The sequence below is a fragment of the Arachis hypogaea genome, chromosome 8 (assembly GCF_003086295.3).
Source record: "Arachis hypogaea cultivar Tifrunner chromosome 8, arahy.Tifrunner.gnm2.J5K5, whole genome shotgun sequence".
Taxonomy (NCBI): domain Eukaryota; kingdom Viridiplantae; phylum Streptophyta; class Magnoliopsida; order Fabales; family Fabaceae; genus Arachis; species Arachis hypogaea.
In genome coordinates, this window is record NC_092043.1 from 17,362,579 (window position 1) to 17,434,667 (window position 72,089).

At 31.3% G+C, this 72,089-nt stretch overlaps 4 protein-coding genes, 1 long non-coding RNA gene and 1 pseudogene across 5 annotated transcripts; 2 read left to right on the top strand and 4 right to left on the bottom strand.

Annotated features, from left to right (window-relative positions):
* Positions 1-817: 817 nt before the first annotated feature.
* LOC112705084 (uncharacterized) lies at positions 818-3,390 on the bottom strand. The gene is made up of 4 exons (XM_025755943.1): positions 1,934-3,390; positions 1,394-1,793; positions 1,045-1,297; positions 818-933 (listed from the first exon to the last, which is right to left on the bottom strand). Exons 1-4 carry the CDS (start codon positions 3,388-3,390, stop codon positions 818-820), a joined length of 2,226 nt encoding a protein of 741 aa, XP_025611728.1.
* A 10,819-nt stretch (positions 3,391-14,209) lies between these two features.
* On the bottom strand, positions 14,210-15,971 carry LOC114924377 (uncharacterized). Its single transcript, XR_003811536.2, has 3 exons — positions 15,645-15,971; positions 15,432-15,516; positions 14,210-14,704 (listed from the first exon to the last, which is right to left on the bottom strand). It is a non-coding gene; the product is annotated as an uncharacterized lncRNA (long non-coding RNA).
* Positions 15,972-19,413: 3,442 nt separating this feature from the next.
* Positions 19,414-24,566, top strand: LOC112706394 (branched-chain-amino-acid aminotransferase 2, chloroplastic). Its single transcript, XM_025757689.3, has 9 exons — positions 19,414-19,824; positions 21,673-21,740; positions 21,841-22,015; positions 22,374-22,550; positions 23,027-23,158; positions 23,251-23,349; positions 23,455-23,571; positions 23,918-24,126; positions 24,255-24,566. Exons 1-9 carry the CDS (start codon positions 19,732-19,734, stop codon positions 24,367-24,369), a joined length of 1,185 nt encoding a protein of 394 aa, XP_025613474.1. The 5' UTR covers positions 19,414-19,731; the 3' UTR covers positions 24,370-24,566.
* A 4,806-nt stretch (positions 24,567-29,372) lies between these two features.
* Positions 29,373-31,322, top strand: LOC112706395 (uncharacterized). Its single transcript, XM_025757690.3, has 3 exons — positions 29,373-29,879; positions 29,996-30,125; positions 30,333-31,322. Exons 1-3 carry the CDS (start codon positions 29,744-29,746, stop codon positions 31,036-31,038), a joined length of 972 nt encoding a protein of 323 aa, XP_025613475.1. The 5' UTR covers positions 29,373-29,743; the 3' UTR covers positions 31,039-31,322.
* A 20,460-nt stretch (positions 31,323-51,782) lies between these two features.
* Positions 51,783-56,199, bottom strand: LOC112705085 (CSC1-like protein RXW8; annotated as a pseudogene).
* Positions 56,200-58,394: 2,195 nt separating this feature from the next.
* LOC112705087 (1-aminocyclopropane-1-carboxylate synthase 3-like) lies at positions 58,395-61,221 on the bottom strand. Its single transcript, XM_025755944.1, has 4 exons — positions 61,081-61,221; positions 60,817-60,948; positions 60,155-60,315; positions 58,395-59,307 (listed from the first exon to the last, which is right to left on the bottom strand). Exons 1-4 carry the CDS (start codon positions 61,219-61,221, stop codon positions 58,395-58,397), a joined length of 1,347 nt encoding a protein of 448 aa, XP_025611729.1.
* Between the last annotated feature and the right edge of the window lie 10,868 nt (positions 61,222-72,089).

The following is a 72,089-nucleotide window of genomic DNA, read 5'->3' on the forward strand; positions in this document are numbered from 1 at the left end:
CCATGTTGGAACTTCCCAACACCAAACTTAGAGTTTGACTGTGGGGGCTCTGTTTGACTCTGTTTTGAGAGAAGCTCTTCATGCTTCCTTTCCATGGTTACAGAAGGGGAACCTTGAGTCTTATAGTTTGCACTGTCTGTAAGCCACGGAGCTTCCTGAATAGCAAATAATTGCTCATCCGGAAAGGTTTCAGAGATCTTAGTAGGAGGGAGGGATGCTCCTGCTACTGGTTCTATCCGGGACAGGTGATCAGCTACTTGATTTTCTGTCCCTTTTCTGTCTCTTATTTCTATATCAAACTCTTGCAGAAGCAACACCCATCTTATGAGCCTGGGTTTTGAATCCTGCTTTGTGAGTAGATATTTAAGAGCAGCATGGTCAGTGTACACAATCACTTTTGATCCTACTAAATAAGATCTGAATTTGTCAATGGCATAAACCCAAGGTTGTCAAACTCGCGAGTCTAGGTAAACTCGTGGAGCTGACCTAGACTCGACTCGTAGACTCGACTCGTAGACTCGTACGAGTTTACCTGTTATACATTTTTAAAAAAATATATATATATCATGTATAATATATATATATTTACTCAGATATAGACATTTAAACCTAACAATTTCAACATCAAAACACATAATAAATTAACCTAATACTAAAATTAAAAGTTACAACAAGTACTTTGGATCACACATTTAAATCCTTCACAAGTATTTATCTAGTTCAACATAAAACACACAATTACACAATCAAAGGTTCATAAGACATAACCAAAATACAAAAGAAAACAACAAAGCAACAATTAAATTTCTAATAAACTCTAAAACTCAAATCCTCCAATATCTTCATCTTCCATGGCATCAACATCATCATCTTCACCATCTTCATCAGAAACATCATTTCTTTCAGCCTCAGGTTCAACACGGCCAACAAAATCTTCATCATCATTCACATGTTCATCTTCTTCCTCTATTAAATTTTGTTGTGGATCCCCAATAAACTCATTCTCACCTCCCTCACCCATGTTGAATTCATTACTATTCATACCTGGAATAGCAAATTCATTACTATTTGGATCATCATTAGTATTGTCATTCATTGGCAAGTGAGAATGCTCAACACTTTCAGCAATATTTTCATTAACATCCTCAGTTATCCACTCATCATCAGAATGCACTGCATCAAATTCAAGTTCTGGAGTTTTTCTAATTTGCTTGCCCTTTAACTTCAAATTATACATCACATACACTAGATCATTCATTTTCTTTTGATGCAACCGATTTCTTCTCTTTGTATGAACCTACAAACATATAGTGCCAATAGTTAATAAAAATACAAAAATTAAAATTAAAATAAATAATGAATAGTTCTAAGGAAGTAAGGAATAAGGAATTACCATTTCAAATGCACTCCAATTACGCTCACAACCAGATGAACTACAAGTTAAGTTTAGAACTCGGATAGCAAACTTCTTTAGTTCTGGACAACTATCTCCATAGAAGTCCCACCACTCAGCAGGTAGCATGGTCTTCCTACTACTCTTTGCAGTTTCATTACCAAAGAGGCCTCTAGCATAATGAAAGTCAGGAAGCTGTAGACCAACCTTTTTCCTTTCTTCCTGGTTAGGAACCAATTTTTTCAAACAACTATATAGACCAATCTTAATGTCAGCATCATCAACCATGAAATTTGGTTCATAGTGATAATGAGGATTAAGATAATACGCAGCTGCATGCAATGGTCTATGCAATTGACTTTCCCACCTTCCATCAATAATTTCCCATATAGGTTCATAACTAAAAATAACAATGCAAATGAATAAAAATAAGAAAATTAAATAAATAACTGAATATAAGAAGAAAACATGGTAACATACTAACATGATACATTGATAATCAAATATTAAAGCTTTCAATTAGTCAAAACTCAAGATTACCTCTTTTTAACACAACCGAAGTTAGTCTTGATTGTTTCTTTGGCGTTTCTCATGCCTTCAAAGATGAAACCCATGGCTGGTTTTTCATCTGAATCAACCAAGCGAAGGACTGTAATGAGAGGAGCAGCAGCCTTGAGGCATATGACAATATTCTTCCATAGCCTACTATCCAAGGCCATGTTTTGAACTATTATTCCTTCAGGCGTTGATGCAACCTTAGTTGTCTTCCAATCAGCAGAAGTAAACATAGTCATCAACGGTCCTTTATTATCATGAAGACAAGTGAGAGTCAAATACGCAGTGGCGAATCTTGTGGCACCTGGCCGAACCAAGTCCTTTCCCTTCGTAAAATTCCTCAACATGCTAATGAGCATACTCCGAGAGTAGATAAAAGTGGTGATTTTTCTTCCCTTTTTTATGGTTGTTTCATGCACCTTTAGCTTCTTTTCAAAATCCTCCAATATCAAATCTATGCAGTGTGCAGCACATGGTGTCCAATACAAACTTTTTCTAGTCTCCATCATTCTTTCTCCAGCAGCCTTATAATTAGCAGCATTATCTGTAACAATTTGGACTACATTCTCTTCACCAACAAATTCTACGGCATCTTCTAGCATTTTGACAACTTTATCCGTTGTTTTCGAGATGTCAGAAGTGTCCAATGAATAAAGAAAAACTGTTCCTTTAGGGCTGTTCACCAAAAAATTACAAATACTACGCCTTTTTTTATCAGTCCATCCATCCGACATGATTGAACAACCAGTTCTCTTCCACTCTGCTTTAAATTCAGTAAGCATTTCATCAACATTGTTCACTGCTTTCTTTAATTGGGTTTCTCTTAACTCATGGTAAGAAGGAGGTTTATAGCCAATTCCATATCTACCAACCATCTCACAAAACTTTAAAAATTCGGGATTCTTAATAACATTGAAAGGAATAGCACTTGTATAGAAAAATATGGCACATTGTTGATCACATTGTTCCTTTAGATCCTTCTTCATCATTTGATTTATTGTTGATTGAACTTGAGCCCCTTTTCCTTTTGTGACAAAGTTGCGAATATCTTTCCCCTTTTGTTGAGAATTGTCCTTTTCCTTTTCTGTTTGTTCAGGATAATCCTCATCATCACCAAATCTTCTCTTCTTCAATGATGCTTCTTTAGCCTCCACACAGACTTTCAACATCACAGCCTTCACTTCTTCAGGTACTGAAGCACAAGGCTCTGAATCCTCTTTAGTACCGGCAAGATGATGCTTGAATCTGTAAATCCCTCCGCTTATAGTCTTTGAGCAATAATTACACTTCACTTTTTTACCATTGCCTTGAACATCAATCCCATGTTTCCATCCTATATCACTTCTATTTCCAGTTGCATTTTTTCTCCTAGAAACAGCAGGTGTAGGTCTAGGAATACTAGGAAGCGAAGACCCTGTCCCTGAACCAACATTCTCAGACATTTTGTATTTTTATCCCTAAAAATCAACAACCCAAACAACAAATTCAGATTCAGATTATCCACTAACTAAATTCAGATTCAGATTATCCACTAACTAAATTCATAACTAACACTAGTTTCAGCTACACTTACAACAATAATGTTTAAAAGATGAAAAATTTTCAGCATCATAAGACTTAATCAATAATCATCACTCCAAATGCAGTACAGCAAGCAATACTTTTGTGATTCGGAATAATATACCACCCAGTTATGAGTTAACCCAAAAGTCCATTCTCATTGAGTCATTGTCATATGAACCCCCTTTGAGGTCATCAATATGATCAAGCACAAACAAATTAAAACAATGGCAACCAGAGTCAACCACCAATACTCCAATACTCACTTTATCACACAACAGATACATTTTTAATTAAACTAACAATTCAGACTTCAGACTTTCAATTAAACTAACACAGTAAGTCAGTAACACTAACTAACAATTCAGACTTGAGAGTTTCAATTCACTAATTCAGACTTCAGAATTTTAGTAAACTAAAGACTAAACATAACTACATTCTACATAACAGAAGCAGAAAACAAAAGAAAAAAATATATATAGCAGAAGCACTATCCAGTATCCACAAATTTTAACCATGATTGAAGCATGAAGCATGAAGTACAGATTACAGAAGCAGGCAAGCAGCATCAGTTTTTTTTCACACATTAATTTTTTTTCACAGAAGCAGGCAAGCCGGCAAGCAGCATTTCAAACGCAGATCAGGCCATTTGCAAAATTGAATAATTGCAACCAAAATTGTTAGCATTTGAATTAGTTTAACAAAATTACCTTCGAGATGGGCAGCCTTTATCACTTGAAGCAGATTGGCAGTGCTTCAGTCAGTTCAGTGAAGAAAAACAGAACAAGGCCGACGAGGGCAGAATAGGGGAGGGGAGGCAAATGGCGTGGTGGACTGGTGGTGGGCTCTGACGTTGTGCGACTCTGCGTGGTGGTGGCCGGTGGGCTCTACGAGACTGCGACTCTGCGTGGTGATCCTTCACTGGGCTCTGCGACGCTGCGTGGGTGAGCGGTGGGGGACGACTACGAGGGATGAGGCGAGGGGAGGTGAGAAGGCGAGGGGTCCGTCTGGACTCTGGCGTCCAGCCTCTGCGTGGCAGTGCAGACAACGCCGCCGTTAGATGGTGGAGGGTGTGACGAGTGAGGGATGCTAGCCGTGAGGGTTTCGAACTCTTCACTAGGGTTTCGAACACTTCTTCAATCCTTCATTAGTGCGTGTGGGTTTAGGATGCGGGTTTGGGTTAGCCATTTTGTTTTTTTTTTCTGGGCCAAAACGACGTCGTTTTGGTGAAAATGGGCAACGAAATTAAACTCGCTGACTCGCTAGCAAACTCGCGAGTTTGCACGATTTTACCCGAGTCTAGCCGAGTCAACCCGAGTCTACCCAAAAACGAGTTTATGTCCGAGTCAACTCGATTCCACTACCTAAACTCGTAAACTCGTGCGAGTTTACGAGTTAACTCGCGAGTTTGACAACCATGCATAAACCACTGCAAGTAACTCTTTTTCTGTGGTTGTGTAGTTCTTCTGTGCATCATTTAGAATACGGCTGCCATAATGAATGACGTGCAGAAGCTTACCATGCCTTTGTCCCAATACTGCACCAATGGCATGGTCACTGGCATCACACATTAGTTAAAATGGTAATGTCCAGTCTGGTGCAGAGATGACTGGTGTTGTGACCAACTTAGCTTTCAGGGTCTCAAACGCCTGCAGACACTCCTTATCAAAGATAAATGGCGTGTCAGCAGCTAGCAGATTACTCAGAGGTTTTGCAATTTTTGAAAAATCCTTTATAAACCTTCTGTAGAATCCTGCATGCCCCAGAAAGCTTCTGATTGCCTTAACATTGGTAGGTGGTGGTAATTTTTCAATTACTTCAACTTTAGCTTGATCCACCTCTATTCCCTTGTTTGAAATTTTATGCCCAAGGACAACTCCTTCAGTCACCATAAAGTGACATTTTTCCCAGTTTAAAACTAGGTTGGTCTCTTGGCATCTTTTCAGAACAAGTGCTAGATGGTTAAGGCAGGAGCTGAATGAGTCTCCAAATACTGAAAAGTCATCCATGAAGACTTCCAGAAATTTCTCTACCATATTTGAGAAGATAGAGAGCATGCACCTCTGAAAGGTTGCAGGTGCATTGCACAGACCAAAAGGCATCCTCCTGTAGGCAAATACTCCAGAAGGACATGTAAATGCTGTTTTCTCTTGGTCCTGAGGATCTACTGCAATTTGGTTGTAACCTGAATAGCCATCCAAAAAATAGTAGTATTCATGACCTGCTAGTCTCTCTAGCATCTGGTCTATGAATGGTAAAGGAAAATGATCATTTCTGGTGACTGTATTGAGCCTTCTGTAGTCAATACACATGCGCCACCCTGTAACTGTTCTTGTAGGAACTAGTTCATTCTTTTCATTATAAACCACTGTCATGCCTCCCTTCTTAGGGACAACGTGGATAGGGCTCACCCAGGGGCTATCAGAAATAGGATAAATAATCCCAGCCTCTAGTAACTTAGTGACCTCTTTCTGCACCACCTCCTTCATGGCTGGATTTAGCCGCCTTTGTGGTTGAACCACTGGCTTAGCATCATCCTCCAATAGGATCTTGTGCATGCATCTTGCTGGGCTAATACCCTTAAGATCACTTATGGACCACCCAAGAGCTGTCTTGTGTGTCCTTAGCACTTGAATTAGTGCTTCCTCTTCCTATGGATTTAAAGCAGAGCTTATGATCACTGGAAGAGTGTCACCTTCTCCCAGAAATGCATATTTCAGGGATGGTGGTAGTGGCTTGAGCTCGGGTTTAGGAGGCTTATCTTCTTCCTGAGGAATTTTCAGAATTTCTTTTATTTCCTTTAGTTCCTCCAGATCAGGCTGAACATCTTTAAAGATGTCATCTAGCTCTGATTCAAGACTTTCAGTCATATTGACCTCCTCCACCAAAGAGTCAATAATATCAGTGCTCATGCTGTCATTTGATGTGTCTGGATGCTGCATAGCTTTGACAACATTCAACTTGAACTCATCCTCATTGACTCTCAAGGTTAATTCCCCTTTTTGGACATCAATGAGGGTCCGTCCAGTTGCTAGGAAAGGTCTTCCTAGAATGAGAGTTGCACTCTTGTGCTCCTCCATTTCCAGCACTACAAAGTCAGTGGGAAAGGTAAATGGCCCAACCTTGACAATCATGTCCTCAATTATGCCTGATGGGTATTTAATGGAGCCATCAGCAAGTTGGAGACATATCCTGGTTGGTTTGACTTCTTCAGTCAAGCCAAGCTTCCTGGTAGTGGATGCAGGTATTAGGTTGATACTTGCCCCAAGATCACATAGAGCTTTCTTGGTACAAGTACCCTCTAATGTGCATGGTATCATAAAACTTCCAGGATCTTTAAGCTTCTCTGGTAAGCTCTTTAATATGACTGCACTGCATTCTTCAGTGAGAAAAACTTTTTCAGTTTCTCTCCAATCCTTCTTATGACTTAAGATCTCTTTCATGAACTTAGCATAAGAAGGTATTTGCTCAAGAGCCTCCGCAAACGGAATCTTTATTTCAAGAGTCCTTAGATAGTCTGCAAAGCGGGCAAATTGCTTATCCTGTTCCGCTTGGCGGAGTTTCTGAGGATAAGGCATCCTGGCTTTATATTCTTCAACCTTAGTTGCTGCAGGTTTATTCCTTACAGATGTGGTTGGAGAAGCCTTTTTAGAGGGGTTACTATCAGCACTCTCAGGTGTCTGGTTCCCCTTTGGAGTTTGAACGCCAGGATTGGGTGGAAAATGGGCGTTTAACGCCAACTTTTCCCCCTTTTTCTGGCGTTTGAACGCCAGAACTGGGCAGGAAATGGGCGTTTAACGCCAGCTTTCCCCCCTTTTCTGGAGTTTGAACGCCAATAGTATTCCTCTCTAGGCTCTTACTGTCCTCAGAGGGATTTTGGATAGTGGTTTGGCTATCCTCTGTCAATTGTTCCTTCATTGACTTTTTGCTACTTTGAGCAGTGTTATTCAATGTCTTCCCACTCCTCAGTTGAACTGCTTGGCATTCTTCTGTTATCTGTTTAGATAGCTACTGTTTTTTCTGATTCAACTGTGATTCTATGTTCTTGTTAGCAATTTTAGTTTCTTGGAGCATCTCTTTAAATTCTGCTAGCTGTTTTGTCATCAGGTGTAGTTGTTGATTAAGCTCAACCATCTGTTCTTGAGGATTAGAATCCGTGGCTACTGCCATAACTTCTTCTTTTGTAGAGAACTCATTGCTAGAGTATAAATGTTGATTTCTAGCAACAGTATCTATAAGCTCTTGAGCCTCCTCAATCGTCTTCCTCATATGTATAGATCCACCAGTTGAGTGATCTAGAGACATCTGAGCTTTTTCTATAAGCCCATAGTAGAAGATGTCTAACTGTATCCACTCTGAAAACATTTCAGAGGGGCATTTTCTTAGCATACCTCTATACCTCTCCCAGGCATTATAAAGGGATTTATTATCCTCTTGTTTAAAGCCTTGGATGTCCAGCCTTAGCTGTGTCATCCTTTTTGGAGGGTAAAAGTGATTCAGGAATTTGTCTGATAACTGTTTCCATGTCTTTATGCTTGCTGTAGGTTGGTTATTCAACCACCTCTTAGCTTGATCTTTTACAGCAAATGGAAACAGTAATAGTCTATAGACATCCTGATCCACCTCTTTATCACGTACTGTGTCAGCAATTTGTAAGAATTGTGCCAGAAACTCAATAGGTTCCTCCTGTGGAAGACCGAAATACTGGCAATTTTGCTGCACTATGATAATGAGTTGAGGATTTAGCTCAAAGCTGCTTGCTTTAATGGGAGGTATACAGATGCTACTCCCATATGCAGCTGTAATGGGGTTAGCATATGACCCCAGAGTCCTTCTGGACTGCTCAATTCCACTTAGGTCCATGATGGAGAAAGGGAAATGATATGGATTGCAAGTAGATTATTTATTTATTTATTTATTTATTTATTTTTTTAAAGTGACCGAAAAAAAATATAAAATAAAATAAATAGAATATAAAATAAAATTTCGAGAATTAACAAAAAATAAGATCAAAGCAAATTGAAAACTGAATCAATTAGTTAATTAAAAAGATTTTGAAATCAGCAATTGAAAAGATATGATTGAAATTTATTTTGAAAAAGATTTGATTTTTTTTGAAATGAGGAAAGAGAAAAACAACAAAATGACACCAAACTTAAAATTTTTAAAGAACAAGAAAGGACTAAAAACATGCAAATTCGAAAAATTAAAAGAAAACAAAGGCATGCAATTGACACCAAACTTAAAATATGAAACTAGACTCAAATAAAAGACTCTAAACCAACAAAAATAAAACAGTCCTAATCTAAGCAACAAGATAAGCTGTCAGTTGTCCAAACTCGAACAATCCCCGGCAACGGCGCCAAAAACTTGGTGCACGAAATTACAATCACACTTTGTAATCCCGCACAACTAACCAGCAAGTGCACTGGGTCGTCTAAGTAATACCTTACGTGAGTAAGGGTCGATCCCACGGAGATTGTCGGCTTGAAGCAAGCTATGGTTATCTTGTAAATCTTAGTCAGGATATCAATAATTATCAGGGTTGATTGTGAAAAGTAAAAGAACATGAAATAAGTACTTGTTTTGCAGTAATGGGGAACAGGTTGAGGTTTTGGAGATGCTCCATCTTCTGAATCTCTGCTTTCCTACTGTCTTCAACCAATCCTTCTTACTCCTTTCCATGGCAAGCTGTATGCAAGGGTTTCACCGTTGTCAGTGGCTACCTCCCATCCTCTCAGTGGAAATTCTGAGGCTGATTTGCCACGCCGGTTTGGGCCATCAAATCTCGGGTAAAGTATGGACTATTATACATTTCTGGAAAGCCCAGGATGTCTACTTTCCAACGCCGTTGAGAGCACGCCAATTGGGCTTCTGTAGCTCCAGAAAATCCACTTCGAGTGCAGGGAGGTCAGAATCCAACAGCATCTGCAGTCCTTTTCAGTCTCTGAATCAGATTTTTGCTCAGGACCCTCAATTTCAGCCAGAAAATACCTGAAATCACAGAAAAACACACAAACTCATAGTAAAGTCCAGAAAAGTGAATTTTAACTAAAAACTAATAAAAATATACTAAAAACTAACTAAAATATACTAAAAACATACTAAAAACAATGCCAAAAAGCGTATAAATTATCCGCTCATCAACAGCGCATCTGAAGCATCCCTCGACATTATTGCATAATGACGTAAGCGCTTAGGTCATAGAGCACCAACAATGTAGCTGGTGCAAGATAATAAATAATGACGTAAGCAATGACGTCATAAGAAGGGTAAGGATGGGAATTGTCCATCAGACCCAACCATTATAAATAGATTGCTTAGGCAATTGTAGAAGGCATCAGACAATAGGAAGCAGGAGGCTAAGAGTACTCATATGCTAGGAGAGCAAGGAGGAAGCTGCCGAGGCGATTCTATAGTCTGAAGAAGAATTCCCTTAGGAAAAACCAATTCTAAACTCCCCTCTGGAGTTAATATCTATAATCTCCCCTCTGGAGATAAAAACATCTTATGTAAAATATTCTAAATAAAGGAAGTTTTTCTCCAGAAAGGTACGCCTTTATCCTAATCTCTTAGTTATGAATTATTTAGAAAGTTTAGAATTAACGGAAGAATCTGATTATTATAGATTATCTGCTTTATTAGATAATGAAAAACAGGCTGTTCTAAAAACAGAATTAAATCTCAAATCAAATGAAAATTTTAATAAACAAAATCTTTTAAAAGAAGTTTTTAATAGAAAAAATATAATATACTATGGAAAAATTCAACTTGAAGCCCCTATAAAATGATGAAGACTTGAGTAAACAGATTGAGAAAATTAAGGATCAACAAAAAAGATCTAAAATTGGATGGATCCATATTAGTACTATACAAGTCTTAATCAAATCTACATATATGAAAGGAATTAATTCACCAATAAGCTTAGCAATCTGTGACAAAAGAATTACTGATAGATCAAATAATTGGAATTGTTCATGGAAACTTGGCAAACGTAAATGTTAAATTCAATGCCCATCTTGGAGACGCTATACCTTTATCAACTGAAAATCTTGGAAGATCTATAAGTTTAGCTTATAAATTTCACAGAAAGAATCTAATGGAAAAAGATGATGAACCATTTTCAATTACATATGCAATAAATTACGCTTTAACAAATAGCCATCATAGTATAATATTTAAAAACAGAGAAAGGATTTATGTGGATGAATTATTTCAGAAAATTGTAAAAACAGAAATACCAAAATATAAAGCTATTGAAAACCCAGTTCTATTACTAAAAGAACCATCAAGAAAATTAGTTTCATCGAATTTTCAAATAAGAGAATCTAAAATTAATAGCCCTTTAAGTTTATCTAAGTTAAAAATTAAAGAAGAAAGTTCTGAAATAAAAGAACTAACAAAAAAGGTCAAAAAATTAAATGAGACCCTAAACACTAAACTATGACAATAAATAAAGAAGAAATATATATAACTTATCAAGACAAGAAACAAGAGCTCTTTGAAAGAGAAAATCGTTTGAATTATTTACAGTTTTCTGAAATAAATCAAAGAGCATTTGAAGCCCTAAAAATAATCTATGACAAGTTGAAAAGAGAAGTTGAAGAGTTAGAAAAATTAATAGAATCTCTAGAAAATAGTGATGAATCAATGATAGAGTTTGCGAAAATTTTAAATAATGAAGCATAAAAAGATTGAAAAACCAGAAAATAAAATAGGACGAGAAAATTAAAAAGTAAAATAAAGGAGTATAAAAGGGAATTAAATAATCTTCAGATTGAAATTGATGATCTTATAATAAAAATGATAGAAATAAGAATAAATATAAACAAGTTGGAATTAAACTTAAAAAATTTATAAATGCCTGAAAAATCATATTATGACTTAAAAGAATTAAAGCTGCTGAAAGAAAAAAATGGAGAATGAAATTGAAAAATTAAACAGATATTTAGAAACAAGAGAAAGTGCAGAAATAAAAAAAGTTATTGAGGATTTGAGAAATTATATTAAAGAAAAAGACAAACAGATAAAAGATTTTATATACAGTAATCCATACAAAAAAGAATATTATAAACTAAAACAAGATTAAAAAGTTATAAATCAAAATTATAAATATACATCAAAGTAGTAGAAATGGTCAATACTTTAGAATTTACAAATTATTCAAAGTTAAAAATTTGGTATCAGAGCCAAGTTAAAGGTAACATTTTCTCTTTAAGCAACACTTTTAGTGATACACTTTTAGTGATACGCTTTTACTTTCTCCTATCCACGTGTAGTTTTCTAATGAAAAGAAAGGTTATAGTCATTGTAGCCACAGCACATTCATAGTTACCATAGACTGCACCATATATATATAGTGAAAAAAAAAGTTGATCTATTTGAGTTATACTATTTATAAATTATTTAACTATTAAGTTATAATTTTTTCTTTAAATTATATAAAATAATCAATAAAAAAGTGATTTGATGAGTACCAAATACCTAACAATGAACTAAGTACTAATGATAAATATAATATACAACATTGTTAAAATATTAAAATAAGAAAAAATACTTTTAAACTAATATATTTTTGATGTGTTGATTAAATTATTAAAAACTTGATTAATATAGTCAAATTTTAGATATCTAAATGTATTTAAGTCAATTTTCTAAAAATTATTCTTCTATCAATCTAACATTCTTTTCCATTGAAAGGTTATGACATGCAAAAATTTAACTCTACTTATATTTTCCATTCAAAATAATTGTAAGCAACTAAGCATCATTCATTCCTTTAAAAAAAGAGATTTGCATTTTGAAAACTTTCTTCGTCTTATATGAGATTCTTTAATTATTACTATCATTATCTTTAATCCTCTTTGAATCTAATTTAAAAACTTACAAAAAGAATAATAAATACTTCATAATACTCTTCGTCTCACCTATATCACTCAATTAAGATATTCGTATTATACTCTTTTCACGTGTAACAGTCAATTAAAATACTCCTATTTATATATTTACACTCAATTTTTATAAGTTTACTTTTAGGCTTTTTTTTAACTCAACACCCTAACTTTTTATCATTCTTGGATTGCTTTAAGAAACTTACTCTTTAGAAATCAACAACTTTATTATTTGATACGATGCTTGAGAGTAATTTGTAACAAATCTAAATACTTTTTTATACTTAAAAATTAAAATTAATAATCATGTTATTTGTATGATATTCTCCTTTTATATATATATATATATATATATATATATATATATATATATATATATATATTGCACCATACATGAACGATTTTGATACACCCTTTTTTTTTGGGATTCACTTTTTTAAAATTTAGTCCTTTTGTTGAATTTTTGTGTGTGTGAAGAATACAGTTTAAGTATAATTAAACGCCATCATGAGAAGGAGGAAGGAAGGATAAAATTAATCTCATCTATTCAAAATTTTACTAACTTTATTAATAACGGAGATTTGGTGAATTTGAAATATGAAAGAAAGAAATCTATATGGTGCAACAGGCTGTTTGAAAAAAATTTCATTTAGAAAAGGTTCGATAGAATTTTAACATCTAAAAATTGAAGGACAACGTACTCGAATGCTTTTGTTGCTTATTTAGATGATATTGAATCAGATCACTATCCATTATTAATTAGCTTTAAGAGAGAAAGTCAAAGAACTAAAAGAAGATTCAGATTTCAAAAATGTTGGTGTGTTAGAGAGAAGATTTCTACAATTGTTAAACAAGCTTGGGGTCTAAATGTTGTTGGCTCTCCTATGTTCAAACTGGCTGTGAAATTAAAATAACTGCAAGTATAAGCTAGTGGATTGGCAAAAATCAGTGACTCCTAATTCAAAAATTCAGATTCAAAACTTGCAAGCGAGATTGGATAATGAGAAGGCAAAAGGAGTGGCGGCAAATAATGAGAATTTTGGAGAATGAATTAGAGGAAAACTTAGAACAAGAGGAGCGTTTTTGGAAAAAAAAATCTAGAGTACAATGGATGAATTGAGGAGATAAAAATACAAATTTTTTTACCCAAGATCAAATCACACTAAATTTTAGTCAAGAACTGGTGGACGACGAAGGTAATGTGATATCGGGCCAGGTTGGTATTGCGGCAGCTGCGCAAGATTATTTTATTAAACTTTTTACAACAGCTAACCCGATGGATCCTACTGAAGTTCTTTCAATAATAGGCACTAAAATTGATGACACTACCAACCGTTTTCTTATAAATTCAATGACAGAGAAGGAGATTAAGTCAGCAACCTTCTCTATCAATTTTTTCTCAGTCCCAGGAGATGATGGTTTTACTGCTAAGTTTTTTCAGATCTATTAGGTGCTAATTTAAAAGAATGTGCTATGTGCAGTCAAGAGCTTCTTTTGAGGAGATAAAATGTTAAAACCTTTCAATTATACAAATATTTGTCTTATTCCAAAAATTAGAAATGCTAATTCTATAAAGTAGGTCACACCAATCAGCCTGAGTAGTATTTTTTAATAGGATTATTAGCGACACTTATAGTTCCTTCATTAAAGGGAGATTAATTAGTGATAATATTTTGAATGCTCGCGAATTCATGCACTTCCTGAAAAATAAGACTTACGGTGATTATAAATTAGCATTAAAGTTGGATATGAGTAAAGCATATGATAGAGTTGAGTGAAATTTTGTTTGGGCTGTTTTGAACAAAATTGATTTTTGCAATAACGGGATCAACTGGATCAGAGAGTGTGTGGAGACGGTTTCTTATTCCATTACTGTGAAACATCAACCTCATGATTTCTTCAAACCATGTAGAGGGTTATGTCAAGGCGATCCTCTCTTCTCCTATTTATTTTTGTTTTCTGCAGATGATTTATCTCGTCTGCTCCATAAAGGAGAACAGAGGCTCGAAATCTCTAGTTTTTTTAAGGTTGAATCCTAGATTCCCTAAGTACTAAGGTCAGTCATTTATTATTTGTTGATGATTCTATTTTGTTTACTAAAGCTATTATTAGAGATTGCAAAAATTTGCTGAAGTTGCTATGCACTTATGAAGAAGTTAGTGGACAGATAGTGAATCTCGACAAAATCTTCTGTTTTTTCAACAAGAATATTCCTTCTATTGTTCGGGATCAGCTGGCTGGTTTACTTTCAATTTCACATGTAGTCTGCCAAAACAAGTATATTGGACTCCCAGCTGTGATTAACCTATCCAAGAAAAAAATCTTTAATTACATAAAAGATAAAGTTGTGCAGAAGCTCCAATATTGAAAGAGGAGTCTTCTTTCCACTAGTGGTAGAGAATTTTTAATTAAAGCGGTTGCTACGACGATTTCAATTTATACACTAAATTGTTTTAAGCTACCAAAAACTCTCTTAGATGAGATTCAAAAGGAAACTATGCAGTTTTTGTAAGGACAAAAGAATAATGAGAAAGGATGCAGTGAGTAAGTTGGAGAATTCTTGTAGACCGAAAAGTGAGGGAGGGTTGAACTTCAAAGATCTAAGGACTTTTAATTTGAAAATGTTAGGTAAACAAGGGTGGTAATTAATTGCAAGATTTGAGTCCCTAATTCACAAAATTTATAAGAGTAAGTATTTTAGATTCCCATTTTTTCTGAGAGCAAAACCAAGTACTAACCTCTCTTGGGGATAAAAAAGCATTCTTGAGGGCAGAAAGGTGTTAAAAAAAAAGTATTTTTTAAAAAATAAGGAGAAGTAATTTGGTTAAGATATGTGAAGATAATAGGCTTAATTAAATTAACCTTATTAGCATTCATTTGAACAACATAATAGGCCTTAAACTAGAATGGGTATCAAATATTATACTACCAGAAGGAAATTAAAACCAAGCAATGATCATAATAAAGTTTCAATCAATAGTAGCAAAGGCAATTTTAAGCGCAACAATTCATCAAGGTCAGGATTGTGTTACCTAACTTAGGGAGCAAAATAAAAACTATTCCGTTACTTCAGGGTATTTGCTGGCCTTCCAATTTTACTATGTCCCAGCTGAATTCCTACCAGAACAATGCAGAATAAAAGAGGTTTGATATTCGATTTGAAACCTAAAATGTCAGCGAAAAATTAAATCCTTTTTGTGAAAAATAATGCATGCAAAACTACCAGTAAAGGATAGGTTACATACCATGATCAATTTGGAGTCACACTTATGCTCTCGGTATATGATGAGTGAGGAGTCCATTATTCATTGTCTTCTTTTTTTGCCCAAACTTAGAAATTGCTTGGAGAATGAATGATCTTCTATTTCCATTGTGGAACCATGGAGATGGTGGTTGTGGAATCAGATTAAAAGAGGAAGTGATGCACAAAAAAAACTTCAATTTATAGTATTCTTTACCTGGCATATTTGAAAAACTAGAAATTTAAAGGTATTTGAAGATAAATCATCGACCTCCATAAAATTGTTAGCCAAGTATGAACAGTAGCTGTCGAAACAATGGTTTATTTTCTTTAGTTGTTATTGTCTTTTATTTACATTAAATAGATGACTTTTGTTTCTCTTTTTCTATTAAATTTTTAGGAGATTAACTAGATATTTATTCTTTGTTTGGGACTTTTTCATTTATTTTTGCTGTAAGTTTAAATGGACCATTCATTTTATTGAATTAATAAAATCCAATTTAAAAAAAGTAAAATTATAAGGAAAAAAAACAAGAAAAAACAAAAAAAAAAATAGAGTACATGAACAAATAAGAATTTAACCATCACCAGTGGCGGAACTTGGAATAAAATTTTGGGGGGGCCACATAGAAGATAATTGTCAAAATACTTTTTATATGGACTCCATTTAAGATAAGCTCGTCTAATCTCATTTCTCTGGTTTTGGTGATATTGCCAAATTTAAAGCTGTTTTTCAGGGTCTCGTTCCAAAAAATTAAGGTCAAACTTATCAGACGTAACTTTTTGAACTTTTAAAAGTTGTATCTCACTTTTTTCGCGATTCATTAAAGTAGAAAAACTATCTACATGGGTTGATATTGTAAAAATTATATGTTCTCCTTCTTAAATATTAGTTTTCCTCTTAAAAAATGCATCAATTCTTTAATTTTTCATTATTATTTTATAATAAAATTTAAATATATATCCTGTAGAATATGTAAAGAAGAAGTTAGAAGAACAAATATTAAAATTTATAATATTTATTGAATTTTTTTTATCAATTTATACAAATACAATAATATTAATACTTATTGAATATTCAATTATTTTTTATCATATAAAAAATTAAATTAAATAAATAGTAAAATATAAAATAATATTAAATTAAATAAATAAAAATATCTAATTTTTTATATTTAAACTTAAAGGTAGAAAGAGTGTTGCTTATTAAATTTATTGGGTACTTTAAGTCATAGTAAAGTATTTAAACCAATTGAATTATTTTTTATTTTTTGAAAAAGTACTACTAATTTTTTTATAAAAAATTTGGGGGGGCCGTGGCCCCCCTTGTCTGAACTAAGCTCCACCACTGACCATCACCTATAACTGATACTAAACATAAAAAAAATAATCTATAAAAAGACACAACAAAAAATATAAGATAAGATATGAATTTTTCTATTAGATCTTAAAAATATCTATTTTTAACAACTTAGATTACTGAAAAAAATTTTTTACTAGATATTCAAAAGATTTGCCTTTAACAACCTAGATCAATAAAATACATTAAAATAACTAACACTAAAGATTAGTCTACAAACAAAGTAAATTATTGATCCTCACTTACACACAAAAACAACGTGTTTCATAATAAAACAACAAATTCATTCATCCAATATTATAAAATATTTCACAAAATTGTTTAGATAATTAAACCCCTAATTGTTAGCTTTAGCTTTAATGTAGGCAAGTCTCGCTAGAATAAAATTATAAAATCTAAAATTAAACTAAAAATATGACTCAGTAGTTTTTATTTAATTTAAATCAAATTTAAACTTAATAAATTAAATTATATTTGATATAAGGCGATATTCTTAAAAATATACTAATTAATTTAAATAAGATTTGATCTTAATATATTATATTAAATTAGATTTGATTTAAATTTTAAACTCTTAAAGATGTGCTAATTAATTTAAGTTACATTTGATTTTTAATCGATTTAGATTAAATTCAATTTAAATTTTAAACTCTTAAAAACATACTAAACAAATTAAAATCAAATCAAATTTTTTAATAAAATAAAAAAATCAAATTTAAATCTAAAAGTTCAATAAGAATCAAATTTAAATTTAATTTTGATATGTTGCACAATATAACTCTTTTTATTTGACTGCTTGCAGTTGCACCTTAAATAATTTTTAAATATGAATTAAATCCAACAAAATTAAATGCAGTTTAAATTTAGTGAACTCCTTATAATTACTTATACTCCAAGTAACATAAGAAAACTATATTTCTTGTGCCAGTAAATTAATAATGCAATGGCATTTAAGAGAAACGGTTAGTCTTATTAATCTTCAAAGTAATTTCAATAAGATACTTTTTTGAGTATTACTTTTAACTTTTACCGTAATTGAACTAAATTGAAATTAAAATTTATATTAAATATAATTTTTAAAATAATACTAGTATCATGAGATATTGTATTATTGAAAAAAATTAATATAATACAATTATTTGTATATTTATTAAATTTATTAAATAAATATTATAATATTATTAATAAATTAAAATAAGATTAAATATTAGATTTATAATTTTTATCTTAAGTGTAAAATTATTTTTTATAATATATAATTTTATAAATATTTATGTAATATCTTATAAAATTTAAAATAAAATAAGACTAAAATAAAGTATCGATGATACTGTTAAAGTTGATATAATTTTTTTCTAATAATATCATATACTTGACTTTGACCAAGCTGACCATTCTTTTTGGAATTACAAGAAACGTCTTCTTAAACACGTGTTATATATATTTTTATATAAAAGTAGACCAAAATTTGATGGATAGTGACGAGGAAGGATTGAAATCCATGATAAGTGAAAAAAAAGGAAGATAAGCCAGTTGTAATGGTTATGGAAAAAGGGATTAAGTATTGCTTATTAGACTAGAGGCTCGATTATATTATATAGAAAAATAGAGAAGATGAAAATTTTGACGTGTGTTATTAGTTACAAGATAATGTCAAATATAAGTATTTAAAGAATTTACATAATAAGAGTTTGAAGTTGAAGTACAAATTAAATTTACACCAAAAAGGTTTTAAATCTATTGTTAGAAAATAATTTTAATTTTTTAATTTGTTTGTGAGTAATATATATATATTAATTATAATTATAAATTATGTTATTTTAAATTAAATAATTTATATAATAGTGATTTTATTTATTGTTTTAAATATTAAATTGAATAAGTCATTATTACTTTTGATTTTGAAATTAAATGAGAATAAAATTAAATATTATCTTTTAAATTTTAGATATATTATCTTTGATACTTTAGATACTATTTTATTTGAGTTTTAGGATTTGGTGTTATGCTATAGGTTTTCGGTTTTCAATATATCAAAATCATATTTGTCGTTCTTTCCCATCAAAAAAATCACAATTTAATCGCCTAAGATTCAGAAGGCTTTAGTTGAAAAAAATCGAAAAAACTAAAAAATCAAAATTCTTTTATCAATTTCTAACTTTTATAAATAAAAATACACTTCTGCATTATGATATATTTTTAATTATTTAATATAAATAATTTAGATTATTGAAATTAACTTATTTCAACATTTATAACCAATAAAATTAAATTTAAAACTGTCCTCTAAAGCTTCCAATAATAACAAAAATGATCACGCCAATTCGCATTCACCAGGTAACTACGAGCAAAGCGGATATGGACTGACGTGGATATATTATAGGCATATTGGTCATGGGGGCATTTTGGACGTGTACTACTACTGCCAACTCCTTCCTATCCATTTTCCCATAATTTCTCCAATATATATATATATATATATATTAAATATTTAAATTTAAATTAAACTACACACACTTTCCATATGCGTGCGTTGTTCCAAAAGAGCGAACAAAAATCCACCACCAAAGTTGGGTCGCGTTGTATAAATATTGGAACGCATGGTTCCGTGTTACAATTGCCATATGCGAAGGCATTGATCAGAGCTTATCTTTTTTCACTTCACAGATCCTGAGCTTCATCCTTCTGCTAATTACCCTTCCTACCATATTAATCTAAACTACCTACCACCATGATTCGAAGAGCTCTATGCTTCCCCAGTTTCATCAGGAAATCGCTGCTTATTCCACCCGTTATTTCTCCTTATTCTAATTCTTCCTCCAAGGTTATCTTTCTATCATCCTTCTATTAATTTCTTTATTCTTTTTTCCCCGCTGTTTTTTCGTTTGTGATCTATTAGTCATTCAATTGTGATGCTGCTGCATGTGTAACGTTAATGTTATACTGTAGGGTGAAAACTCTGATACAGATAATTTCACGTGTAAGTTAATAATTGAGAATTATTAAATAAAAATTGGTGGAAATTTAAATACAATCGATTAATAATTAAAAATCGTTTAATAAAAATTTAGTCAAATCAATCAAATTATTTAATAACTCTCGATTATCAACTTTACTCGACTACACCTACATTTTTACCATAAAATTTTTTTAGTTAAATTAATCAAATTATTTAATAATTTTTAACTACTAACCTCACCTCAAATTTTCATCTTTATTATAGTTCATTGATAACAATTCATCAATCTCTTTCTCTCTCTCTATTGTTTGCTTTTCCGTGATTCGACATGCAAGCTCGTCTTTGCTTCTTCTTTCCTCGGTTTCTCACTCTGATTCGTGACTCATTGTGATGGTGTCAGTTTCTACGATAATATATTTTTATGTAGGTAGAGGTTCACGTACAATTATTTTTTATCTAAAATATTATTATTTTCTTTTTGAAAGTTCTTTATATTGTGATCTATTTATCAGATAAGATAAGTTATTTAAATATATATTTTTTAAATATATTTTTGTTATATTATTAAAATAATATTTAAAATATATAAATAATGTAACTATGTAAGTATGTAACTAATAATTGTCACACTATTATAGATGATATATCTTATTTCTATTTAAAAATTCTATTGTGCAATAATTGAATTTTTCTCTTTTTTTTAAAAAAAAATAGCCCTTATATATAATGTCTTTGTCAAATAAATAGATAATGTTGAAAATTTGACTAAACGTATTTATGCTAGAACCTAATTCAGCTGACTAACTAATTACTTCCTAAACCAAATTTACAAGTTTAAGATGTGTACTTTAATATGAAACTAAATACTAATAAAGATGTTGGACTATTTTCTTCTCATAATCTCATGATTTCTACAAAGTTGAATAAGTGACATGTTTTCTATTACTGAAAAAATATAATGTGAAAATATTAATAAAAAACTATTGATGATTATTTAATTAAAAGAAAAATAATAGGTGAACAAATTATTTTTCAATAAAATCTTTTTTTATATATCTCCTTTTTTTCCAGATAATTTTGTATCAATAATTTATTGGACTAACTTAGTTGAATTGAGTCTAATATATATAACATTTATTTATATTTTAATTATTATTTTTCATAAAATATCCTTGTATGAATGGTATTTTATTAGTAATTAGTAAAGGGCTAAATCTCATTTTTGTGACAAGTTATACTATAACTCAAATGACATAATAGTTTCACTTCTAATTATAAAAAAATCTCACTATTGTGGCCGAAAAGAGGAATTAAACTTTTAATGTATATAAATACATGAAGAATGCTAGGGGAACAACAACTTTTGTAATTTGTAGTCATCAAATAGTCATTAATAATGATTTTAATGGTGTAAGATTGGTGTGAAATTTCATCAAATGACTCACTTTTTTTTACTGATTACATGCTGGCCATAATTTAATAAAGTTGTTGGCCCGTTAGGCTTTTCCATCAATTATGTCACGAGACTCACCACGTGTCATGTTGGGTCACTCTTTTCGTATTTTCTACACATCTCTACTCTGTATAAGAGTAAACCCCAAATGAGAACCTGTGGAACACAGCATGCTACGTATGTGGGTGTATTGAAGCATTTATCTTTCTTAACATAATCATTTTTCATATGTAACTACAAAATTATACTGTACGTATCAGATCGGAGCTTACAATGGGTATGCATCTCAGACGTCTTCTCTTGAAGTTCCGGACTCAGCACCTTACAGGTGAATGAATAGATACATAGATATAATGGTTATAGTGCTACATAATATAAGGAAATAATAATGAAGTGGTGGTGGTGGGTGTGGATTTTGATTGATGAAGGGAAAATGATGAGTATGCTGATGTGGACTGGGATAACCTTGGATTTGGACTAATGCCAACTGATTACATGTATGTAAACAAATGTGGTGCGGGGCAGCATTTTGGACATGGACAACTCAATCCTTATGGCAACATTCACCTTAGCCCATCAGCTGCTGTCTTAAATTATGGGCAGGTATATTTATAATAATAATAATTGAGGAATTATAGGGAGCCAATGGAGTATTTGTACAATCTGTATAATAGAGGTTTAGGGATGTTCGATTCAGTAGGATATCAGATGTTTATTATCCCCACGGAATAATATGGGTAGATTCTGTTCGAGAAATTAGTAGTATTTTACTCTAGATGTTCATTTTTTAACTCATATTGAACCAACTAAATAATCCATTATACATATTGTACAAATATTCCATTAGTTCCTAGCAGAATTCATAATAATTTGAGTCTTCTAGACTTGTTGTAGCGGTGGCATGGTTAGTGGGGTAAGGTAACAATAATTAAGCATGTGGGGGTAATTGTATTGTATGCAGGGATTATTCGAAGGCACGAAAGCATACAGAAAAGAGAACGGGCAACTGCTTCTGTTCCGTCCAGAACAAAATGCCATTCGGATGAAGAGTGGCGCACAAAGAATGTGCATGGAAGCCCCTTCCGTTGACCAATTTGTCAACGCTTTGAAACAAACTGCTTTGGCTAATAAGCGCTGGGTATGTATGTATCTATGTAGTTAGTTTCTAGACTCATCTATATTAATAGCTTGCTGATTTAACACGTTAACTAGTCATTTTGAATAAAATAAAATACATTTCACACAATAAGTTAATGCACTAAATTAACACGCTGTTAATGTTAATTTATTATTATAAATTTAGGAATTTAATTTAAATCAATTGAAATTTTATAGATCAATTTAAGTGCGATTGCCAAATTAAGTATTAACTTTTGAGCAATGTTAGAATCAACAACTTTGATATTTTATAACTATCAATTGGCTATTAATAGTGTTTTGAACGGTGTGAGATTACATCTAATAGTAAGAAATCACTCACTTTTCTTTTAATGATTAAGTGCCGACTAGAAAACATAAAAATTGCTGGTTCCTAAACTTTTCCTTAACTTTTTGTACTACATTTAAAATTTGACATAGTTGGAATGAATGATAATGATGATGATTGATGAGCAGGTTCCTCCTCCGGGGAAAGGATCGTTGTACCTTAGGCCTCTGCTTATAGGAAGCGGTGCGGTTTTGGGTTTGGCTCCAGCACCTGAATACACTTTCCTCATATATGCTTCCCCTGTTCGCAACTATTTCAAAGTCATTCATCAACTCTACTACTACTTTGTTCTTACAATTACTTCAATATTCCGAATAATTTTTATATGTATGTATTAATATTGGTTGAGCAGGAGGGCTCTGCGCCACTCAACTTGTACGTAGAGGAGAATTTTGATCGTGCTTCTCGCCGCGGCACCGGCAGCGTTAAAACCATTTCTAATTATGCCCCTGTACGCACGTGTATCCCAGATTACGTTCCTGTGTTTTTTCTGTGTCTAGAATTCAAAAGCATGTAATAAAGTAGCATTTAGTAGCATGAATTATATGGAATGTAGGTATTGATGGCGCAACTTAGAGCCAAGAAGAATGGATTTTCGGATGTGTTGTACCTGGACTCAGCCACCAAGAAGAATCTAGAGGAGGTTTCTTCTTGTAACATTTTTATTGCCAAGGTATTTAACTAACCAATCTCGCTATTTCTGTCAACTTCTACCAACTCTTATTTATAATTGTGTTTAATGGAAGTGTCTTTGTAGATGTGTCTAATAAAAATGTGTTTTTTTTATAGCTGTGTTTAATAGAAGTATCTTTATAAATATATTTTTTAGATGTGTCTCTTTATATATGTGTTTAAAATATAATAATTAATTATTATTGACTATAAGTCAGATAGATAATACGTTGGTACCCTATACTTTTCCTTAACTAATTTTAACGTAAAATTCTTCATTATTTGATCAATAATAAAGCATGCAACTTGCTTATTAATTAGTATATTGAATGAATGAATGATATTAGGGAAGATGCATCTCAACACCTGGTACTAATGGAACCATTCTTGCTGGAATCACGAGAAAAAGCGTAATTGAACTTGCCCGTGATCACGGCTATGAGGTAGAAGAGCGTGCTGTAGCTGTGGATGAATTAATGGAGGCTGATGAGGTTTTCTGCACAGGAACTGCTGTTGGTGTTGCTCCAGTCGGAGCCATCACATACCAAAATACAAGGTAGCACAAAAATAATACTAGTATAACTACTCTATACTCTCTTTATTTTGGAACACGCACGTATATATAAATGTGTTCTATGTCAAGTTTTTTTTTTCCCTCAAAAATTGTTTTTAATGTGTATGTAGGATGGAATATAAAACGGGTTCTGGAACTATTTGTCAAGAGCTGTACAATACCCTTTTGGGAATTCAAACCGGCGTTATTGAAGATAAGAAGGGATGGATCATTGAAATTGACTGAATTCTTTTTGCTTTAATAATTTACCAATTTGTCATTAAACAAATCTATTACTATTGTGATAATCATGATGTTCACAATCAAGAAGTGTGTATTATGTACATTGTTATATACACACTATACTTGAGCTTCAGAATCCTTCTGATGGTGTGTGTGGGTCTTTTTATTTTTTTTTAGTAAAGTGGATTAGACCATCTTAATTTTTTTGGACTTCGCTATGGGCCAGACAACCAACCCGGCCCAAAGCAACAGAAGCTATTAGTTCTCCACCCCAACCTATTCCGTAGACCATCTTAATCTTAGACATTACTTATGCACTACACATCCACACAACACACACATTACATGGGTTTATTTTTGGATCCTTTTCATTTTATGTTATTTTGTTTTTGGTCAGACTTTAGTTGTTAACTTGATCCAACAAAAAAGGCCCAACAAATTGAAATAAAAAAGGCCCAAGAAAGAGTGTGGGTAACAAAGCCATGCAAATGGACAGCTAGCGTCGTATTTAAGCCGAGCACGATCAATACGTTCTATCCATTATCCAGTTCCTTCAATTTTAGTATGGCTTCTTATTCTAATTAATATTCCAATTCCAATTCTTGATTATTAGTTTTTTTTTTATAAACGAAAAAAAAGTATATATAAAAAAGTTTGGAATGGATAAAAATACAAACAAAAAATTATAAATATCACAGTATATCTTAAATATTGTTTTGATAGAGAAAAATATACATAAAAAATTCACAAATATCATAATCTTTACTAAAATATGACACTTTTGTCTATAAAAATAATTTTTAGTATATGTTTTGATATTTAAAATTTTAGTGCATATTTTTATTCACTTCAAATTCTTTTATGTATAGTTTTGTCTATTTTTTTTTTCAAATAAACTACATATAAACCACATACTTATGTGAGTCATATATTTATTGGTGTGTACTAAAACATAACTTATGTCCCATTTCTAGTACTGCTACATATGGAAATTCAAACATGGTTGGTTACCTTGATTTTCCTCTTAATATAGAACTGTACGGCCCTGTGTCAAAGTCAAAGTAACCTTCAATCCTACTATAATCTTGTGTTGGACCACCAAGGACGAACCTAGCGGCCGAAATACACGCAACCCATGTATTTGTTGAATGAAACCATAGATAACGAACCAGCGAACAAGATTTATCTGTCAAACGATTCTCTGCATGCTATGCATTTTCCTTTGGACACATACATACAATAATCTTTCAATTTCTCATTGTTATACTCAGGTGAAGTCGACTTCACGTGGAGTTGATATCTAAGAACCGTTAGATGAAAATTTAGTCAAATCAGTCAAATTATCTAACGGCTCTCAGGTATCAACTTTACGTGAAGTCGACTGCATCTGAGTTTTCACCATTATTGCATTAGAATACTGATAAGTTGAGATAAAAGATAATGAAGCCTGGAGAGGAGTTGGCTTCAGCTGTATACTTACTACCGAGGAATTTAATGTAATTATTATTTTTCAAAGATGTAGGTCAAATCAAGCTTGGAAATTACAGCACATAATATATGAATCCTGCCCTACTTAGCACCACAATTATTTGTCCTTACTCTCCAATTATTTTATTAATGCCATCATTATTATATTATTATTACAAGAGCTTGCTTCTAATCTCCGCTAAACCATATTTTCGGGATTGTTAGCCATGTCTTTTCAAACTTCTTTCCAAATTTTTTTCTCAATGTCGTCCTTCCCTTTAACTAGCTGGTTACACATCTTTTTTGACTTCGTCATTGTTTTATGTTTTGAAACATGCATGATCGTTAATGATGAATTATATATATAATCATGGATTAAGATGTCAATAAAGAGCTCTAAGAAGACAAATCCGGGGCAACAACCACTTATAATTACATGGCTGCGCTAGTATCTAGATAGTCTGTGTGATTAAATTATTAATAATTATTAAATTGTGATTTTACTAAAATTTTTATTAATAATTATTTTTATATTTTATTATTAATTTTTTTATATCAATATATATTATTTTAATATTAAATAAAAAAATCTTATCACTGTTAATATGTATAACAATTAATATATATTGATATTAAAAAATAATTTTATTAAATTTTTTTATTTAATGTTAAAATAATATATATAGATATTGAAAAATTAATAATAAAATATAAAAAAATTGTTAACGAAAATTTTGGTAAGATTATAATTTAAGAATTAAAAAATTATTGAAGGATATTTTAAAAAAATAATGTAATTATTAAATTTTTTTAAAAATATAATTTAATCAATAAAAGAATAATTTATTAAAGGGTATTTTTGTGAACAAAATTTAATGATAAAAAATAAAATTTTTGCTAATGAATATTTTTTTAAAAAAAAATATTTTTCTTAAAAAATAGATAAAGTTAACATTAGCTAACACAAAAAATTTAAAATAGATTAAAGAGAAAAGTTTTTAAAAGTTAAAAAGAAAAAAAATGTATATTTTTTAAAATAAAGAAAAAAAGAATGTCATTTTAATATCTCGTAGAAAAAAAAAATAAAATTTTCTCTTATTATTAATATTTTTAATTGTATAATATTATATCTAATAATATAAAATTATTTATTTTTTATTAATTAAATACTAATCAAATTTTAATAAAAATATTATTTTACTGTACTTTCTTCTAATAATATACTATATGATTGAATGTGTCCAGACTTTTCACAAAAGTGTATAGAGCGAAAGAACCTAACCTAGCTAGTTAGGGGATTATTAAGGTCAACTAGCTAATATGTTATATATATATATATATATATATATATATATATATATATATATATCTTTGCCTCCTACCCACTAGTTATTAGCTGCCTTAAATATAGAAAATTAACTTCTGAGAAATATTAAACGATTTTTTTATTATCAGTTAATTATTAATATTTATAAGTATAAGATAAAATATATTATTGAATTATTAAATTAAAAAAATAAACTAAAAAAATTGAATTGATAATTGAGTGATTATCAAAAATAATAAACTTTTAATTAGATAATATTAACTATTTTTTATAAAATTATTTTTTATTCTCATTTTCTAAAAAAATTTAAAATTTAGAATAAATATAATTTCAAAAAAAAATAGTGATAGTGGCAAAAAACTAAGTTATTAACTTCCGAATTAAACTCTAAATTAATATATGTATATATTAGATAGATATTAATATCATATTTTAATTCATATCAATAATTTAACATTTCATTTAATAATAAAATGACGTATATATTGTTGTTAATTAGTTCATTATATAATATTAGAATATTTTATTACACTTTAATTTCTCCCTTCTTGCGAACCTACATATGACTTTTTGAGTTTTGACTTTTGCTTCAGTAAGTAGTAATAGGGTTAGGAGGTGCAGATTTTTATAAGGTTTCACCTTTGATATCTTTTCTTTCTTCATAGAATTCATATTTGCTGCTTCTTTTTTGATGTCCTCATTTTGAATTTGTTTATTAACTGTATGTAATGGGTGCCTCGGTCGTCACGGCGTTCTCTTGTTGCGTTGTTGGTCATTTGTTCACCAACCAAAAGGAGAAGAAAAAGAAAATAACCTAATAGCTTCAAATTTTCAACATAATTTCAATGTCACTAGTGCCCTGCCTCTCTCTTTTATTTGCTTCTAGAATCTCTAAATTTAGAACAATCAGATGGATTTGATAGTTAGTATAATAAATTTCAACATCATGCATATCATGGAATATAATGCATATTGTTATTTTAATTTCTTCACTTGGATGAAGTTTGGTTAGTGAATTACTGACCCTAGCTAGGAAAAGCTAGTCATCCAAGTTAATTAACCAAACACATATTTTTTGTATAATAATTTTTATGTTTTAATAAATATACGATAAAAAATAAAAAAAAAAGTTCAATTTTTATACCATTAAAAAAGTGTTTGCAAGCATGATTTCTTGTATTATATTGTCTCTTCCGGTCTCCTTTCACATGTGTATGTGGTTGTACATCATTTCTTGTACATACTTATTTTCTGTATATTATATGGTTACGCCAATACTATTCATCTACCAATTAATGATGTGCCTTTCGAAGTCTATACATCTTTTTATCCTTTTCGAAGGGTTATACTAGGTAACTAATTACTCTCTTGAACAATATGAATAATAGATTTTAAAATTGATCCAATTTAAGTAAAACACACTACATTCAAAATTACTCATCTAAATCTTAATATTAGAATAACCATCTGCACACCTAGTGAATTAAACATCCGAATATCTAGTGAATTAAACATTGATATATCTATTGTTTACATTGTTTAATATTTTCATTGTCTATCTATACTTTTTCTTCTCGAAATTACTGCTATGAAAATAATAATCAGTATATGAAATTTATAGAAAAAAAAATGTTAAACATAGAATGACACCCTTCTTAGGAGGGTTAGAGATATAATCATTTATGTTGTATTTTCGTATCAATTTAAGTTTTTAAGATGAATAGTTTCATAACATATTATCAGTGCTTTATATCTAAAAAATCTAAAATTCAATTATCAGTGAACTCCAAAAATAAAAAAATAATATAAAACAAATAAATAAAAGTCTATACAAAAACTAAGCAAATCCAAAAAAAACTCTTGTTAAGAAAAAAAATATTAGAAATATAATTATTTATGTTATTTTATTTTCTTCTATTAATTTAAATTTTTGAAAAAAAATAGTTTCGTGACATAAAAAATTAATAATTTATTCGCATATATCCCTTCACACCATTTCAATACATTTCTAATCAAGTTTTTTGTTGTCACTTTTGTGCTTTTTGAGAAACTTTTTAAGAAAAAAAGAGTGTAATGTTTTAAAACACGAGGTGCAGCATAATTTTAGTTTATTACTAGTTAATTATTCCCCACGTTATTAATAATAATGAGATCATTATTGAATAATTAATTGTAGTACTATAAATAAATATAGCAATACTCTAATACTGATAAGATAAAGTAGTGTCGCAGATAATAATGTATGAGCGGAGAGTAGACTACTAGAGTTTCAAAAAAAAATGTGGAAGAATAACCGATGATATTCGGGTGTGAGAAAGACAAGAAGAACAATCCTTATTCCCCTGTTCTGGCAATACTAGAATTCTGGAATTTTCTGTTTACAATATATATGTTTTTATTTATTTATTTTCTGCCACACACCGTACTACCCTTCCTCTTCATATATATTACAGGAGGCTCCCTTCCTGGAATGATGTTTATCCGCCCCAAGTTTTACATACAGCGATTAGTTAACAATAATTAAACACTTGATTATTAATTATCTGTTTCTGATCTAATTAAGAAGGAAGATCATCAGATCAGATGGGTAGGGCACCTTGCTGTGACAAAGCAAACGTGAAGAAAGGGCCATGGTCCCCAGAAGAAGATTCCAAACTCAAATCCTACATCGAACAACACGGCACTGGTGGCAACTGGATTGCTTTGCCCCAAAAGATCGGTATTGTTTTTTATTTGTTTCAGTTTCTTTCTGCAACAACTTAATTTTGAATTTTAAACTTTTTCATGGACTTCTGAAAGTAGTTGATTCAATACTTAGCTGGCTTTGTATGTCAGGGCTTAAGCGATGTGGCAAGAGTTGCCGTCTGCGGTGGCTCAACTACCTTCGCCCTAATCTCAAGCACGGTGGTTTCTCCGAAGAAGAAGACAACATCATTTGCAGCCTCTATGTTACTATTGGAAGCAGGTACACTCAATTTAATTAATTAATTTATGGTGAAAACTCAGGTGCAGTTCAATTCACGTAAAGTTGATAGCTGAAAACTGTTAAATGATTTGACTGATTTGACTAAATTTTCATCTAACGGCTCAGCTATCAACTTCACGTGAAGTCGACTACACCTGAGTTTCCAATGAAAAAGATGAACCCTAATTTTGTTGTGTGTATGTATAGGTGGTCGGTGATTGCAGCGCAGTTGCCTGGAAGAACAGACAACGACATAAAGAACTATTGGAATACCAAGCTGAAGAAGAAGCTTCTGGGAAAACACCGCACTAATAACAAAGAGCACCACCAACAACCACGTTCTAGAAAGCAAGCATCAACAACCAATAATACTAGTGTTACCGGGGATTTTTCATCATCATCATCATCATCTGCTACTGCTACTTATTGGTCACACATGCATATGCCTATGCTGCCACTACCACCACCACCACCACCATTACCACCGTTGCCATACGCAGAAGATAATAATAATAGCAACAATGAAGAGCCCAGTTTCAACGACCAAGACTCTCTCAGGAAACTTCTTATCAAGCTCGGAGGAAGATTCTCCAACAACAATTTTAATGAGGATTATCAGCGGCCACCACTTGATGATGGGGTCATCATGAATTTTCATCAATTCCCTTCTTATGAAAATCATCATCATAATATTGGATCATCATCTAGTTGCATGGTATCTGCTAATAATTATCCACAAAGGTTAGATGGATTGGAGTTCTTTTACGGAGAGGAAATGGCTGTAACTAATGATGAGAAGATAATAGAAACTGGTGGTGCTTCTAATAATAATAATGAGTGGTGTGAGAGCAGCAACACCACACTGATTTATCCTCCTCTTCATGAAGATTTCAGCTACCGAACCCCGCAATAGCACTATATCCATGTACATTTCTTTTTCTTTTTCTTTTTCTTTTTTTCCCTTTCAATTTGCTTTGAACTTGAACTACTGGCCATTTGAAGAAAAAGGGAAACTTCGTTTTGATTCCCTTATTATACATATAGTAAACTTACTTCGTTTATATATATATGTCTTCTCTCTTTTGTGGCATTTTCGCCCAATGCATTTTATCCTATATTGTTTTGTTGTGTATCAGTTGGTTGTAATATTTACGGAGAATCATTAATTAATTTGAAACTCGTACTTTTTATGTTGTTTATTTGTGGAATTTTCGCAGCATACGGAACAGAATTGAAGTACAAATACTGTTTAAATCTGAGACTTGGGTTATATTTCCCCAGAATGAAGCTGCGTATGTAGTTGGTTGGATATATATAAGAATTTGTTAAGAAAAGTTGACTATAGATGCTACTTGTTAATTGTTACTACTAGCTTCAAACATTTATGATTTATTATTAGGAAGCTAATTAGGGCCAAGGGGCACTAGCAGGGAACACCAGTTATATAAATGCCTTTGTGGATATAAATTATCGCTTGCTTGGTAATAATGAACTTATCGCACCACTGTTCTTGCCATTAAATGTGACTTCTTCATATATAGTGAGACCAACTCGCTAACTTAACTAGCTAGTTCGGTTTTTTCACTAGAATTTAAGCAAAAAATTCATGAAATTATAAATTTCTAGATATAACCAAAAATCAATTGTATGGTCATGCTAATAAATATGAGTCTATTGTCGTAGTCTCTCTTTCAGGGGACTTGTAATAAATTTGCTAAGTATATATAGCTGGATAATTAAACGGTAAATTCCATTATGTATATGTTTATGGTGATTACAGTAAATTTTTTTATTTAAATTATTTAAATATTTTATTTATATGTAATATATAAAAGATTTACGATTTTACACTTATATTATACCTCTCGAATTTAATTAAAACTAATGACTTAATTTATTGGATGAAATAGAAAAATAAAATCAAACTAATACAATACTATCCAGACTATTATATCAACATATTAAGTCCTCTTGGATGAAGTTTTAAATTATTATTTTTTTAAATCTAAGATATAAACATAACTAACTATTTTTTTATACTGAAGATAGGGAGACTCGAACTCGCAACTTCTTAGATGAGTATAGAAAATTATGCTATTTGAACTATAACTTATTGACAAAGATAATTAACTATTAGAGTATGATAATATGAGTACTTTATTTGTATTGAATTAAATTAAATTAAATTATATTCATCCAAATTTTAAACTAAAGTGTTTATAATTTTAAAATTTTAAATTATTTGAATAAAATTAGAGGGAGACTCAAATACTCGCCTCTTAGATGAGTATAAGAAAACTATGCTATTTAAACTATAACTCATTGATAATTAAATTATTAATTCAATTTATATTCATCAAATTTTTTTTTTTAAAATTTGTAATTTTTCAAAATTTTAAACTATTTAAAAAATTAGATGAAATAGAAAAATGAAAATCAAACCAGCACAACACTCTACTTAGTTATAATAGAAATTATTCCTTTACTGAAATTTCTTAATTTTCTTGATCATTGTTGTATATTCTAACAACTCCCTCAAAGTTAAGGTTGCTCTTGGAGCAACCTTAAGTTTGACACGAAATCAATTGAAGAGGTCCAGTGAGAGAGATTTTATAGATGTGTCTGCCAACTGATCATGAGAGCAAATATGAATGACATGGAATTGATTTTGGTTAACGCGCTCTCTAAGAAAATACAGGTCGAGTTCAAAGTGTTTGGTATGGCTAATTGGCTATGAAGAATAGAATTAGCCGCCAACAAAACTGAACTTGCATTATCACAATACAAGGTTGGCGTGCTTGTCAAGTAAATGTGCAATTCTTTAAGAAGATTCTGAATCTAGATAATTTCTGAATCTGCAACAGCTAATGGTTGCATATTGGAGGGATCCGACTACAGAGAAATAGATTTTTGAACTCATCATCTCCTATACTTTTGTTAATTTTACGCTAGACACCATAGGAGTAGGAACTCCTTTGGAGTATTTCATGCCAATTTTTTGCAATAAATCAGTAAAATACTTAGTTTGAGATAAATGATATGCACCAGATTTTAATCTTGTTGTCTCTATACCTAAGAAATAACTAAATTCACCAAGGTTCTTTAAAAAAATCACATCATTTAGTTGCTGAATAGTAGAATGAATATCATGAGGATCATTTTCAGTGATGAGAATGTCATCCACTTACACCAAAACATATAATTTAAGATCACCCAAATTCTTAATGAACAATACGAGTGTATAATAATACGACTACGGACAGTATAAAAATGTAAATACACTCAATACTATTCATATTGATAAATAAAAAATTTATTTTATTTATAAATAAAAAATTCTAATTTCAGTGTTATAAAGTATTATTAAAATTAAATAATAATTTTTATATTTTGATTTTTCTTAGTAATATTTTTTAAAATTATTATTAAATACTAAAAAAATATTATTTTAACTTTAATAAAATTTTTTAAAATATAATAATTACTGATAATATAGAAGAATTAGAATAACCTTAATTATATGAAAAGGGATAGGTAGATAATGAGAATATTAAACAATGTGAACAATAGATATGTCGGATATTTAATTCAATCGGTATACAAATGATTATATTTATTATTTTTAATTAGATAGTTATTTCTTTTGATTCGATTTACTCATACACGGTTATAATAGTTGGAAGTTCAGTTCACTAGTTAGAGGTAATTTGAGGGTGGAACATTTTTTTACTTTATTTTATCAATTTTAAAATCTATTATTCACGTTATTTACAAAAGTTATTATCTATATAACAAAACCGTAATTATATATCCTCCGCACTATATTTTCCCTCTTAATTTATACTTGTATATCATCATCACTTCCATGTTTTACACTTGACAACAATTATGTAAGCATAATAAGCAATGACGCAATAGGAATCTTATCGAGAGAAACTATAGGTACTCTTGTAGAGAATTTATTAATTTTAAAATGCAATAATTTAAAAACAACAACAAATAAAATGTAAACACGAGATTGGTTGGAATATGCAGAATGCATGGGATTATATTGGAATCCAATGTGCTGTATTTACGTTGCTAGAACTATTATTAGTAATCCCTTGCTCTTATTATATTTAATTTGACAATGATATTTTTCTCTATCTAGCTATTACAAATTGACAATATATACCATAAATGATCTCTTTGTTCTTCTATTCTATTCAAATTTCAGCTTACGGATGTGAAACAAAAGCTAGGTTTAGATTTAACTGAAAAAACAAAATTTGGTTTTGATGATGGTGACTTCAATCCTCATGGCACCAAGGCATATATATAGTTAGGCGTAATATTATACGTTTAAATCTTTTTATAAATTAAGTCTAATCAAATTAAATAATAAAACTTAAAATAATATTAATTATAATTAATTTTTGTTATATTAGATTAATTTATTTTAATTAATTAATAAAAAATTTAAATGTATAACATTATTCTATAATTAGACCCTAATTTAACTGCTAATGCCTTTCACTTATTCTAGCTATTTATTATTAGCCTTTAGCTAATGTAAAAAACGAAGAAAAATAAAAAACGAAGAGATAATTTAGCTTTACATCATTTTATCATCACACATAATAATATCTATTGTTGAGCCATGATAAAAAGCACTGGATTACTAAAAATTTTGAGAAAGAATTAAGTATAAAAAATACAAAATAAAAAAATACTACATTCAAGTAAAAATCGTAAAGTATCAAATTAATAAGTTTTTTTTTCATTTATATATATATATATATATATATATATATATATATATATATATATATTTTGATACGAGACTAATTTATTACGATCCTAATGCTTACTACTTAACAGTTAACACCTACCATATTCACTTGTTTTGCTCAAAAGGTCAAAGAAGTGATATTATCTTATATTAACACGCATATATCTTGGCTGACTTTGAGTATTTTGGCTTTTTTGCTAATTGATTACAGGTATGTACAATTTTTTTAAAGATGAAATTTTGTTGACTATGGATATTGTCCGGTAAGTAATGGTCATGATTTGTTAGAATTGGTTGACATAATTTGAAATTGGGGTATCTATTTGTTTTTATGGGGCAACAGTTTCAAACTTTTGTCACATTATTAACTGTAAGTTCAACTCTTGAAATATTATATGAAATAATCACACAATTAATCAGTCAAACCTATAATTAAAATCTGGATAATAATACATATAGCTATAGCACCTATTAAATACGCTTAAAGAATAAAGATTACATAAATATTTTTCAAACTTTATATATATTATTATAATAATAAAAGTGATATGATAATTAAATTAATTATTAATGTTTAATTCATACATAAAATAACTCGTATTTAAATAATAAAACACGTGACAGAATTGATTTTATGTGTTACATATATACACAATTAAATTTTTTTTCAAAAAAAAAATTTGTTATATAATAATGCAAGATAGATGATAATTTATCTTTCATAATTTTTAGTTTTATAGAAAGTATGGAAGTAATTTAATTAGCTAAAATTTTTTATAATTTTAAGTGTATGTATAAACCATTTTTTTATACATTTATATTTTATCTAACTAACAATGCTACATACACACAGCAAATATTATCATTTTTAGTCCGTATTTGACAGCAATAATTTGTATCTAAATTTACAAAAATTTTGCACATAAGAAACATATAATTTGCACTTATATTTATCAGAATTTTATACACATAAATCAAGAATAAAGAATTATTTTTGTCCCTAACGTTTAGAGTAAATTTTAAAGTTGTCTCTAATGTTTAAATCGTTATATTTAAGTCTCTAACGTTTCAAAATTATTTCAATATTGTCCTGCCGTTAGTGATCTGTTAAATAAGATGAAAACGTTTAGGACAAAAATGATACATTATTCTTAGAAAAATTACCAAATAAAGTAAAATAATAATAAATTTTAACAGAATGAATTACATTATAAATTCAAGATTTTTATTCATACTTGTAAAATGATTAATATATAAATTTTCGAAAAAAGAAAAAAAGAGCATGTACGTATATAACAATATATCTTTTTGTAATATACCGAACTTCTTTAATATTTAATTTGCTTAAATTTTATTTTTAATTTTTTAATCAATTTTAATTTTTCTTCAATAATTTTAATTTTTTACAATATCTAATTATTTAATTTTACTCTCAATTAAAAATAAAATTACTTAGGATAAAAGTAATATGATTAGGAGTAAAATTAAAAACAAATTTATTTAGAATGAAAGTAATGTAATTAAGAGTAATTCACTTAGATGCAATTAAAAAAATTATTAAATAATTATTTACTGTAAAAATTATTATTATTGAAGGATAAAATTAAAAATAAAATTTAACTAAATTAAATATTAAAAAATTTTGTTACATTAGAGGCAAAATGTATAATTTATACTTTATTATATAGGTATCATATTTATTTTTTTCCCCGAAAGTTTATCTACTAGTCATTATAGAAATATTTTATAATGAGTAAAAATCTTGAATTCGTAATGCAATTCATTTTGTTAAAATTTACTTTCATTTTACTTAATTTGATAACTCTTCTAAGAGTAATATATCGTTTTTGTTTTCAATGTTTTTCGTCCTATTTAAGTCCCTAATGTTTCAAATTCGTCTTAATTTTGTCTTCCATCAATTCTATTAACAGATCCCTACTGCCAAGACAACGTTAAGACCATTTTAAAATATTAGCTATTTAAATGTTAAGAATAATTTTAAAACTTACTCTAAATATTAAAGATAAAAATAATACTTTACTCTATAAATCAATACACAATTTAAACTCATATTTTTAGAATTTATACACATAAATGCAACAATTTTGTATAGATTGCATGGATATATTGTCTCTTCGTTTTCTGGTTTTATTGTTGTAGCAGGAAACCTTTTGTAGTGACTGGTTTTCATCAACTTAATCCCGATTAATTAATTCATGATATGCGTCATTCTAATAATTGATCCATTAATAATATGCACGCACAATCTGTTTAATCGGCAACTTAACTATAAATTAGTTAAACACGTCATAGCTACAAAAATCGAAGCACGCCACAGACTATAAACAACAAACGTTTCTGAAACGCATGGTTAATATTAAGTAATTCATACTCATGCAATTAGCTATATATGTAAGAAAAATAAAGTTCATACTACGAATAATTTCGCTCTGTAAAGTAAAAGGGAATATCCCAAAGGCAGAAAAAACACGAGAGAACAATTCTACAACATAAAACAAGGATTTAAATACTTGACTTGTGAATCAGCCATTCTTACTTTACAGAAATATAATAATTACTAATTAATTAATAAGCACCAAAACAAAAACAAATTGGCACAGATCCGTGACAAAGGCCCTATAGGCAGGGGCATGCCCTTAACAGTGACAAGAGCCAAACGACGATTTCTCTTACCGCAATTCATTTTATAATATCAAGTCCCATTCTTTGTGGATTCTCTGATCCTAAGCGAATTTAATCCGTTTGATATAATTAAATCGAATTTTGGAATTGCATTTGTTTATGCAATGATAACGACACTCACTAACCTGAAAATTTCTCAAAATTCAATCCCGCCTTAGGACCTGACAACATGTTTTATTCGCTAATTGCATTTCTATATTGATTCATAAGTACTGCACACAATTTTTAATTCATGTTGGTTTGTTTTCAAGAAGTAGAAGATAGCCGACCTTGGCCCACTCTGTGTTGTGAGTCAAAGTTACCAAAGATAATATATTTATACCTTACAATAGTGTTTTGTGGGCTGATTTTTATTTATATGAAAAAAATATTGGTGTTTTTATTGGAAATAGATTTATTGGGTATAATTACAGTTTAGTGAATTTTGTAGGTGAAAAGTCAACATATAAAAGACATGTGAGGGGTGTATTGAATATATAGTAATATTTTGGTCAACACATGAAGAATATGTTGAATATTTGACATCATCTTAATTAATACAAAAGACGTATCACAACACGTAAGAGCATATCGAATAATTTTTACAATATTGTAATATATTTTAAATATTAATATTTAACTAAAATACCTTTTTTATTTTCATATTAAAAATAATTTCTGATGTTTTGTGTACAACTTAGGTCTTTAATCATGTATATCATAATACCCTAGCTATTTTTTTTTCTCAATGGAGCATTGGGCCCAAATGGTGGGCTTGATAGATAAGTATTTTAATGTATTTAAAATTTTAGATGGATTCATTCAGCTCACCTTTCACCGGTACCTAAAAAAAGAAAATAATTTAGGAGAGGGAATGAATAATCTTGCGGCTAACCCAGAAGAAAAATCTTGACCAAAAAAACAAGAAAACTCCAAGAGAAGATGTTGAAATATATATTAAAAAAGATCCATCTACTGTAAAGATGTAAATCTGTACAGATTTACAGATTTTTGTTTTATTGATTTAAAAGCGTATCACTAAAAAGTGTTGCTTAAAGAGAAAGTGTTACTCTTAATCGTTAACTTGGCTCTGATACCAATTTTTTGATAAAAAATTTATCGTCAACTTTTTCAAAATTTCTATTAACTCTTCATATTTTATTTTGAATAAGTTTATAATTTGTATAGATTCAATTGGTGGTGCTTTATTTAAATAATTTATAAATTCATAATTTAAAGTATTGACCATTTCTACTATTTCTCTTGCATTTATTTCTAGTATATTTATAATTTTCATTTATAACTTTTCAATCTTATTTTAGTTTATAATATTCTTTTTTGCATGGATTATTGTATATAAAATCTTTTATCTGTTTGTCTTTTTCTTTAATATAATTTCTTAAATCCTCAATAACTTCTTTTATTTCTACACTTTTTCTTGTTTCTAAATATCTGTTTAATTTTTCAATTTCATTCTCCATTTTTTCTTTTAACAGCTTTAATTCTTTTAAGTCATAATATGGTTTTCCAGACATTTATAATTTTTTTAAGTTTATTTCTAACTTGTTTATATTTATTCTTATTTCTATCCTTTTTATTATAAGATCATTAATTTCAATCTGAAGATTATTTAATTCCCTTTTACACTCCTTTATTTTACTTTTTAATTTTCTCGTCCTTTTTCTTTTTATTTTATTTTCTGGTTTTTCAATCTTTTTATGCTTCATTATTTATTTTAAAATTTCTGCAAACTTTATCATCGATTCATCACTATTTTCTAGAGATTCTATTAATTTTTCTAGTTCTTCAACTTCTCTTTTCAACTTGTCATAGATTATTTTTAGGGCTTCAAATGCTCTTTGATTTATTTCAAAATAATTCAAATGATTTTCTCTTTCAAAGAGCTCTTGTTTCTTGTCTTGATAAATTACATATATTTCTTCTTTATTTATTGTCATAATTTAATGTTTAGGGTTTCATTTAATTTTTCGACCTTTTTTGTTAGTTCTTTTATTTCAGAATTTTCTTCTTTAATTTTTAACTTAGATAAACTTAAAGGGCTATTAATTTTAGATTCTCTTATTTGAAAATTCGATGAAACTAATTTTCCTGATGGTTCTTTTAATAATAGAACTGGTTTTCAATAGCTTTATATTTTGGTATTTCTGTTTTTACAATTTTTTGAAATAATTCATCAACATAAATTCTTTCTTTGTTTTTAAATATTATACTATGATGGCTATTTGTTAAAGCATAATTTATTGCATATGTAATTGAAAATGGTTCGTCATCTTGTTCCATTAAATTCTTTCTGTGAAATTTATAAGCCAAACTTATAGATCTTCCAAGATTTTCAGTTGATAAAGGTATAGCGTATCCAAGATGGGCATTGAATTTAACATTTACGTTTGCCAAGTTTCCATGAACAATTCTAATTATTTGATCTATTGGGTCATCAGTAATTCTTTTGTCACAGATTGCTAAGCTTATAGGTGAATTAATTCCTTTCATATATGTAGATTTGATTAAGACTTGTATAGTACTAATATGAATCCATCCAATTTTAGATCTTTTTTGTTGATCCTTAATTTTCTCAATCTGTTTACTCAATTCTTCATCATTTATCAAAGCTATTTCAAGTTCTCCATTGGCGGATTTTATCTTTATAGGGGCTTCAAGTTGAATTTTTCCATAATATATTATATTTTTTCTATTAAAAACTTCTTTGAAAAGATTTTGTTTATTAAAATTTTCATTTGATTTGAGATTTAATTCTGTTTTTAGAACAGCCTGCTTTTCATTATCTAATAAGGCAGATAATCTATAATAATCAGATTCTTCCGTTAATTCTAAGCTTTCTAAATAATTCATAACTAAGAGATTAGGATAAAGACGTACCTTTCTGGAGAAAAATTTTCTTTATTTAGTATATTTTACATAAGATGTTTTTATCTCCAGATAGGAGATTATAGATATTAACTCCAGAGGGGAGTTTAAAACTATTTTTCCCTAAGGAAATTCTTTTTTCAGACTACAGAATCGCCTCGGCAGCTTCCTCCTTGCTCTCCTAGCATATGAGTACTCTTAGCCTTCTGCTTTCTGTTTTCTGATTAATTGGTTGGAAATTTCCTGGGAAGACGGACATGAATATTACTTGGTGTGCTGGAACCAAGCATTCTTCTTATTAAAAATAGGTTGACTGTTTGTAAATTTTAGGGATATATCCCTTGGATTTACATTGTCAATCATATTTTTAAATCTCTTTACTGCATCAACGAATCCTGCAGGAAACTCACTAATAATTTTTAGATCATTAAAAATTAAAATTGTATCAATTAATCCATACTGGAAAAACTGATAGGTGTCAGACGGGGAAGCATCTGGAAATATAACTAGCTTTGTTAGCTGTTCTTTGGAAATAGGATAATATCCCAAAATTTCCCTTTTTTCTTTAGTCCAATTCAGGACTATGTTAAGGGTTTCTCTGAGATTTGTTCTAGAGACCCTTTTCTTTTCCTTGATTTCAGCCCTTGTAGGAATGTTTCTTATTATCCCTGTTCTCTGGGTTTGAATTGAAGCTTTATCTGCTCTTTTTAGGTTTTGTTCTGGATGGAGAGCTTCATATTCCCTGAAGGATTCCTTTGCCTCTTCTAGTGTTAGAAACCCTCCTTTATGAATTATCCTTGATTGATGTGTGAATGGTGCTGCTTTTTCCCAGGCATCATATACTCCTTTCATGGGGTCATTATAAATTACATAATATTTTTTATCTTGGGTAGATTTTTTAATAATTTCAGCAATTGTTTTATTTTCCGAAATTTTTTCTTCACCTGATTTGTCCACCATGCTTAGCTGGCTGAACTCTGATAGTTTTGCTTGTTGTGTTGATTTCATTGTCTCAATGGCCTTCTTGAGAGATTGGATCTGTGTCCTTATTTGTTGGCAATGCCTGCATTTTTCGAGTTCTTGCTCATATTTTTGAATTTCTTGATCTAATGCGTTGTAGACGAACTCCATTCTCTTGTTAATGTATCTGCAATAACATTTTTGTACCCTTAATATATTCAATTTTTATTGGATATTGTAACAAAAATAATTGCCATCTTACCAATCGCCCATGATTATAATCAACTTTTAAATTATATCGTATGAAACCTGTTAGGTAACTTGAATCTGTCCTTAATGTAAATTCTCTGGGTAGTAAATCAATTTTCCATTTCTTAAGAGATTTAATTGCTGCTAGAGTTTCCTTTTCATGAGTGGTATATCTCTGTTCTGTTGGAGTAAAAGTCCCTGAAATATACCTGCAAAGTAATTCCTTTAGGGAATATTTAGAATCTGAATCTAGTGATTCTTTTTCTTGTTCCAAATTTTTTATAGCTTTCTTAGCTTTTAGACAACCTGACCAAGTTATGTCTGAAGCATCTGTTTCTACTATTAAATAGTCATTTTCTTCTGGAATATAAAGTTCTGGAAGTTTTTCGCATAATTCTTTAATTCTTTGAATTTGCATACTATCTTTTTCATCCCATTTCCATTCTTTTTTAGTACTTATTTTTGAAAATAAGCTTTTAGTGTATTCTGTTATATTCTTTAAAAATCCTTGATCAGAAATATAATTTATACATCCTAAAAATCTTTGTAATTGTTTCCTATCTTCTATTTTATTAGGAAATAAATTTACCTTTTCTAGAACATTTGGTTGAAGTTTTAGCTTTCCTTGGGTAGATAGAATTAATCCAAGAAACTATATTTCTTGTTTTGCTATTCTTGCTTTCCTTTTGCTAAGAACTAATCCTTTTTCTTTACATCTTTCTAAAACTATTAATAATTTTTGAAGATGATCTTCTTTATCCTGTTTTGTAAAAACTAGTATATCATCAATGTACACTAAAACAAATTCATTTAACTCTTTTAGATTTTCTTTCATAAATCTTTGATAAATACCTGTGGCTTGTTTTAATCCGAATGGTAATACATTCCATTCATAGAGCAACACACTTGTTGATTCTTTTGTTGGGCAAGTAAAAGCAGTTAATTTCTTTGTTTCTTCGTCTAAACGAAGTTGCCAATATCCTGATTTTGCATCAAGAGATGAAAACCAAGTTGCTCCTTTGATTTTTTCTAAAATAGAATCTTTTATTGGAAGTTTATGAGCATCACCAATAGTTGCTTCATTCATCTTCTTATAGTTAATAACCATTATTCGTTTTCCCCTTTTAATTTCATTATTGTTTTCGACATAAAAGGCTGGAGCCGCATGAGGACTTTTACTTAATTTTATAATTCCTTTTTCTAAAAGATCTCTACATTCTAATGAGAACTCTTCTCTATCTCTTGCGGAATAAGGAATTTTATTTGGAACATTTATCTCTTTTGTAGGATCTTTTAATTTAATGCTTACTAATTCGTTATTTGTATTTTTAATATCTAAAGGATTTTCAGCACAAATTTCATCCAAAAGTTCTTCTATCTTTATTTCAAGATTATTTTTTGAAATTTTTATCTGAAAGTATAAATTTAAATAACATGTCTCTAATATAGAAAATATTTTAAATTTTAGAATCTTATCTATAGTAGTAGTTGGTATTTTTATACGTTTTGATTTTTGATTTATTAAAGAATCGTGTGGAGCTTTTAAAACTATATATGTTAATTCTCGAATGAATGGATGATATAGCCTTAAAAAGTTATTTCCTATGATAAAATCCATTCCAGAATCTAACATATATATAGATGGAACAATGAACCTATAATTTTGAATAAAAATTTCAGCCATCTCTGCTTTTTGGTCAATTTTATGTATTGATTTTAAGAATTCGGTGTCATTACAGTTAACACTAGTTAAAATCATTAATTTTTGATCTATTAATTTTGATAACTTAATTATTTCTTCTCTTAAATCTTCTAATTTACTTTTTTCCATTAGATGACGCTTTTCTTTGTGAAGAATTATAGTTTTAAGTGAAAAGTGTGGCTTTAGAATGTGTGATTTAAGTTTTGCCATGTAAGCACGTCTTTAAGATTTGCTCTGTACCCTATATTTCTCTATTAAAAAAATGTTGAATTAATAAATATATATGCTTTTTTTTTAAAAAAAAAAAGTGAAAACAACAATTCCTATTTTAAAAATATGAATAAAACAATTATTAAAAGGGACAAAATGACCTCTGCAGCGTGTGTGGTAGCTCCTCCGAGTTTGTGCTTCACGTTTTGCGAGACAATAGAGTTGCACATCAAACATCGAAGAGGATAGATGTCAGTTTGGAATGAAGCAAATGGTTTTTTCACCAAGCCCTTCCTTCCCTTGCTCATGGAAAATTTGTCTTCCCATTCTCTTTTTAAAGGTTATTTTGTAGGAACAAGTTCATTTTTAAAAGGGATAAATATTTTTTTTGTCTTTAAAGTTTGAGGTTAAAATTAAAATTGTTTTCGACTTTTTTTCTTATTAAAATCATCCACAATATTACAAAACATTATAAAATCGTCCTTTTGTTCATAAATAATATTTTTTGGACAATTTTATTCTTGAACAAAAATAAAAAAATCCTCTCCATTTTCACCACTATAGCACTATCCCCCTGCATCATCAGTCATCACCACTGCCACCACCACACCATTCTTCATCCATTCATAACAAAAAAAGATGCAGAATTCCTCAAACAACAGGAGTTACTGGTAGCTGAATTAAGAAAAGGCTAACGAAGAGATATCAAGAAAGCTTGCAGAATTGGAAGAACGAAGCTTCGAAACTCTACTTTGAATACCCACAGATCCGTTGAAAGTAGACACTCGAAGATGCCAACGAGCAATGCGACTCAAACAAGACTGTGGCATGCTTTAAGCAAAATGGAATGATTTTCTGGTCTTTAACTGCATCAATAGCAACAACAACTCAATTTTGAAGTGAAAAATGAGGAAAAAAAATTTGACAACAACAGTTCAATGACAACAACTACTCAGAAGTTATATTTTTCATTCTAGACCCTCTCATTGTCGTTCGCTCCTTTCTCTTCTCCTTCCAATTTTGCTTTTCTTTTTTTCCATCTTTGTTGACGTCGCGAGCTGATTCCATTAGTGGTGACGGAAAGTGTTGGACGCGGACGGTGGAGGAAGAAGAGAAATGTTGGATGGTGAAGGAGATCCATGTGAAGATGAGGAAGAAGCAGAGGAGAAGGGACCCACAACCACCGTCTTCATATATAACCTACAGATATAGCTCTGACACCGATTGGCTCTTCCAGAAGATTTGCATCCTAGGCCATGGCTGCTCCGATAGTGAACGAGTTTGATCTTTTTTGCACCGTATAGAAGTGAAGACGAAGAAGATGAAGAAGAAGATGAAGGGTTGTTGTTGTGAATGAGAAGAAGAAGATGATGAAGAAGGAAGAAAAAAGAAGATATGAGAAGAAGAAGATGAAAGGTGGGAACTGATGATGATGATGGGATGGGATGGGATTTGGGGTGGAGGGTCAAAGAGTAGGAGGAAGGGAAATTGGGGGTGGGTTTAGGGTGGGGGAGAGACGAAGAGATGCTGGGTGTGGGTGGGGTGGGGGTTTTATTTTTTTTAATATTATTTTTATTAATAGTTAAGGGTAATTTGGTCAAAAAAATAGAAAATGACGATTTTATAACGTTTTGTAATGTAAGGATGATTTTAATAAGAAAAAAATATCGGGGACGATTTTGATTTTGACCTCAAACTTTAGGGATGAAAAAAAGTACTTATCACTTTTTAAAAAGACCATAGCTGTTGATGAAGATAAAATCTATAAAGTAGCTCTCTTTTTAGCCAAGCACTACAAGATAAACGCTGAGTACTATTAGATTTACTGTCGGATTTAGCGTCGCACATTATCGTCGGTTTTATTGATAGATTTAATAGGCAATTTTCATGTAGAATTCGACAGTTCAAATAGTTACCGATGGATTTTTAATTTCGCCAATAAATTCGCCGATAATAGTTGAAGAAAAAATGGAAAAAATAAGCGTGAAATCTATTGTGAGATTTACCGACGAAAAATCCGCCGGTAAACTCATTTTAGTGGAACACTGCGTTTTAGTGACCGCAGCGCATTACTGTCGGTAACAAGCCATAAAATTGAAAGCGCGAACCCCTTTCCCTTCATTTCAAAGTTTCCTCTCTCTCTCTCTCTCTCTTTCTCTCTCTCTCTCTCTCTCTCTCTCTCTCTCTCTCTCTCCCAGCCACTCTGTCAGTCCCGCCATCGTCGATCCCTCCTGTCACCGCCTCCTTTCCCCTTCACCGAAATCAGCCCGTTCCTTCCTCCTCTCCCCTTCGTTAGTCGTAACTCTCTCTCTCTCTCTCTCTCTCTCTCTCTCTCTCCCTGTGTATGTGTGTGTGTGTTCGTGTGCTGCCGTCGCCGTCCAGTATCATCACTGTATCTTCCTCCTCTGAGTTTTTCTTCCTCTGTTCACTCCTCAGATTTTATGGTCACTTTTTTTCTTTGTTTAAGTTAATTTAGAATTTAGAATTTGATTATTATATGCTAATTTAGGATTTAGGGTTAAGTTAATTGTTAATTTAGGATTCAGTTATATGTTAATTTAGGATTTAGAATTTGATTATTATATGCTAGTTTAGGATTTAGGATTAAGTTAATTGTTAATTTAGGATTTAGTTATATGTTAATTTAGAATTTAGAATTTGGTTATCATATGCTACTTTAGGATTTAAGAGTAAGATAAGGTTGATATCAATAATTAAGATGCACTTTCAAGTAAATTTACATGAGCGCTAATCGAACTTTAAATTTAGCACTATGGTTCTAAATAGAGATAAATATATGTATTTGCTAAGTAAAAGTGCATGTTATATTGTATACTCTTATTTATATGTAATAACTTCTATGAATTAATGAGAATGTTGCCTTTTAAATGTATATATAAGTTAATATATTCTGGTGGATAGGTTGTGAACTTAATTGAGTTTTGTTGAGCGATGTTGCATATTAAGGTTGGTTGGATTTGTGGGAACCGTAAATGTAGATACATGTCCAATTTTAGGGGAGGTTATATCAAATTTTTTTTTGAAATAATGTAAATGTTGAAGGATTTGTGTAATATATATGCTTGTTAGTGTTAATAATATATTCTCCTTACAGGCATGACGACAGGTAGCAGAGGTTGATTGAGCGGGTCTTGTGGTCGTGGTAGAGAGAAGGTTTCCACCAAATCTCCAGGGACTGTTCAGTCATTGCTCTCTACCCCGACTAGGGCCGTCAAAATGGGCTAAACCCATCGGGCCAGCCCGTTTACCCGTTTAAATGGGCGGGCTTTGCCCCTAAAATTAAGTCCGTTTAAATTTCGGGCTAAACGGGCTGAGCCCGATTAACCCGAAAAAAATGACGGGTTAAACGGGCTAGCCCGCGGGCTAAACGGGTGGCCCGTTTAATTTTTTTTCATTTTTTTAAAAAAAAAGTAACACTTTCAGCTAATATTTTTCCCAATCCGACCCGAAAATCCGACCCATCAACTAAAAAAAAATTTTTTTTAAATGGTTTTTGACCTAAAAGTGGTATTTTTTGTCAAAATATTTTTCAAAAAATAAAATAAAATGATAAACGGGCTAGCCCGTTTAACCCATCGGGCTGACTATAAATGGGCCGGGCTAAAAAATTTTGGCCCGCGAATAAAGCGGGCTTAAATGGGCCAGCCCGTTTAACCCATGAGCTTAATGGGCTGGGCCTAAATGGGCCGGGCTAGCCCGTTTGACAGCCCTAACCCCGACTATCCCGTCGACCCTTGTGACGTCACAGACTGGTCCAACAGTCCACCAGTTCATCATGATCCTAAACCCAAACTACATGCATCTTTCTGCTACGCTCCTAACAGATCCAGCGATAGATCCCGCAGTGGGTAATTCATCTAATGCGTCCCAATAGGATGCCCCTCCACCACCTTCTGTCATACGGATTCGGATTTGGCCTGATGGCATGCAGGTGTGAGTTATTAATATTTTAATGTCTTTTATACAGATAAGGTTTATGTGTTTTTATGTGTTTGTTAATCTAACGTTTTTTCTTGATAGGTTTGCACCGAACAACAATGCATGTACACAGGAGATCTTCGAAGTGATTAAGTCAATGTACGACCATCCGTGGCTGAAATATACAAAGATCCCTGATGAGAACAGAGAGCGATAGTTTCAGAAGTGAGTGGTAAAAACCCAATGTTGTTGAATTAACTGTATTTGAACTGTATTTTATTTTGACTAATTAATGTTATTGAATCACTTTGTTCAATTGAAATTCTTATGGAATACGGAACATAATCTCATGATCGGGAAGATCTATGACTACCGGACAGCTAAACAACTTCAGCAGATGATGAGTGATATTCGTCAAGGGTGCGACCACCTAACAACAAGGATCCGTCCATCTATCAAGAAGGAACTGGATACCCATTTTAAAACTGATGAGGGGTTCAAGCGTCGCCGTCTGACGAACATCGCTAATAGGGCTTTGCCGAGGTCGTCGAAGTATACGGATGGGTCGGCGATCTTCATGAAGACAAAGCTTAGGCTGGTAAGTAGTTCACTATGTTTGTTAATTATTACTTGAATTAGTTGTTTCTTGATTTGTTTATTTTGTTGATTTCGATATGTGTAGTCTAAGACGTTGGATCATGAGGCGACACTGGCAGAGACATTCAAGTATACCCATACTTTGAAAGCTAATAAGGAGAGATTTGCTGATGAGCGGTCTGCGGCTCATTATGTGAGTTTTAATTAATTCTGAGTTTGAAATATATTCAGTTTAAAGTCAATTAACTATTATCCTAATCACAACGTGTGTTAGAAAGGAGGACTACACATAGAGATTGGAGCCTTGGAGGCCGCAACCCAACAACCTCAGCCGCCTACTGGGAACGATGACCCTGACTCCAATACCTCAGTAGTAGATCCTGATAGGGTTTGGCGCGAGACCGCCTCTGAATCCCACAAAAATCATGTCTTCGGGTTTGGGTCGTTCTTCGCCAATGGCCTCCACATTGGTGGCTTCATCTGTGTCTGGCTCTGCCATCAGTTCTGCCGATCCTGCAAATGTTGTCGACTTGAGGGAGGAGGTGCAGAAGATCATACAGGAGCTTTACCAACAAACTCAACAGTCTGAGTAGAGGTACAACGAGCTTCTTGCACGCATGAAAAATACCGCAGCCATCAACTCACAGATGACGGAGAAGCTTGAGCGGCTAGAGCGTTTGCGAGAGTTTATGGAAGTGTACAACGAGCAGATGCGCGCTGGACTCAGCGGCGCTGCTGGTAGGGCACTGACATCAGCATCTATCCGCCGCCTGAGGAGGGAAAGACGATGACGATTAGCGGGATTTGTAGGGTTTAGGGATTTAATTTATTTTGTCTATTTTATTGTATTCTACTTCTATGACATTTTATTGTATTCAGACAATTGATATTTAATAAAATCATTAGTTGATTTCAGGTAATTTTGAATTTCGGCCTTAATTATGTTAACAAGAATTTTAATTTGACTACTAATTGTGGAAAAAAACTACCATCGGATTTACCGGTAGACAAATCCGATGATAATTGAGCGCTACGAACATATAATATGGCGCCAAAGTTTTCATCGGAATAATCCGACGGTAATCAGCAACTTAGTCTCAACAAAGTTATTACAAAATCGACGAAATAATTCGCTAATAAATAATTTTCGGCGCTATTTATACCGTCAAATTCAATTTTACGATAAATCTGATGATACTTAACGTTTTTTTATAGTAAAGATTGTGACCTTACCCAAATTGAATTCTTTAGAACTAGGAAGAAAGTTAGCATCTTTAAGGAAAGATAGATCTGTTGGCATTTTCCTGTACAAAATTTTGTCAAACTAAAATCAGATGGCTCTACCACCAAAGACGGGAAAGCAACCTATGGTGGAATTATAAGGGATTGAGCAGGTTTGTTACTTGTTTCAGTGCCAAGTACCAACATTGGTTTATGCACTATCACTCAAGTCGAGCATTAGGATATTCGTCTTAGGGTTAAGTTCGATTTTGGTCCCTAACGTAGGGGTTGAAAATTTGTTTCGTCCCCAACTTTTTTTTTTGCTACAAAATGGTCCCTAAAGTTTCAGTTTATTTTAAAATCGTCCGTCGGACGAAAATACTCCTCCCTCACCTCTTCTTCCTCAACACCCATCTTCTTCCTCAACATTAACCATAAGCAGTTGCACAAACGCAGAAGAACAACAATGATGCAGAAGAACAATAATGGATCTAAGCAGCATCAAAATTCCAAATTCAAGCCAAATCAAAAGCAGAAATTCACCTAATCAACATAGCATGACATTGCAGCAACATCAACATATCCAAAACCCATATCATTAATAGACAAACTCAATATTCTACAAGCAAAAAAATTCTACAACAAAAATCAGAATAAGAAATTCCACAACAAAAATTAGATATTCCAAATCAGAATATATTCTACAACAAATTCCACAAACAAATAAGAAATTCAGTTCACAAAGAAGGGAAGAAGGAGGAGGAGGAGGAGGAGGAGGAGGAGGAGAGGATGCGGGGAGCAGTGATGAGCGGCGAGGAGAGCAGCAAGGAGAGCGGCGAGTAAGGAAGAACAACAGCAAGCGGTGAGGGGAGAGGACCGGCGGCAGCAGCGGCAACTGCGGCAGTGGATTCCTTCCCCTTCCCCTTTCCTCTTTCCTCTTCCCCCGCCCCTAATTCCTTCTCCCATGTAACCCTTTTTCTTTTTTTTTTTAATAGAAAATTAAAATCCAGGGGAGGCTCCACGTTGCTGCGCCATGGTGAAGCAGGAGAGGCTCGCCGGCGATGAGCTCTGGTTCGAGGAGATTCGAGACAGGGAAGAAGAGAAGGAGGGAAGAGGCAACGGCGACGACGGCGGGACGGCGGAATTGCGGCGGCGGGACAGCGGCTTCCTTTTCCTCCCCCTCCCCCCTCCCCGTTTCTCGTGCCCCACCCCTTCTTTCTCTCTCCCACCGATTCTCTCTGTATCCCTTTCTTTCTTTTTTGTTTTATTTATTTTATATTTATTTTATTTTATAATTTTTTAATGAGGGGTAATTTGGTAATAAAAAAATAAAATTGGTAAAAAGAACGATTTTAAAACAAACTGAAATTTTGGGAATCATTTTGTAGTAAAAAAAAAGTTGAGGACGAAACAAATTTTCGACCCCTACATTAAGACCAAAATCGAACTTTAACCCTTCTCTTACTTTAAATTTTGGCTTTGTAATTATTGAAATAGAGACTGATTTAAAACTGTGGTGGATCTCTACCTCCAAGTAAGAGGAATTTACACTCTTCTAGACCTTTGGTCTCATGCCATCAAATTGCGGAGTGATCAATTTAGCCGTTGATGTCCAACAAGGTATTTCCAGTTGTTTATCAAAAAAATAATTATTTACTTTTTCTATTTTAAAATAACCGTGGCTTTACTTTTTAAGTTTATTAAAAAATTAATGTATCTAAATAAAAGAATTATGTGTTAATATATTTTATATTTATTAAATTTTATCAATGTTTTTTTAAACAATTTTTAATATTTACTTAATAAAATTCAATAATTCATAAAAATAACATATTTAATAATTATAAAATTATTTATACTCATTTTAAACGCATTCAGGTATAAATTGTTATAGCGGGATGTACGTTTACATTGCACAAGGATAAAAATGCACATTTAACTACTTTCCATTTCCAGCTATTTTCTTCTTGGCTTAGCTTATACTCATTTTAATCTTTGACTATCTTCATCCACCATTAATCTCAGTATCTCACAAGTCATATCTACAACCCTAATTCTAATTAAGAACTCCGTCACTTGCCGCCAATGCAAGCACTAAACTAGATCACCAAGTGGCCATGCCATGTCTCTCTGTCTTTGGATATTAATATCAATGCCGTCGTTGTCTGAAGATAAAAGCATATATATATAGTCATGTTATTAATTAGTAATATATTAATACTGCTTGAGATTGAAAACAATAACTTAAAAGCTAAGGAAATAAGAATAATGTTTGGAGGTATAATTTGGAACTACAGGAAGTCATAACTTACTGTTTTGTTTAGTTTTTTTAATGTTTGTTATTTTATATTTTTAAATTATTGTTAAAATAAATAACAAATTTCAAATGTAATAAACATGTAATTATAAGTGTTACATATATAAAATTATAGATGCTAAATTAAAGAAGATAATTTGGTATTATTGTCTCTCTAGCATTACGCGGAAATAAACCTGCATCCAGAGTTTCTGGAGCGGGCGAAACATGGTCTGAGGTCATCCCTCGATAGCTTCCGGCAGATCGTTCAGAACTAGAAGCAGATCGAGTGGGAAACTGGCAATAGAATGAATGCACTTGTTCATAGATCTCTTCCATCTTTCCTAAATGCTGATCTCTACGGTCCATGTCAATAAGAACCTAAGACATACATAATACAAAAACATGTTGTAACTAACACGTGCGCATGCATAATGAATGCATTAGATGAAAGTCAACTTCACGTGAAGTTGATATCTGAGAGACGTTAGATAAAAATTTAGTCAAATAAGTAAAATTATCTAACGGCTCTTAAATATTAATTTCACGTAAAGTCGACTGCACCTAAGTTTCCACCAATGCATTATGCCTGAGTGAGAGAAATCAGAGGGCAAGAAACAGAGGCTTTACCTGTGTTGCAAGGTTCTTGAATGCAGGATGAAATCTCTGATTACAATATATGTGAAATAGAATGGTACCGATCAAAAGTGGAATGATAAACCCAGATGAAACTGTTGATCGCTTTAGTCCAAACACACCGAGTGCAATAATTTGAGACACGATCAATGAAAATATCACTGAGTTGTGAGCAATGGGCCATAGCTTTCCCCCACCATCATATTTTGTAACATACACATTCAGAATCTAAAAATAAAAACAAACAAGTTTAATTAGCTAGCAAATAATTAAGAGAAGGGTAGGTTGAAGTTTGAAGCTAAGTAATTAACCTGGTTGCGGTAAACGAGGTATGCAAGGGAAAAGTAGAAGAGTAAGAAGGGCAATATTAATGGAGCAAGAATAGAGCAGGTGAAGCCAAGGAATCCGAAGAGTAAGACCCTTGGAACTTCGGTATGATATGGAAAAGTGAGAGTGCCTTCTTCTGAATCATCCTTACTCCTCAGAATGTATCTCCGGAACAGGTTGTAGAAAAGAGGACACACCTGCATGATTTCACATGCCAGACTTGCCCATCCAGATGATAATACATATGTTGTGAAGTAAGTAGCCTGCAACATGCATGCTGGTTAATTAAGGTGCCTATTTAACAAGATAAAGTCTTAAGAGCCAATTTTACACTACTAATATTGCAACCAATGTCAAAGAAACAAAGCAAATATTATCTTATATCCGAGCGAATGATTTGCTGGAGATTAACACAAGGCTTAGAATTAGAGTTACTCTTGGCACCATATCTAGTCATCCAATCTGCAGCTCTATTTACTTCCCGAGATACCCACTCAACGTGAACAAGCCAAATCTGTTACTTCAGATGAATATCTACTAGTAAGATCATGCATGAGGGGTAGAATGTCAAAACAATTTGTTTCACATATAATATCTTTCAAACCGCAATCCCAAGCCAAAATCAACCCCCTTCAAGCAGCAAATAATTCAAATCTGATGATAGATTAGGAGAAATGCTTCCAGAACAGCCCGAGATCCAACATCCCTTAAAATCTCTAATAATACACCTAAACTCCGCTAAATTTGAATCCAGATACAAGCTTGCATCACAATTAACTTTAACAAACTCAATTAGAAAAAGTATCTGAGATCCAAACTCAACAAAAATTCATATTTAGTGGGCTTCGTATTGGACTTGTTTATAACGTTGGCTGAAATTAGCTGCTATAATGTTGGTTCCCTAGCATTACTAGTTTAATCATAGAACAGTTAGAAGCAAACTAAAGTAATCACCTGCACCGGGACTGCCTTGGCAAGTTGGGCAGGTAATTCTGATACACTGGCAAACACTGAGAGCTGGCTGATAACAGAGCCAGCAAAAACATTAACAAAAAACACATTCCAGATTGTGAAAAACAAAACTTTGAGGCATGCACTCTTCTTCCTTATACTGCGTGAAATATGCCCCTCCATTGTTGACAATAGCATCATCACCGGTGGAACAGCCAACAAAAACAAAACCAAAATAACACTTGGTAGGTAACCGGTCACCAGTTGATTCATAAATTTCCTAGGAAACAAAAAAGAAATAAGAAGCATGTATAGTGGTCCAATTTATAGCGAACTAACAAACTGTATTTTCATTTTTGTTAATATGCAACTACTCGTTAATATGCAACTACTCTATCTATCTATATCTTACTGTGTTAGTACTCTTGTTAGAAAAGGGAACATTTTCTCAAGCTTGTCTAGTTGAGTCAAGCCTTGTGCGAAGGTGACAGGTATAATGAACACAATCATGAAAGTGACAGCAGCACCGAATGTGGATATCCTACGGAGCCAGATTTGCCTATATGGTATGCAAAGGTTGGACCAATAAACATCGTTTGGTTCGGGGGCTAAGTCTGTCACCCATAACATAGGATGTGAGGTTTGAAGATTTTGGGCAGCAACATAAGCAGCATACCGAGTCTTAAAATATACAAAAGCAGTCCCTGATTCCTGTATTAATTAGTTATCATATGTGGCATCAGAATGAATAAAACATTAAACAAGAGGCTAAGCTTATATGCTTTCATAAGAATATTGAATTCATTTCAAAACCTTTCTTGAATCTGTTTCTATGTCATTGTAGCGCATCGCAAAATCAATAGAATTTTTAAATCCTCCACAGAAGCAGCAATGGCTGAACCCGTGCCCACAACGAGTCATCGAACGACTAAGCACCTTACACATATGTTTTGCGTTATCCTGGAGAAAGATGATGATTAAGAGAGAGAGAAGGGGAGAAAAAAAAAATGTTTATGAACAAATTAAAGAGAAAACAGAGTAAATATCTTCTCAATTTAGCATTTGTTCAAAAGACAGTATTTTTTTACCATTAGAAAATTCCTAATTGGTTTCTAACTTTTTAAATAATTGGTCTAAGCTACTCCTATTATTGATTTAAGTGGTTGTTGTAATAAGACCAATAATAAGAACTATTTAGACTAATTATTAATTAGAAACCGGTTAAGGAATTTTCGAACCGTAAAAAGATACTTCATCCTTAAAACAAATGTTTAGAGACCTAAAAGATATTTACTCGAAAATATATAATGCTAAATAGCCTACAAAATTTAAAAGCATGCAAGACCTTCAATTTCTGAACTACACCAGAGTTGTACACCATTTGATGAGACAAATATGTTGATTCATAATAATATGAAAAAAACTTTTTCACTGTGTCACAATATGTGCTTTCTTGAGACCAGGGTATTCCTCGGACCAGAATTGCAAATTGACTTGGATTTGGAGCTGACCCAATAATATGTATTAACCGCAAGTCAGTAAGGTGCCTATATTCCTGATGAACACAAATAAATCCTGATATCAACAAAATAGTTTCTCTTTATACTATTGCAGACAAGTAAATGATGCAGGTAATTAATTAAGTCCTTACAAAGTATAGAAGAGTACAGGCTGTTATAGTTATAATGTATAATGCAAGACAATGAGCCCAAAGCCTGAAATGAAATAAAAGAATAAGAAATGTTTTTCTCAGTGGCAGATTCAATTCTTTCTTTGTAAGTGAAAAAGGTGATACCATCTGGATCCTTGCTTGACATTCTCAATGGTAAATGCTTCCAATGACTCCAAAGGTATATTCTTATAGAGTCTCTCCCGACCATGGTAGTTAACTGGAAGCACCAGAACAAAGCAGATGACAGTAGCAACAGAAAACATTCGAATACTGTAGAAGAAGATGAAAAATAACAGTTAATTAAGGGAGATTGAGAATATATAAGATTTTTGAATTTCGTTAAGGACTTTGCTAGATAGTCAATAGTTTTTGTGAACAATGTGAATAATGAGCCTAAAATTGGCCCAATAAAATAAAAACACACTACATTCCTAGATTACAAAATTTTAATATTGAATTGAACATCCAACATATTTATTGTTCATATTATTTAATATTTTCATTGTCTACCTATACTTTTCTTTATTACCTAAAGACAAGCATCCTACTGAAAGCAACAGCATCCAAGCCACCAATAGTGAGAATATCATCTTGAGTTGTTTCCCATGCTTTCTTGACCCATGTTGGGGAAGGCACAAATCTCTCCAAGATATCAACATGTCTTAAACGCCGAGATGCAAGCCTTCTTCCAAAGTACACATTAACATTGCTTGGTTGTTTCCTTAACACTGAATATAGTGAAAACAGCCCCACGCATAGACCAATATTTATTCCAGTTGATGTTAGAAGACCATTGATGTCCATCTCTTCTCATACAACCAAACATTGCAATTAATTAATGTGTCTCAAAACAAAGATCTTGATGCTCTGCTTCACCTGTAAAGTCCTGTATATGCGGCATCCACTCATCTTGCACTCATCATGGAAAGTGCACGACAAACATTCCCATGAAGTTGGAACAACGTACTTCTGGGATTCTGGGACGCCTGATGAAAACTAAACAACGTTATTTAAAAGATGATTGTTTCACGTACGCATGAAATAATTAACATTGGGAATAGAAGACAAGTACCTGCACATATAGGGATGAATAATCAATAACAATGTATGAAGAAAATTGAAAACCCTAATTTCAGTATTCGCGGGATTTAATTTAATCTGATTTTGTGTGAGAGGGGAAGAGGAGGAGGAGGGTGAGGGTGAGGGAATGAAATCGCATGAAAGGTCGCATCTGCATGCAGCCATAGAGGATATGCAAATAGCGCTAGAAAGTAGAAACGTATCCTGTTGCCCACGCGGCCATCACCCAATCAATCCATGCCAGTATGCCATCATATACCTTTTTCATGCATACCTATGCTCATGCATAATTCTCACATTCATATTATTATTATTATTATTATTATTATTATTATTATTATTCACTAAATTCATTATCTTCCTATACTTTTTTTAGGTAGTTATACAGTTATTCCAAAGTTAAAAAGTTAGTAGAAAAAATAAATAAATTTTTAAAGTTTGAAATCGAAATCAATTTTTTTTAATTTTAAAATTATTTTTGTTAAAATAATATTATTTTTAGACTATTTTATTCATTTTTTTATAAAATTTTATTTTTCTAACCCCACCCGCAATACACATTTTTATTGTTAAGATTAGATTAACAATAATATTTTTTTGAATTGTAAAAATCGGATTGTCGAATTTGTAAAAGATACAGAAATTAGACTGTCCGATTTTTATATTCAAACCTTTCGATTTGTGTTTAAAAAATTTAAAAAAATTGAAATACACATATCGAATATTTTTTAAATTTTTTAAATATAAATAGAAGGATCTGATTTGTGTACTCCAAATTTTTTAAATTTCCCACGGAAAAGTCTAGGGGCCAGTTTTATTGAATTTTGGCGTAACCAGCAGAAAAATGTGAGTCATTCGATGAAATCTCACACCAATCTCACACCATCAAATCATCATTAATGCTACTTGATGGCTAACAATCACAAAAATTGCTAGGAAGTATAACTATATCTAAATTTTTTAGCCAATAAGAAGAAGAAGACGGAAGTGGGAGAAGAAGACCACGATGCCAACGAAGTAAGGAGTCATTGATGTTGTCGCCTTCAACGATGGAATATGAGAGAATGCGGCGCAAATAGAGAGAGAAGCATATCATAGAAAAAAACGAGAGAGAAAACGATGGGAGGAAGAAAAAGTTGAAGGAAATTATGGCGGTGAGGAGGTTTGATGTTGCTGCTGAGCTCTCTATTTCTGTCTTTGCTCGTCTGAGAAGCTGCTGCCACCACTGCACCTCCTAATCTCGTCGATGACCATGGTGACACCGGACAGTAGATTCTTGTTAAGGCGTAGTCGCCGACACCGTGCTATTCTTCTTCTCCTTTTTCTATTCAATCTTCTGTTGTTTGCAAATAAGAAAACGGAAAATCATATGTTTACTTTTGTTTGCAAATTGCAATATTGGATTTGTGCTGGAGTTCAAATTATATCAAATAATCACTATGCGTAGCCAATGATTAGCATAAAACCCTGTTTCCCTTCTTCTTGAGCCATGCCAAAGTGAGAGCTTCGAATTGTTTGGCTGTCTCGGAACCTAACCACACCGATACAAGCGAAAGGGTGGTAGATGTCTCTATTAACACTTTTTTTTTCAACTTCAGCTCAATCACAATTTGATTCACCAATTTTCTCTTACGTACTTTAGCTCTGACACTGCAGTTTGCAAATTAAAAAAAAAGGTGTTATGTTTGGTTATATGTGAATGATTGTTGTTGTTGATTATTGATTATTGATGAGAGTGTTTTTCTTCTCTCTTTTTAATCTTTTTTGTTCTGTTTGTCCTGTTTACGAGCAAGCAAGGATGAGAAGAGAGAATTCTTTAATTTATTTTTTTAACTCTTATTTTTAAAAAGGTTAGGATTTAAAATAATTTTTTTTTAAAATGAGTTGATATTAATCCAAAAAAAATTAGTTTCTTAGCTGAACTTTACACGAAGAAGATCAATATTTCAGGTACATTAGTTATATATGATTATACATGTGAATTTGTGTTTTTAAGAAAAAAATGTTATAAAATATATAAATAAAAAACATATTTTATTAATGGTAGCTGATGAAGAGAGTACATAGTACAATATATTTTTAGGAAAATCTTAAAATGATTTCTTTCTCATCATGATGATGGGAAATCGAACAGAGAAGATTGAGCTTGTAAAGACCTTCATCCTGTGCATGGCAAGGTGCAATGCATCTTCGGAGATGTTAGCAAAACAAATTCTAAACCACCCTGGCTGAGAGCAATGACAAGAAGACCCTGGTGATATGTTCAAACCAACCTCACACACAATCCTCTTCCAAAGTTCCTTCTCCGCTTCAAACGAATCTGAACTCAACAAGTGCCTCATGTCCACCCAACAGAACAATCCAGCATTGCTCCTTAAACACGATATCCCTGCCTTCCTTAATCCACGCACAAGCATGTCCTTGCGCCTCTTCAACCTCCTCTGGTTCTCCACCATGTATTTCTTAATGAACTTAGCGTCGGATAGCAAGTTTGAAAGCATGAATTGAGTTTGTGACGAAACAAGTGCAAAGCTTGACATCTTTGTGGCTGCGGCGATAACTTTTTCATTGTTTGAGTAAATCAAACCTACTCTAAACCCAGGGAGACCTAAGTCCTTTGAGAGACTATACACCATGTGAATATGGTTCCTAATGTTATTATAATTATTGTTGTTTCTCTCGTTCAGCACTTCCATGATGCTTGTGAAACCGGTGGTGGAGGAGCAGTCGAAGACGGTGCCTGAATAGATTTCGTCGCTTACTATGTGAATGTTCTTGTCGATTGCGAAATCGAGCAAGTGGTTCAGTTCTGTTTTGGTCATTGTGGTGCCTAGTGGATTTGAGGGGTTAGTCACTAGTACTCCTTTGATCTTGAGGTTCAATTCTTGGCCTAATTGATAGGCTTGTTCTAAGGCGCAACGAGTGATTCTAAAACCATTTGAGCTTGAGCAATGCATTGGAACAATCTCAGCCCCGGTTCGCCATTTCAGATCTCTATCGAACCTGCATGCGAGCCACCCAATTACATCTTCAACATCTTATCTGCCTTTTATATAATTTGAACAAAAATGCTATTCGTACTAAAAAATCAGTTAATAAAATTAGTTACCAATGTATTTATGTATAATTGTGGTTTAATTTATTTTTAATATATATTTATATTCCATACATATATTTTTATACTGATAATTAATTTTGATAATTGATTTTAATGTACACATATAATAATCGTTATTTGAAACATAGACACAGGTTATAATTTGAAGGATGTCTTTTGTTTAACAAAAAAAAAATACTAGACAAAGAAGTCATTTTTATAATTAAGTTTAACCGATGTAAAAAAAAGCATGAATACATATGTATTGTATAATATGTGCCAATAAATTTTTAGGCTAACTTAATTAAATTTAATTATTAAAATGATTTAATTATGTAATATTATTATTTATTTAATAAGTCATTAAAATAATTTTGTCAAATTAATTATATCTATATTCTTTTATATGTAATTATTATATATAATAAAAATATATAAAAGATTAGGGCACATCTTTATTTTTTAAAATTTTTTTTATTATATATAATTCATAACATATTTTCAATACTTGAATTAAAAACTTATACATTACGAACTATTAGTTATTTTAACTAATTTTATTTTTTTAATTTTACATATATTTAATAAATAAAACAGTAAATCAATATTTATCTGATTATTGATACACTAATATTATTAGCAAGAGTTGTGATATTTACTTTACTTCTTTATTAATAGTTTTGCTTTTTTTTAATAGTTTACTCTATATATGTGATGCTTCAATTATTCATTTAAAATGGAAGGAAGCTATACCCAGGATAATAGGGTGTGGGGAGGATGAAGGCTTGGCCAGGGTCAGTCAGACAAAACATGAGAATTTCATTTGCAGCGGTTGCTCCAGCTGTGAGAACAAGCTTGTCTGAACTATATTTGATTTTGTTTCCTCTCATGCTTGTCATAAAGTTCACTAACGCCTACAACAAAATTTTACCAAAAGTAATTAATAACGGTATGTTGATTTTTTAACCAATTAATACTGAGAGTGAGTATTTAAATTAATTAAATAATAAATTTTTTAAAAGATTGAAAATTAAAGAAAAATTCGTGTTTTTCTAATTAATAATAATACCTTGTGATATAAATAAATTATGCTCTCAAAATTTCTTTTTATGACTAAAAAAGATACCGTATAGAATTATTTCTATAAAATTAAAAAAGAGAATGCTATTCTTAGTTGACTTCATATGCATATATACACTCCTAGCATCCAACAGTTGGACGGTTTTAATTATTGAAGTCATATAGTCCTATGTATTTTTTCCTTAAATCATAAATAGATAGAGCATTAAGCTTTTCATTTGAAAAATTTATCTTCTTTTGGATAAATATCTCTATATATTGCAAACAAAATATATAAATGAAACAAGAGCTTCTCTTCCTTTTTTAATAAATTAGCTTGAAAAATCATATCTTACTTCTTTGAAAGCTGGCAAACCATGGTAATCCTGAAACAAAGCAAGATCTTTAAATGCAGAAACTCCATCTTTCTTCAATGCCATTGTATTAGAGTTTCTTCGGAGCCAAGATTCAAGAAGGTCAAATGAAAGCTACAAAAGTTGTCAATCAGTTAGACATGCATAGCTTGATGTTGAAACAATATATTTATATATTTATTATTATTGTGGAAATTAAAAAAAAATCTCAAACATAAATATCCATGTAATAAATAAAAAACTAACCTGATTCTCTGCAAGTCCCATCTGAATGATTCCCATTGGATTTTGAATGGGATGATAAGGATTTTTCTCATACTCTTGCCATCCTTGAAAATAAGAAGAGTCTTGACCATGAGAGTCCTTACTAGCCTTTCTAGACAACATTATTTTATTGATTAGTAGATACTATCTAGTGTCTTTATATTAATTAACTCCCTTAAAAAAATTTGAGAACCAAAAGGAATGATCTAAAGTGATTCAATATATTTTTTTAGAATTCTAGAATGCAAGAGTTTTGAAATGGAAAGGGCTTCGATATTTGAGTAGCTAAAAATTAGGCAGCAAGAGGTTCAATATTTATAAGGGGTACGAGAATGACAAGTGAATAACATAGAATACCTTTTTAGCTGTAATTAAACTAATTAGCTTATTTATAGCCTATAACTAAGTTAGAAAGGTAAGTTAAATTATAGTTATTAGAAACTAGTGAAAGCTTCATGAGTTACAAAATTTGTTATTAATCGAACATGTTCACGTGACTAAGTATTGTTTCCTAAGAATATATCTCCAATGATCCTACATGTACACAACACAAGTATTTTTTTTAATATGTCCAACAAAACTTATTTATATATTATGCCTACACATTTTTTTTCTTTGTATTTTTTTAATTAACATAACACACAAATTTTGGTTAAAAACATAGAAAATTATTGATATAATATAAAAAATTTTGTGAGTCAATTTTTTAAATATGTGATCATTTAAAAATACGCTGTTTACCAAAATTTATATGCTCGGTAATTTTGCTACACATGTATAAAAGAAGAAAAGGGAGCGAATGAGTCTATGTTATGAGTATATTGTGCTTTAAAAATTTATGTAATGTGTATTAAAATTTTGTATTATGTATCAAAATTGATGTACTAAATTATTTTTCTTTGCTGTGATGATGATGATAACTAAGGAGGAGAAAGGTAAAAGAAAAAGGAAAAAAATTAGATAAAAAAAGAGACCATTTAATTGGACTTTTCAAAATTATTTAGCCTCCTAGTATTTCTAATATAGATATCCACAACATTATTCTAATTTAAAGATTTTAATTTCTAATAGTGAGAAGTGGTTGATCATAACCTTAATTTATTATTTCTCATCTTAATATGTGGATTTTAATGTTTTCCACCAAAATTTATTAAATTTGGTTGAATAATAACTCTTTAATAGATAAAAATTATAAAATTATTTTGCATATTAAAATTAAATTCTGAAACTTTATTTATATTTAATGAATATTATTTTATTAAATTCTAACTGAAATAGTATTTAATTTATTTTTATTAAGATCTAATTAATAAGTAATCTTCATTTTTTTTTATAAAATAATAGTAGTGAGACTATCATATATAAATAAAATATTAAATAGATAATATGATTATACTTATTTATTTTTATATATATAATAATAAAATAAATTTTTTCAACAATATATAATCTTTCACAATAATTATTCAAAAGAACACGAGCTATATTTGCATCCATGTTAAATCTCCTTAATCAAATTTTGCTTACTGATCATGATTATGGATCCCCTTCAACTAAATGCCTTATTCAGTTCTTCTGCATTGGACTAGCCCTTAGATAGGATTTTCAAAGGTTAAAATTTTGAAATATTTTATATAATTCATTTTATATGTATTAAAATTTAGAAAAATAACAAAAATTTTATTTTTAAGCAGTTGATAGTAGTTAAATTTTTATTTTTAAAAAATTTAAATTTATAACTGAAAATTTAAAATTAAAAATATTGATATTAATAAAAAAATTAATTTTTAATTGAATTTTAAAATTTATTTTCTATTTAGTATTTTTGAAATGAAAAATTCATTAATGAATTTGCAATATACATGAGATAACATTTTAACTTTTAATATTTATTTAAACAAACAAAAAAACTAATCACTAGATATCAATCTAGCCAAGTTGGTTATTGATCTATTTATATTATCTTACTTTATATATAGAAATATCTATATATTCAATTCTATATATGATGACAAATGCAGATAAATGAGAATCGCAAGTACTTTGCTGATGAAATTCACATGTGTATGTTGGACCTTGCTGCGTGCTACTACTTGTCACTTGATAGGACCCCATTACTCTAGTCATCATGTTCCCCAACCTCAATCCTTGTCGGCCATTCGTGCCCATGGATTCTGTCTCTTATTTGTAGTAGATCATGTTTATACACCAACTGTGATTGGAAAACAACTAGCTTGCTTATTTGGGGTTCTTTAGTTTTGCTTTTACCTTGCTGCATTCTCCAACCTCTCCCCATCATGCAAGAAGAATAATGTCCAATAATTCATACATATCTGCTTGGAATGAAGAAATTACGTACAGAGTACATACCTACATACATAAATGCTTACCATAATGTTATCTAATAGGAAAGGAATCAGATAATGTGTCATTGGAAGTAAAAGCATGATTTTTCAAAACAATTTTTTTTATATTTTTACTTATTTGGAATTTTATTGTGGATACAATTTTCTACATTAGGGAACTTTATAATGGGTTCTGATCTGGCCTATGGCTCAAGCATGAACTGTGCAGGCACAAAGTTAAGGACTGTGGAATAATTTATAGCACGAGCTATAGAGAACTCATAATATAGTGGTGGGATAATAGTCTTTAATATGTCTCCTAAAGATTAAAAATGATATCTACACTCCACTTGAATAAAAACATTTGAAATATACAGCTAGATTAAAAAGATAAACAGAGAAAGAATATTAGTGAATCTTGTGGCTTTGTGAATAGGATAGTTAGATATAATAAGTACTTAATATGAGTTTAAATAGCATTATTATTATTGGTGTTTCTTAAGTGCACAATTTTAGAAGAAGCAGTAAAGTGACATGGAACCAAAGTGCATCGTGGTTGGGTTGCATGTACAGCAACTCTAATCTTTCTGGAATCACTAATATGTGGTGATATTTTGTTACTCCATGTGTTCCCCTAAGTTTCTTGTTTGTTCATAAGTAGAAGTCCTATCTCTTCTAGGAGTACATGAAAATAAACGTATTCTATCGGTATGACATGTCATAACATAGGCTTAAATTTATATCATAAATAGGTTTAAATTCAGGTTATTTCAAGAGTGTTTATTTCAATATATATATATATATATATATATATATATATAATAAACACATAGTTTAATGACAATTGTCATGTGGATTATATAATTCACATTAACAAATATTTTTATTTTTTAAAATATATTATATATTTTTTAATATCAAAATAAATTTTAAATTAATTTTAACTTACTAAAATATCTTTTTGATTAATTTTTTAAAAGAGTTTAAAAAACTTTTAAATATTCTTTAAAAAAATATTAAAAGATTAATATTAAAAAGGCTAAAATGTCTTTTTTATGTTTAGAGTTGTTCAATTATATTACAAATCAAAATTTAAATTTTTTTAAAATAACTAAAATATCCTAAGTTCACTTAAAAAAACTAAATTTTTTTTAGCTTTAATTTTAAAAGACTAAAGTATCCTTTAAAAATAATTTTAAATTACTAAAAACTCCTTAATAGAATTAATTAAATTTGTTTAATTGTGTTAAACTAAAGTATCCTTTAAAAATAATTTTAAGTTACAATTTTTTTTGTTAGAAAGAAAAAAAAATAGCAAATAGAAGAGAATAATTTCGTCAGCTTGAAAACTACAATACCTTTCATTGTGCTTCTGAAAAATAAGTAATGATGATTGTAGTGGGTAAACCTTACATAGACTTTCTAACACGATACTTTGTCCTAGACTTCATGCTTCTCTGGCCCCTCCTATGCAGTTCACTTCTTATGCCATTTGTATTCCAATTGCAAATATGATTAACCCTTGTAATTCTCTTTTAGTTTCTATTCAACAATATTTGAGTAATTTCCTTTGATAATATCTAAGTAATTTTCATTCGATCAATATATGACGCATTGCAATTCATAATTAGTTATTCTTATACTTGATAATAATTGTATTGTCAATTTATAAAATAATTTTTTTTAGATTTTTCTCATAAATATATTTATTGTTTCTGTTTTTTTTTTATTATTATTGTCTAAGATAAAACTTTTTAAACTTCTCTTTCAAGTGTGTTTATGATTAAGCTACTTAATTATTAATTTTTAGTTTGAGTTTATTTGTTATTTAAAATACTCTAACTTTAAGGTTTAAGTTGATTGTTTAAGATACTCTAATTTATCTATAATAAATTTATCAAACTTTTATTATTATAATACTCATCGAATACATTTTACCCACTTTGATAATTTATTATTTTATATGTTATTATCTTTAACCTACATTCTATCTTAAATTTAAATTGATACCATATAAATTATATAATTTATTATAATAAATTAATATAATATAAATTGTAAATAAAATTTTTTATTTTTTATTTAATAAAAATTCCTCATTTTTATACCATAAAAATAATATATTCTTAATTTACTTTTAGTTATATATTTTTTTAGTAAAATTTCGATGATTAGTGATTGACTGTAATTCTTTGTTTGATTAATTGAAAATGATATAATTTTTATAAAACATTTAGGAGGTTAAATAAAATATAACTTTGTTAAGATTTTATGGTTAAAATTTTGTGAGGATATTACTGTTGTTGGTCATGTCTAAAGTTCTACTCCTAAATTATAATTGTTCTTATTAGTAAATGATAATTTATAGACTTATTTTTTCCATAAATCGTTTTAACTGTTTGTTGATTTACCTTTTTACACATAAATCGTGATAAGTGTCTGTGTTTTATCTATTCTCGCATTGTCTTACCCAAGTGTGTTTTTAGAAAAAAATGTTACTCTCTTAACCTTGGGATTTATGTTGATCTCTGAACACTTACTACTCTAAGATGATTTATATTTATTTTGTGAAATAATTTTCTAGTATAAATTGCCATATGGTGTAATATTTTACAAATTAACCTCAAAACACGATTTATATAACAGTTCTGGTAGAGAATCAATTAGGAGTAAAGCCAACTCTAGTTAATTAGTTGTAAAATAAATTCGTTATAAAAAACAAATCTTCACTCATTTTTCGAATTTTAAAATTAAAAATAAAAATGAGTTGACTTAGTTAGTTTATATTGTAGTTAGTTTTCTAGATTTTTTTGTTATATAAATATAAAAACTAGAAATTTATGTATTAAAATTTTATTTAGGAAATTCATGTAATTTAATTTTGTTTTTTATTTTATTTAAGTTAAAAAACTCTTTTGCAATTTTTGCAATAAGCTGTGTGTAAAGGAAAATAGATGGCTCAGGTATGGAACACTGTTTTTTTCAACTTAACTGTAAATAATTACAGATTTGATTTTTTCCTCTATTTTTTAAATAGTTTTGAACCATTAAGTAATTTGTCCTTTTTTATGACTAGCAACAAAATCAATGTAGTTCCTAATAAATAATTATGTTTTACTTATAAAAGAATCATCTTTATCGCAATGGTATAGATATTTTGTTTTATCACAATACTTTTTTAACTTCTTAGCAGAAATTTTATTCTTTTAAGATCTCAACATAAATAAGTAAGCCAAGCGTTTTATTTTGACTACCAATATTAAGCCCAAGGATTTGTAACTTGTAAATTTCTGCATTTTGCTTGTAATGAGTCCTGCTTATTTTTTATTTTTTGTAAATCTCAGACCAAAGGAAAAAAAAAAGTCTCCATTGTTGAGAGCAAACAAGCAAATAGTCGGGGACAAGAAACCTATTGGTTTTCAAGAGTTATGATGGATTGTATGAAAAGACTCCATAATCATCAAGATACACATGGTGTTCTACATCATGGACATATCGGGCCATTGCCACGTAGCTTTTAGTTTTGACGGATCGTATGAAAAGACTCCATAATCATCAAGTTACATGATGCTCTATATATCAGAGACATATAACTTTTGTGTCTAAGAAAGTCCATAATCAGTGGCAACCTAATACATACATGCATAATTGAAAAATAAATATGTACTTCAAACATTTAATTTCGACAATAATTTATCAAGAATAAACACCTGAATTTGGATATTTATTCTATTGTTATTTTTTTGAGATTATTTACTCTACTAGAATGTTGTCCCACTAAATAGAATCAACTAGATGTGAATCAAATCGCATCATTATATTTTATGATGTATCAATGATCTATCATGTTAGTCCCTACTCCCTACTCAATGCTCATTTCTCCTTCCTTCGCTAAACTTGCAATCCATGTACGTCGCATGCATAAACGGCATGGCCCACAATGCACTAACCCTCAGCTTTAAGTTAAGAAAGGCCCTATTGGTTGATTGGTCAGACTTAGCATTCATATTTTCTCCTTTTCGAGTTAAACTTTAAAATAGTCTTTGAGATTGACGTTGTATATTAAAATTATCCATAAAATTTTAATTACACTAATTACATCTCTGAGTTTGACAAAAATACATTACATTAGTCTCTGACATATTTTTCATTAACGACATGATGACATGGCTTAATGACGTAGACTGTTAGCGACATGTGTCACTCCATAATTTGACCACGTGTAATAGTATAATGATATGTCGACCAATGACACGTGACATGCTGATGTAGATAGTTGTGCCACGTGTCACAATGCTATTTGGTCATGTCTCTGTTTGTGCCACGTATCGCAACAAAATTCTTCCACGTGTCATCCATTATGTCATCGTTGTAGATGCAACAAATTAGTCTCTCACTTTACATTAAATGACTCATTTTAATCCCTGAAATTGAATGTCGTACACCAAACTAGTCGCTTCACTAGTTTTTTCTCTTTTTCTATAAATTAAAAATTCTCAATATATTTGAATTCATTAATTTCAATTCTATTTTTTCATATGTTATTTAAATGCAAGTAATTTTATAAAAACATTTTTTCTCTTGCGGGTATCCCTAACAGTCATTTTGAAGTTGACGTGAAGACATTTCAAACACTCCCACTTCTTTCGTCTAGATTGAAGAGGATGGAATAGTAGTGAGAATGTTTAAAGTGCTTTCAATCTAACCCATTTACACACAACGAAAACGTATATTTCATAAGAACTGGAAAAAATGTGTATTTTAATTCTTGATATTTTATTAAAAACGCATATTTTTTTATAAAAAAATGTGTCTACTCAATCATATAATTATTTTTTTATAATAACATACTTATATATTACAAAATTTACTAATGTTAAATTATTATAGAAAAAATTATATAATTAAAAATAAAATTTTAATTTTTTTTTTATAAAAATACTTATATTTAAAATATATGTGAAAAAATAGAATTGAAAGTGAGGGACTAATTTGATGCATCTACAATGATGACATAATGAATGATACGTGGACGAATATTATTGTAACACGTGGCACATACAGACACGTAATTAAATAACAATGTGATACGTGGCACAACCATCCACATCAGCATACCACGTGTCACTAGTCAACACATCATCATACCATTACACATAGCCAAAGCATGGAGTGACACGTATCACTAACATTTCACGTCATCACGTCGTTAATAAAAAATAGGTCAGAGATTAACGTGGTACACTTTTATCAATCTCAAAGAGACAGAGACATAATTAATGCAACTAAAATTTTAAAAATAATTTTAGTGTACGACGCTAATTTCAAAGATTATTTTAGTGTTTAATCCTCTCTTTCTCATATATGTTTTCATCTCTTTGACATCCTCTCCTTCTTATAAGACTTCTAAACTTTGCTTTCTAATATATATCGGCCGAGTGGGACTCCATATGTTCAAGTATGGAAATTGGAAAAAATTCAAAACGATAGAAGCGGGGTTCAAACTAAGAGACGTCCACTTTGGAGAGCTTTGGGTTTCTCACCAAACTAAGCCATTTCTTATGATTTCATATATATATATAACCTAGTGAAGTCCCCGTGCCTTTCACGGGCGTGACATGCCAATAAGTTGAGGAAACTGGCACTTTTTAATTTATTAAATAATTAACGGATGAGTATTTTTAACAGAGTTATATTATGTATACACTAAAATTAACTACTAAAATTAGTCATCATATAAAATATATATTGGAATATAAATACATATTAAAAATAAATTAAATCACACATGTATTTATATACAAATATATTAGTGATTGATTTTACTGATTGACTTTAGTGTACAAATAATATTTTTGTTTTTAATATATACATATTTTTTAGCTAACATTCCGAAAGACTTTCTTGTATACGATATTTATTGTCGCGTGAGAAAGCTTGTACACATTTGTTACGGTGGGTAACCGGAGATTAATAGAATAGATGGCGTGGGATGGCCCAATCGTCCGAAAGATGGTGAGCTCCGAGCTGGATCGCACACTGGAGCCTCCTTCCGACTTGTGTGAGTGAATGAATGGGGGGTGGTACCTGCAAAGACACTCCGATGCCTAAGTTAGCAAGAGTGTAAGCAGGTCTAGAGAGTATTGGGCTTAGAGATACCTGAGGGGTGTCAGTGTATTTATAGTGGTGAGCCAATAACCACCGTTGGAGTAGTGCCGTATCTTTAGGGTGTTAACCGTCTCATTATCTTGGGGAGGTTAAGATATGCTTTATGAAGCGGTTAGAGAGATTTTAGGGGCGGTTACTCATTTGAATGAGTGTTTATCTGCCAGCTAATCTCATGCCCGACTTCTTGAAGGCAAGTCGTGGTTGATACCGACTTCTTATGTGAAGATCGGTACTTAGCTAGGCTTAATCCTTTGGACTAGGCCTTCTATTTGGGCCTGGACCTTTGGCATTGGGCCAGGGTATGAACAGTGCCCCTACTTGAGCCCAAAATCTCTTTAGAGCTTGGGTTCAAGTATATAACTCGGGTTCGTAGCCGACTTGTCTGGAGAAACATGGGTCTTATAAACCGACGTGATTTTCGCGACCTTTTGTTTCTGACAGTTATGTCAATTCAAGCGTCGTGTCCGTTGGGGAAGCATTGAGGGCTTTGGTAACGGTGCAATCTCATTAATGACTGCTCCGCTTTTACCATTATGCCCCTTAGCATGTTTATAAGTACTTTTCCTCTCTTTCCTATTTCCGTTTCTGCAATCTTTCAAACTTCTTCTTTCTTTGTTCGTGCTGTGTTTACACGTACTATACTTTCGTGCTCCTGGAGACTTCTGCTTCTTCCTATCTTCATTTTCGGAAAGAGGTTAGTTTCTTTCTTCTTCTTTGCATTTTTCGCGTGACTTTGCTTTGTAGAGGAATAGTTTTGTAGATTTTTGCTCGGCTCCTCCTCTCTAGAGACCTTTTTGATTTTTCTTTTTCTTTTTTTCTTTTGTAGGTTTCCTTCGTTTTCTTTAGAGAAAGAAAAATGGCCTCCGTAGATTGGGTTGACGTTACTGTTCTGGGGGAGGAGCCGTTGGTTGATGCGGAGTTTATTACTCACCTTCGCACCCACCATCGGCTCTGTACCTCGGATGAAGATGAGCCTAAATACGAGTTGCTTGTTCCCGGTTTAGAGGACCGGGTTTGCCATGGGAGAGCCAACGAAACGGCTCCCCATTTCTTTTTTATGTACGAGTGTATGATCACCCGTCTGGGCGTCTTTCTGCCCTTTTCAGATTTTGAGATGTCTGTTTTGCAGCATTGTCGTGTTGCCCCTACTCAACTTCACCCCAACTCCTGGGGTTTCTTGAAAATTTACCAATTTATTAGCCATGCTCTGGATTTCCCGACTACTTTGAAAATCTTTTTCCATCTTTTTCATATGACCAAACCTTTTAGTGGGCTGAATAATAAACAACAGTGGGTTTCCTTCCGAGCCATACAAGGTCGGAGGATTTTTACCCTTTTTGATGAATCTTTTCATGACTTTAAAAATTTCTTTTTCAAAGTGCAAGCTGTAGAGGGTCATCATCCCTTTTTTCTGGATGATAATTCTCTTCCTCGCTTTCCTTTATACTGGCTGGAGGCCTCCCCTTGTGAGAAATATGGTTTGGATGACCTGGACGAGGTAGAGGCTGCCGTCGTGGGGTTCCTCCGAGAAGTGTGGGGGAGGGCCCCCTATTTGGATACTAAAAAATTTCTCCAAGGGTCTCCGACCTTTGTCCAATCACAGCTAGGTAGTTTTTTCTAGTATGCTGAATTTCCGACTTGTTAACTCAATATTCCGACTTGTTTGATTCTTTAGCTTATTGTTTTCTTTTTCAGAAATGGCAAAGACAAACGCTCAAGAATCTTTTCAGAGGGTCCAGGAGGCTAAAGCTAAGTCTCGCGCTCGGTCTGGTGGTGCCAGGGTTATTTCTCCTCCTCCTCCTTCTCGTAATGTTGGAACTCTTTCCAATCCTATGGTGATTTCTTCTTCAGCTCCCTCTCAGCCGTCCTCCGTCGTCCGACCTTCTCCTGATCCCAAGAAGCGCAAGCTCTTAGAGTCTGGCTCTTCTGGGGAGGTTAAGGCGGACGCTCTTGCTTTCGTCCGAAAGAATATCTATCCTTATGCCCGTATAGGCATGGATGATATGTCTGTTCGGGGCCACCTTACCACTATGGTGGAGGAGAGCCTTAAGGCGGCGGGGGTCTGCGGCAAGCTCTTAGATATTTTTGATAGGGCTCCTCTCAGCTCTTTAGGGGCGACCTCGAGGGTCGAGGAGCTGGAAGGGAGGCTCCGTGTATATCAAGAGCATGAGGGAGAGTTGAGGAAGGAAATTGCCAAGCTGAAGGAGGAGAGAGATATCCTCCGGGAGAAAGGGAAGGCTTTGCAGGCCCAATGCAACATGGAGACGGAATTGAGGAAGACGGCACAGGCCAGCTATCAAAGCCTATTCAAGGATCTTGTGTCCGTGAAAACTGACCTGCTTAATTCTCGGAAAGCATATGAGGAGTTAGAGGACTTCATTGCCGATGGCGCCGAGGAATCTTGGAAGGTTTTTCTGGAGCAGGTCAGAGTTATTGCTCCTGACTTGGATCTGTCTCCTTTACATCCTGACAAAGTTG

Coding starts and splice junctions, on each gene's coding strand:
- LOC112705084 (XM_025755943.1), bottom strand. CDS start 3,390: ATGTCTGAGAATGTTGGTTCAGGGACAGGGTCTTCGCTTCCTAGTATT. Junction 1,794..1,933: donor TTCGGTTGTGTTAAAAAGAG/GTAATCTTGAGT, acceptor TGTTATTTTTAG/TTATGAACCTATATGGGAAA. Junction 1,298..1,393: donor ATTGGAGTGCATTTGAAATG/GTAATTCCTTAT, acceptor ATATGTTTGTAG/GTTCATACAAAGAGAAGAAA.
- LOC112706394 (XM_025757689.3), top strand. CDS start 19,732: ATGATTCGAAGAGCTCTATGCTTCCCCAGTTTCATCAGGAAATCGCTG. Junction 19,825..21,672: donor ATTCTAATTCTTCCTCCAAG/GTTATCTTTCTA, acceptor TGTACGTATCAG/ATCGGAGCTTACAATGGGTA. Junction 22,551..23,026: donor CTTTGGCTAATAAGCGCTGG/GTATGTATGTAT, acceptor ATTGATGAGCAG/GTTCCTCCTCCGGGGAAAGG.
- LOC112706395 (XM_025757690.3), top strand. CDS start 29,744: ATGGGTAGGGCACCTTGCTGTGACAAAGCAAACGTGAAGAAAGGGCCA. Junction 29,880..29,995: donor TGCTTTGCCCCAAAAGATCG/GTATTGTTTTTT, acceptor TTTGTATGTCAG/GGCTTAAGCGATGTGGCAAG. Junction 30,126..30,332: donor TATGTTACTATTGGAAGCAG/GTACACTCAATT, acceptor GTGTATGTATAG/GTGGTCGGTGATTGCAGCGC.
- LOC112705087 (XM_025755944.1), bottom strand. CDS start 61,221: ATGTTGTCTAGAAAGGCTAGTAAGGACTCTCATGGTCAAGACTCTTCT. Junction 60,949..61,080: donor TGGGACTTGCAGAGAATCAG/GTTAGTTTTTTA, acceptor CAACTTTTGTAG/CTTTCATTTGACCTTCTTGA. Junction 59,308..60,154: donor CCCACACCCTATTATCCTGG/GTATAGCTTCCT, acceptor GCTCGCATGCAG/GTTCGATAGAGATCTGAAAT.